The sequence below is a fragment of the Nicotiana tabacum genome, chromosome 21, assembly GCF_000715075.1.
Source record: "Nicotiana tabacum cultivar K326 chromosome 21, ASM71507v2, whole genome shotgun sequence".
NCBI lineage: Eukaryota > Viridiplantae > Streptophyta > Magnoliopsida > Solanales > Solanaceae > Nicotiana > Nicotiana tabacum.
In genome coordinates this window covers 21,260,316-21,332,404 of record NC_134100.1, presented here as the reverse complement: position 1 = coordinate 21,332,404, position 72,089 = coordinate 21,260,316, and the positions used below count along the sequence as shown (strand labels likewise).

The window sequence follows — 72,089 nt, the reverse complement described above, 5'->3', positions numbered from 1 at the left end:
GATATGAAATAAAGTGCATTATCTATTTGAAATATACATGAATAGATCTTTCATAAGTCAAAAGCTACCACGAACAAGAGGCAGCGATAACCGAAATGCAAGTACATCTTCAAATCTAGCTCCCGTCGAACACATCAACAACAACATCCAACATCTACACACAAGGTGCAAAAGTATAGTATGAGTAAAATCGACCTCATGTACTCAATAAGTAACAAACCGAACCTTAGGTTGAAAGTAGTGACGATCTTGAACAAAGGTCGGGTCCAACACCAATAGCCAATAATAGCTCATAATAATATAATACAAGTAATATAAGAAGTATCTCAAAAATAGAATGCTCAACTCGTTCACAGTTCTAAAAAATAGGCATGTTTTTCAAGTGTCTCAGTGAAAACCCAAATCTTTTACCGAAATTACCAAAAATATGAGTAAGCTTGAAAACTTTATTTTTCCCAAAAATCCTTTCAAAAATAATTAAGATGTTTCATTTTCAGATAGCGTGAGGAAAGTACATCTCTATGCCTACATGTCAAGATACAGGTAAAATCATGAATGTCACCAAAAATTGGGTAGCAGAAGGAAATGCATCTCTAAGCATGTATCTCAAGTACGCATGTCAAATCCAATGATCTCAGTGATGAACTCATGTACTCATACTCTCAGAGTACTCAATCTTACTGTCTCACATTCTCTCTCACTATGCTCAATACTTAGCACACTCAATCACTCTGCACTGTGGCGTGTAGCTCGATCCACATATAGCCATAAGGCCCGTTACGGCGTGCAACCCGATCCATATATATATATATAAATGTATCAACTGTGCTTATTGGGTGTGTGTGCAGACTGTAGGGGGACTTCTTCAGCCCAAGCACTATAATCCACACGGACAACTCATGTGTTGCACGGACAACTTATGTGCTGCACAGACAACTCACGTGGTATAATGTCAATATCCTCACAATCAGGCCCTTGACCTCACTCAGTCATCAATCTCTCTAGTTTCTCGGGCTCACAATTCCATGAAACTAGCCCAAAATAATGATATGATGTGGTGATAAATATCAACAGAGATTGAGATATGATATAAAATGAACGAACATGACTGAGTATGAAATTGCAATTTAAACAAATAATTCAACAACAGAATTGACCTTAGCGGGTCACAATAGAATACGCATGAAGCTTAGACATGGTCTCTAACATGGATCACAACTCAATATCTCGAGTAAATAGAGGTTTCATGGTTACAGATAAGATCAGGTAACTACAAAGTACCACAGGAATAACAGAGTCACAATTCACAAGGTGCATTCCTACATGCCCGTCACCTAGCATGTGCATCACCTCAACACCAAACAAATAACACGAAATTTGGGGTTTCATACCCTCAGCATCAAGTTTAGAAGTGTTACTTACCTCGAACTAGCCAAATCTAATACCGAGCAATCTAAACGATGCTCCAAAAATGCCATCCCGTGTGTACCGACCTCAGAATGGCTCGAAACTAGCCAAAAGCAAATCAAATACATCAAATAATGCCAAAGTAAACAAACCCAATCGATAAAGGTCGAATTTTAATCAAATCCAAAAAATCATCCCAAAAGTCCAACCCGAGCCCATGTAACGATCCGACCAGTTGTTTTGAGCTTTTGCACTTTGATCGCCAGTTCTCGGACATGACTTGCCCCGTATGATATATTATGACTAATGTAAATTGTTGGTTTTGGTTTTCACGGAAATCCGAATGAAATTGAAAGAACATTTCTCAGTTATAGCTTAAAAATTTGAAGGTTTGACCAAGATTTGACCTATTTGTATATGAGCTCGGATCGAAATTTTTATGATTTGGTTAGCTCCTTTGGGTGATTTATGACTTAGGTGTGTGATCAGAATTGGTTTTGGAGGTCCAGAGTAGAATTAGGCTTGAATTGGCAAAGTTAAAATTTTGGAGATTTTCGGTTGGTAGGTGAGATTTTGATCCAGGGGTTGTAATGGAATTCCGAGAGTTGCAGTAGCTTCGTTGGGTCACTTGGGATGTGCATGCAAAATTTCAGGTCATTTAGACGTGGTTTGGTTGGGTTTTTGATCAAAAACGTGTTTCAGAAGTTTTTGGAAAAAACTTAGGCTTGAATTCGATGAGTTTTGGGTAATTTGATGTTGTTTGAGGTGTTTTTATGATTGGAACAAGTTCGAATAAGGTATTGGGGTCATGTTGGTGTTTTTGGTTGAGGCCCCGTGGGCCTCAGGGTGAATTCGGATGATTAACGGAAATATTTTAGACTTAAGAGATTTTAGGAGATTGCTGCTTCTAGTATTTCCGCACCTGCGGATTGGGGACCGCAGGTGTAGTGCCGCACATGCGGAAGGGGAGCCGCATAAGCGGTTTGGGAAGAATAGCTAGGGACTGCAGATGCGGCATATGGACCGCACTTGCAGAGTCGCAGATGCGGCTCGTGGACCGCAGATGCGGAACCTGGTCCCCTAAGTGATTTCTGCAAATACGGAGAAATGACCGTAGAAGCAGTACTGCAGAAGCGGGCTTTTGCTCGCAGATGCGAAAACCCCTGGGCAGAATGTTTTAATTCATTTCATCCGCGATTTTGAAGCTCATTTACTCCATAGTTGGCCTTTTTGAGAGCCTTTTGAAGGAAATCGAAGAGGGGTTAAAAAAAAACGTTTGGAGGTAAGATTTTTGAACCTCAAACTCGAATATGTTGTGAAATCCACCTAGAAATTCATGGAAACTAAGCTAAAAATGGAAGAACTAGGGCTTGGAATTTTGAACTTCTGAATTGGGAGTTGAAGGACCATTTGAGTTCGGAATTAAGAACTTTTGGTATGTACGAATTCGTGGGGTGATAAAGAATCTAATGATGTGAAAATTTCTGAGTTTTGAGAAGTGGGCCCGGGGCTCGGGTTTTGCTAATTTCGGGCTTTTTGATATTTTTCGATTGTTTTCGCTTGGGTTTTGTTGCCTTAGCATATTGTGATGTATTCGTTCTGATTTTGGATAGATTTGACGCGCGTGGAGGCTGATCCGAGGGGCAAAGGTATCGCGAGCTAGAGTTGTATCCGGTTCGAGGTGAGTAATGATTGTAAATGATGACCTGAGGGTTTGAAACCCCGGATTGCATATCGTAGTGCTATATTGAGGTGAGACATGCGCTTGATGATGAGCGTGGGGTCGTTTACTATTGGGAATTGTGATTTGATCCGTCCCGACTGATGTTTCTATCGCGTATTTGATGGAAACTTTTTTGTTATCATCATGATTTGGGCTGATTGTCATATTTGGGCTTCGTGCCAATTATTTGAACCCTTCGGGGATTTTTATCACTATTTCCTCACTGTTTTTGAATTATTACTTGAACTCAGTCCTGTTGATATCTACTATTTTACAAACTCAGCTACTTTTACTCAGATTTGAAACTTAAATGATATTTCTAAATGATGTTTTGGGCTGAGAACTACTGTTTTACTAATGCCCGAGGGGCTTATGATAATTTTCGGATTGAGTGAGGCCGAGGGCCATATGTGAGGATATATTGAGTGATATGAGGCCGAGGGACTAGATTTGATGCCATGAGATGGCTTGATATTGCGCTTGGGCCGTAAGGGGCCCCTCCCGGAGTCTGCATACCCCCAATGAGCGCGGGTACCCATTGTGATCACAGAGTGAGCCCGAGGGGCTGAGAGTGAGCCCAAGGGGCTGGTACTGTTCTATGTGTTTACTTTATTTCCATTTGTCTGCCATTACCTATTGATTGTGTTACTTTATGTGTTATCTTCCTGATTGCCTGGCATTACCTGTTAAATTGAGTGTTGAGCCAGAGGGAGCGGATTTATGTGCTTATCTGCACTAATTGTTTTGCATTCATTTGCATAACTGTTGAAAAAGCCATTTTCAAAAGAGGTTTAAACTGAGCGAAGGTATTTCTAAAGATTTCACAGCTTCACTATTTTTTTCTCAAGGGTTTTACACGGCTTCTATACAGCATGTTGGTTTGCTTTGTGTGATTTCTTACAGCTCAGTTGTTATTTACCTTTGTTACTCACTGAGTTGGAGTACTCACTTTACTCTCTGTACCTCGTGCGCAGATGTAGGTATTTATTCACCCGGTAGCGGGTGTTGAGCTGATCGGAGGCTGAGTCATCGGAGTTTAGCAAGATGGCTGCTAGTATTCACATCACCGCTCTTCTCCCTTCTCTTTCATCAGTCCTGTTTTGTACATTCAGACCTTGTAGTCGTATTTATACTCTAATAGATGCTCGTGACTTGTGACATATCGGTTTGGGCTGTGTCGGGATAGTTTCTACTATTGTTATTGTTATTTTCGCAAATTATGGTTATTATATCATGTTTTAGAACTACTTATGGTATTTAACTGTTTAAAAGAGGTGATCTGTTTTGGTCTGGCTGGCCTTGTCTTCACGAGAGGCACCATCACGATCGGGTTTGGGGTTAGGGTCGTGACAAGTTAGTATCAGAGCCTAGGTTACATAGGTCTCACGAGTCATGAGCAGGTTTAGTAGAGTCTCGCGGATCGGTACAGAGACGTTTGTATTTATCCTCGAGAGGCTGTAGAACCTTTAGGAAAACTTCACATTCTTGAATTCTTATCGTGCGTCCTTGATTCAGCTTGAAAAGTAACTTTTGAAATTCCTTCCACGCGTTCGTATGCGCACATGAGCGCTCAGTATCAAATATGCATCGATGGCTTGTAATTCCCCGATCAAGGGGCGAGATACGATCTCTGTGTGTTGATGTTGGGCCAGTCTGGAGGACTTGAGGCTGGATTTTTTGCCTATAGCTTGAGCACCGAGGTACTGATTGTGTGAGCAAGTGTTTTGAGCTTATATGTTCGGTATCGTCCCTATTAGTGGGAGTGGCGGTTGGATAACTATGTGATGAGTATGTTAGTACTACAAGATGTATCTATATGACTTGGAAGTGATGAGAAAGGTCTACTGGAGGATAGAAGAACTATTAGATGCTTGATTTTCATCTTGATTCGAGGTGTAGCCCCGAGTTATAGGCGTATGAAGGATCTTTCAATGTTTCTCAGTTGAGAGTGAAGTAGATTTCATGTTACGGTATGAGTTCAGACTCAAGAAGACTAAGTAACTACGTACGGTTTGTGACGGTAGAAGGTATACAGAAATGTTAATTGAAGGCAAAGCAGGTGGGTTATCTCCTGCGAAGAATTCTGGGGTTGTGTGACCCTTATGTGACTGTTAGAAGATCTCATGTGCAAGTGCAATGTAAGTGTTGAAATTTGAATTTTGGGTTGCTTGAGAGAGGGGGCTTAATTGTTGCGAGAATGAGTGCAAGATTTGCCAAAGATTTAAAGTACTAGATGATCTGTGTTTTCACAAGCTTGCAAAGGATCTGAGTTTAATCTCACTATGGTATTGTGACATCAATAGAGTATAAGTATTATGAGTTATTAAGTGTATTTTGATCCATGGCTTCGAGCCAAGTGGGGGAGTTTGCTGTAAGTGGTTGATTGCATGGTTAGGTGCTATATTGGTTCCAGTTTGAGGCGTGCAGGTGAATCAGTTATGGCTTGCGGAAATTGAGACCGATGATGGCTCGAGTGAAGGAATATTTTTTGACAAAGGTTATATTATGCTTCATAGGGTAAGAAAACCACGGGATGTCTTAAGTTGTGGTTGGTAAAAAATGCTCGGTGCATAGAGCAAGAAGTTGCTTGGTTGCATTGGGATGAGGACTTCATTCTGCAGTGTCGGAGTGCTAATGAGGCACAGGTTGATCGATTTGTTTGATTAGACTAATTGCAGTTTGAGTAGAGTGAATAACTCGTGGGAGTGGTTCTAATGTGTTCAAGATTCTACATGTAACAATAGGGTAAGTTAAAGTTGTAGATGTGGTTAGAGACTGAGTTTCCATTGAAAGATGTCAAGACTTGTGGTGTTTTCTATACTAATTGTGGGATTCTATGTATCAGTATCAGGAAATAACGGATTTAGATTCGTAGGAAGTTCTTCAGAGCAAAGTATTTCGAATGTGGTGATTTTGAAAATGTTTAAGAGAGTATTCAGTGACTTATGAGTCTTAGACAGTGTGGTTTTATTCTTGGGTCTCATGTGGTAAGCCTGGGTTGAGGCATTGTGGTGCTACATCAAGAGGGAATATCCAGTTGGAGATGAATCAGAAGGAAATTTTGATAGATGGAGTAGCTTGATAGTAGACCGAACCGGTAGGGTAAGGATATGATTAATTCCGGGTGTGTGTTCGAGGTAATGGGTTCTTGCAGGTATTTTGTAGCAATGCTCTTAAGTTTTGATGGCTTGCTTAGCTTGATCGAGTTAGAAGGATTCAGTCCTGGCAGGTCTAATTTGTGCAAAGGGGACTCGGAGAGTTCTTGATGGTTTTTACCGCGGTTTGGAGATATATATTTTCTATGGGCATGCGGAGCAGGGGATGTATAGTGATTTTTCTTCTAGATGGGACCAATGGAAAGTTCCGGACTAGTTGAGTACGTGGATGTTTGTGGCTCGGAAGGGAGATGAAGTTCTTATGTCATCCTAGGATGGTATAGGTTATGTGGTATGTTGTGAATGATTGAGACTTGCGTGTGTAAGGTTGTGGTTGAGTTCTGAAAGGAAGGTTATAAAATTCTTAGGCAGCGAGCAGTTTCAGATGATTAGAGGAATTATCTTCAGATGATTAAGGGAATGGTATTGCTAATTGGAGTGATTTGACGAGGGTATATGTTTCAGAGAAGGGCAATGAGATTAAATTGATGGTACTTCGGCAATATTGCGGCACTTTCTTGTTAGATCGACTGCGGATATTCGAGTTTGCTTAATGGAACAAGGGAATTTTAAAGTATCTTTCATGGAATGATTGGGTATTTGAGGTATGGTACGCATTCGGACGGAGGAATTGGGATCAGGTGTGTTGATTCATGTGCCATATGGATTTAGAGACTGGGAGTTCTCATGTTCAGGCTATGTTGTGGTTGTGGGTCGCATGTATCGGCACTGTATAGTGACTATCGGGGCTTGGAGACCCGAGCGGATCTATTGTTGCTTGGTATGTTAGATGTTGGATAAGATATTGGATTCAGACCAGTTGTCTTCGTGTGGTGTCAGTCTGGACTATCACGCTAAGGCGGCGCTGTTGGCTATGTTGGAAATGCCACGGGTTGAGTGGCGAGGTTCGATGGATTATGTCCTAGTAGAGTGGTATTATATTTCGAAGACCCAACAGACAGCTAGGAAGGAGTGTCTTTCTTATTTGGGCTCCCGTGATGGATGTCAATGTAGAGGCTCCTCATATTGATTCAATTCTGGTGGTGAGGAACTTTTCGGATGTGTTTCATGGGGTCGAGCATGTCGCCAGGCAAGGTTGTTGATTTCGGTATTGATTCGATGCCGGGAACCAAATAGTATTGTTGAGGGATATGTTGATTCAATTGTTATTGAGCTTATTAGTAATCTGGGAAGGTCTATGAGTTACCCTCCTGTATTACGAGGTGTTATGATTTGTTGGTTATAGGCACGTATGGTGCGGTTCTATTGGGGTTTCATAGTGGAAGTCGAGCGGAAGAGTAATTGGGTGTTGCTCGGTGATTGGCGTATCGGTTATGTCCTTTCAGGTTTGTGTGTTGTATGTTATTTGCTTCACCGTAGGTATGATGATTTGCTTTGGTTCCAGACATCAAATTGTGCGTGGTTGTCGATTTCGAGCATAGTGACTTAAGGTGTTTCCTGTGGAGCAGTGTTGGATAGGAACGCGCATTGCAGAAAAGCTATGTGGAGATATGACCTTGCGGGTCAGACTCATGTGTTCTATTTCTATGATGTGAGACGGGTTCTCTGCCTTGTGTGGTGATGGTACTGGTGAGCTTGAGGTACAGCTCTTTCATTTGAGTCAGTTTCATGATGTGAGTATGTTCGGATTGTTGCTTATTGGTGCGCGGACTGTGCAAGTTGTGTCTTTAGTCTTTGTTGATGGGTCATGTCACCAGAGTAACTGTGTTGGATTAAATGCGATCGTTAGGGTTTTTAATGAATACAAACGGATTCGATTTCAGCATGTTTGAAGGATAATATCAAGGTTCGGCTCAGAAATTTGCTATGGCCCTTGCCAGTGGGGAAGTGGCCTTATGAATGGTTGATATGAGAAATGGTTATGGTTTATTGCGTGTTTCATTTATCATTGGTAGTATATGGAAGTGTAGAATGAGACTTTAGTTGACAAGAGGTTTTCTATCGGTATTCGGTTGTTATGTACAACTGCCATGATTAGAAGTTATCGCTGCTAGTGTTTGAGTTATGTGGTATATCATGTGATTGCACCTGAGATAGCAGATATGGTTTGTTATGGCTTGTTTGGACTTATTCACAGTATAAATGTGAGATTTTGATAGTATTGATGGTTTCAGAAGTGGAAATGTGGTTCTATGGTTTATGGGCTAGGATGGATTGTGAAATTTCAGTTATTTTGTGTTATCGAACCTATGTGAGATAGGGTGACGTGGGATCACCCCCGGGTATATGCATGGTAAGGTTATTCAGCAATTGGCTAGCTTTTGGAACAACTCTGGGCACGTTCGAGGACGAACATATGTTTAAGTGGGGGAGAATGTAACGATCCGGCCGGTCGTTTTGAGCTTTTGCACTTTTGATTGCCAATTCTCGGGCATGATTTGCCCCGTGTGATGTATTATGACTGATGTAAATCGTTGGTTTTGGTTTTCACGGAAATCGGAATGAAATTGAAAGAACAATTCTCAGTTGTAGCTTGAAAATTTGAAGGTTTGACCAAGATTTGACTTATTTGTATCTGATCTCAGATTGGAATTTTTATGATTTGGTTACCTCCATTGGGTGATTTATGACTTAGGTGTGTGATCGGAATTGGTTTTGGAGGTCCAGAGTAGAATTAGGCTTGAATTGGCGAAATTGAGATTTTGGCGATTTCCGGTTGGTAGGTGAGATTTTGATCCGGGGGTCGGAATGGAATTCCGAGAGTTGCAATAGCTTTGTTGGGTCATTTGGGATGTGTATGCAAAATTTCAGGTCATTTGGACGTGGTTTGGTTGGGTTTTTGATCAAAAAACGTGTTTCGAAAGTTTTTGGAAAACTTAGGCTTGAATTCGATGAGTTTTGGGTAATTTGATATTGTTTGAGGTGTTTTGATGATTGGAACAAGTTCGAATAAGGTATTGGGTCATGTTGGTATTTTTGGTTGAGGCCCTAGAGGCCTCGGGGTGAATTCGGATGATTAACGGAAAGATTTTGGACTTAAGAGATTTCAGAAGAATGCTGCTTCTGGTATTTCCGCACCTGCGGATTAGGGACCGCAGGTGCGGTGCCGCACATGCGGAAGGGGAGCCACAAAAGCGGTTTGGAAAGAATAGCTAGGGACCGCAGATGCGGCATATGGACCGCACCTGCAAAGTCGCAGATGCGACTCGTGGACCGCAAATGCGGAACCTGGTCCTCTAAGTGATTTCCGCAGATGCGGAGAAATGACCGCAGAAGCGGGCTTTTGCTCGCAGATACGAAAACCCCTGGGCAGAATGTTTTAATTCGTTTCATCCGCGATTTTGAAGCTCATTTACTCCATAATTGGCCTTTTTGAGAGCTTTTTGAAGGAAATCGAAGAGGGGATCAAGGAGAAACGTTTGGAGGTAAGATTTTCGAACCTAAAACTCGAATCTATTGTGAAATCCACCTAGAAATTCATGGAAACTAAGCTAAAAATGGAAGAACTAGGGCTTGGAATTTTGAACTTCTGAATTGGGAGTTGAAGGACCATTTGAGGTCGGAATTGAGAACTTTTGGTATGTATGAACTCGTGGGGTGATAAGGAATCTAATGATGTGAAAATTTCTGAGTTTCGAGAAGTGGGCCCGGGGCTCGAGTTTTGCTAATTTCGGGATTTTCAATATTTTTCGATTGTTTTCGCTTGGGTTTTGTTCCCTTAGCATATTGTGATGTATTCGTTCTGATTTTGGATAGATTTGACGCACGTGGAGGCCGATTCGAGGGGCAAAGGCATCGCAAGCTAGAGTTATAGCTGGTTCGAGGTGAGTAATGATTGTAAATGATGTCCTGAGGGTTTGAAACCCTGGATTGCACATCGTAGTGCTATATTGAGGTGAGACACGCGCTTGATGATGAGCGTGGGGTCGTTTACTATTGGGGATTGTGATTTGGTTCGTCCCGACTGATGTTTCTACCGCGTATTTGATTGAAACTTGTTTGTTATCGTCATGATTTGGGTTGATTGCCATATTTGGGTTTCGTGCCAATTATTTGAACCCTTCGGGGATTTTTATCACTATTTCCTCATTGTTTTTGAATTATTACTTGAACTCAGTCCTGTTGATATCTACTGTTTTAGAAACTCAGCCACTTTTACTCAGATTTGAAACTTAAATGATATTTCTAAATGATGTTTTGGGCTGAGAACTACTGTTTTACTAATGCCCGAGGGGCTTGTGATGATTTCGAACTGAGTGAGGCCGAGGGCCATATGTGAAGCTATATTGAGTGATATGAGGCCGAGGGCCTGAGATACTTTTATATGCCAAGAGGTAGCTTGAGTGATATGAGGCCGAGGGCCTAGATTTGATGCCACGAGATGGCTTGATATTGCGCTTGGGCCGTAAGGGGCCCCACCCGGAGTTTGCACACCCCTAGTGAGCGCGAGTACCCGTTATGATCACAAAGTGAGCTCGAGGGGCTGAGAGTGTTCTGAGAGTGAGCGCGAGGGGCTGGTATTCTTCTATGTATTTACTTTATTTCCATTTGTCTGCCATTACCTGTTGATTGTGTTACTTTATGTGTTATCTTTCTGATTGCCTGTCATTACCTGTTAAATTGAGTGTTGAGCCCGAGGGGCGAATTTCTGTGCTTATCTGCACTTATTGTTTTGCATTCATTTGCATAACTATTGAAAAAGCCATTTTCAAAAGAGGTTTAAACTGAGCGAAGATATTTCTAAAGATTTCACAGCTTCACTGTTTTTTCTCAAGGGTTTTACATCGCTTCTATACAACATGTTGGTTTGCTTTACGTGATTTCTTACTGCTCAGTTGTTATTTACCTTTGTTACTCACTGAGTTGGAGTACTCACTTTACTCCCTGCACCTCGTGCGCAGATGCAGGTATTTATTTACCCGGTAGTGGGTGTTGAACTGATCGGAGGCTGAGTCATCGGAGTTTAGCAAGGTGGCTGCCAGCGTTCGCAGCACCACTCTTCTCCCTTCTCTTTCATCAGTCCTGTTTTGTACATTCAGACCTTGTATTCGTATTTATACTCTAATAGATGCTTGTGACTTGTGACACCCCGGTTTGGGCTGTGTCGAGATGGTTTATACTGTTGTTATTTCCGTAAATTATGGTTATTATATCATGTTTTAGAACTACTTATGGTATTTAACTGTTTAAAAAAGGTGGTCTGTTTTGGTCTGGCTGGCCTTGTCTTCACGAGAGGCGCCATCACGACCGGGTTCGGGGTTAGGGTCATGACAACTCACACCTCAGAACCCGTCAATACTCACAAAATCTGAGAACCCATTCAATTACGAGTCCAACCATACTAGCTTCACTCAAATCCGACTCCGAATCGATTTTCAAAACTCAAAAATTCACTTTATGAAACTTTAGGTTAAAACTCCCAATTTTCTCTTTTGGAACCCTCAATCAAATGCCAACAACAAAAATAGATTCATGATATAAGATAAAAAATGAGTAGAGAACAATTACCCCAGCCCACATGGTGAAAATTGCTTCAAGAGTCGCCTCAATCCGAGCTTCATTGCTCCAAAAATGCAAAAATAGCCAAATCCCCCAAAATAGAGTACTTTATACTCCTACCCTGGCATCCTCTTACGCGAACACGGAAAATCCATCGTGTTCGCGATGAACAAATATGATCTACCACCAAAAAGCACTACGCATTCGCGATACACGCCACATGAACGTGATGACCATTGATTCCAAAGCTTCGCGAACGTGACTCACATTACGCGATCGCGATGAAGAATTCCCCAGCTCCCAGCTTCCAAACCTCAACACTTCGCGACCGTAGTTCCTTATACGCGAACTCGGATAGTAACCCCCATGACCCTACGCGAATGCAGCTACCCTATCACAACCACAATGAAGTAAATGCCCCAACTCCAAGTTTCTTTTATGCGTTCGAGTACCCATCTTCGCGATCGCGAAAGACAATCGAGGCACTAGAAACCAGCAATAACCAACAATGAAAACAGGAAGAAAATGGTCCGAAACACGCCCGAGCCCCTCGGGACCCTGTCCAAACTTACCAACAAGTCCCAAAACACAACATGGACCTACTCGATTCCTCAAATCACACATAAAAAGAACAAAACAAAGAATCACACCCCAAATCAAACTTGATGAACTTTGAACTTTTCAACTTCCATAACTCGTGCCGAAACATAACAAAACCGACCTGGAATGAACCTAAATTTTGCACACAAGTCCCAAATGATATAACAAAGCTATTCCAATTCCCGAAACCACAATCCGAATCCGATATCAAAAAGTCCACTCCCAGTCAAACTTTCCAAAAATCCAACTTTCGCCATTTCAAGCCAATTTCAAATATGAACCTCCAAATCAAAATTTGGACGCACTACTAAGACCAAAATCACCCAACAGAGCTAATGGAACCATCAAAACTCCAATCCGAGGTCAAATATTAAAAAGTCAAACTTGATCAACTCTTCCAATTCAAAACTTCCTAGTTGAGAATTATTCTTCCAAATCAATTCCAAATAACCTGAAAACCAAACGGACGATTCACACAAGTCATATTACATCATACAGAGCTACTCATATCCTCAAACCACCGAGCAAAGTGCAAATAATCAAAACGACCGGTCATGTCGTTACATAATGGTTGACCTTTCGGAATATGAATTGAACTTTTAGGATATGAATTGAACTTTTAGGGTAATGGTTGAACTTTTAGGATATGAATTGAACTTATAGTTTATGTTTAAATTGAATGAATTATAATTAATTATATTTACTATTATTTAATTTTGTTGTAATTAGTAAAAATCAATTATCTTCATTAACTTAAAATGATTTAATTAATTTATTATAGTAGAATAAATTAAGTAGTTCTAATACTTATGGAAATATCTTAATTTATTTTTGTTTTATTTGTATAGATGGAACATCGTACTTGGATGTACAATAGGAATTATCCTAATCGGCGGGGATTGAGGGAGGACTTTGTAAAAAGGGTTGATGGCTTTGTTAGACATGTAATGTCACTTTCATCATACCAAATTGAAGGAGTAATTAGGTGCCCTTGTGTTAAGTGCGATTGTGTGAAGTTTAAAAAACCGGAGAAAGTTAAACTTCATTTTTGTAGGAAGGGGTTTATAGAGAATTACTTTGTGTGGACTAATCATGGAGAGATCGATAGTAGCCGTGGAATATTTCATAACATGGTTGTTGGTGAAAGTAGTAGGTCAGTGGAGAATAGAAATCAATCCTCTAGATTTCATGATATGGTTGCAGATGCTTTTGGGATGAACTCTGGGGGTGAGCCCAATGAAAATGTTGAACAAACTTCTAATGATGATGCAAAATATTTTTATAAATAGTTAGAGGAATCTAGTCGTCCACTATGTGAGGGAAGTCCGCACTCTGAGCTGTCTGTTGCGGTTAGATTACTAAGTATCAAATCTGATTGGAATATTTCTCAAGCGGCCATGGACTTTTTCATTGACCTTATGAGTGAACTAGTTGACTCAAATATTAACTTACTTGGTGATTTCTATAAGGCAAAGAGATTGGTTTCTAAGTTACGACTTTCATCGATGAGAATTGATTATTGTGAAGATGGTTGCATGTTATATTATAAAGATGATGCAAATTTGGAAAGTTGTAAATTCTGTGAAAAGCCTCGTTTCAAGAGGCTTTCCACTGGGAATATGATTGTTGTAAAGACAATGCATTATTTTCCTCTTATACCTAGGTTAAAGAGGTTATATGCGTCAATGAGTTTTGTTTCTCACATGAGATAGCACTTTGAAAATAGAAGATCACATGGTGTTATGTGTCATCCTTCAGATGGAGAGGCTTGGAAGCACTTTTATATGAGATATCCAGATTATGCTAGTGAACCAAGGAACATTTGGTTAGGTTTATGTGCGGATGGCTTCACGTCTTTATCTATATCTGCGACACCATATTCATGCTGGCCTGTCTTTCTTACACCTTATAATCTACCAGCTGAGTTGTGTATGACTAGTCCATATATATTTTTAAATTGTATTATCCCCGGTCCACGTAATCCAAAAAGTTTGATTGATGTATATTTGCAAACTTTGATTGATGAGCTAAAACAGTTATGGTATGATGGTATTGAAACATATGACATATCAACCAAGCAGAATTTCAACTTGCGTGCTAATTTAATGTGGACTATTAATGATTTTTCTACATATGGAATGTTGTCTAGGTGGATGACTGCTGGGAAGCTAGCTTGTCCTTAATGCATAGAAAATGGTAAAGCGTTCACTTTGAAACATGACCGAAAGCAATCATGGTTTGATTGTCACCGTCAATTTTTGCCTAATAATCATGAGTTTAGAAGGATGGAAAATGCATTCAAAAAGAATAAAGTGGAATATAATTTGCCACCTCCTATACTTTCAGATGGGGAAATTTGAAATAGGTTCCAGAACCTCAGTAAAGTTACTGAGGCTCCATCTTCTAGATTTCCTGGATATAGTGTTACTCATAACTGGATGAAACAGAGTATATTTTGGGAGTTGCTTTATTGGAAGGATAATCTTCTCTGACACAACCTTGATGTCATGCATATTGAGAAGAATTATTTTGACAATTTGTTTAATACAATGATGGATGTTAAAGATAAGACAAAAGATAACCCGAAGGCTAGAATGGACTTACAAGAATATTGCAGGCGACCTGAATTATACTTGCAAACAACAAACAATGGTAAGGTGTTCAAGCCCAAAGCAAGTTACACATTCACTTTGGAGGAAAGACGACAAATTTGTAATTGGGTTACGAAATTGAAGATTAGTTTGTCACGCCCCAACCTCAGGGAGCGCGACCGGCGCTCAACCAAGTGGACTCGGTCGAGCAAGCCTGTTATACTCTTTCTACCCAACTCACTTATGACCAAAAGAAGGCGCGTTTCCCATTAGTTTAAACAGTAGAAGGATCATACATATACAACATTACTGATTCATTTCATTTTACTACATCATTGTTAACTTCCCAAAATACATACACTTTACGATTTAGTGGAACAAGAGTCCAAAACACAACAAAATCTGTCTAGCCTTTCTAGCACCCATACACAACCTACATAATATCTACGAAGCCTCTAAAGATACAAAAGACAATTATGATAATGCCAGCGACAAGGCCCCGACTATACCTCAAAACATGGTAACAATATCAATAAAAGATACAATACATAACCCCGGGATGAAATGGGGCTCACCAGGTCTCCTGAGAAGAGGATGCACCACTAGCTGCGATCAACACTGTCTGCTATGGAACCACCTACATCTATTTTAAGATGTAGCGCCCCCGACAAAAGGGACGTTAGTACTGTCGAATAATACTAGTATGTAAAGCTAAAACACCATCTCAATAGAATGAACAATAATACAAGGGGGAAAACAGTCGACATGAGTTCAATAAGAGTTTCAAACAATACTAAAGCATCAAGTAAGGGTCACATAAGTTCTCAATCAATTTCCATATTATTTGGTTGGGTAATATTTAGTGCCATGTGCCACAATCCACAATACTACCGTATTTTTACATGGAGTACGATCTCAACCCGATCGGCTAGGTCATCACATTTGAGACATCAACCATATCCAGAATTTCAATTTATCATTTCCAGCACAGTTACCACCATGTGTGCGGCATGGCGTCCGATCGGCTAGGCTATCTCACTTGAGACATCCACCTTTCGATCAATCATCTCACTTCATATCTTTCCTATTTTTCAATACAATGGCACGAGTGGCCTCACTTATTAAGCCGTTTTTGGCACTTGGCCGTATTTTACTATTCAAGTTCCCCTTTTTACACATTCGATAACATCATCAGCAACAACAATAAGGCCTATCATGTAAGGAATTTGTACACATAAGGGAAAGACTTGGAAAATCCTAAGCACATAGAGGCCTTCCATACAAATTGGCATAACAACCTTTATTCGATTTTTGACATAAAATCTTAATCTTCTTAACATATATTCCACATTTTTAAACATATACTCAAAAGGGCAAGATGACATGATAAGTATTTTGTACAAATATTGAACATATATCATTCAACACAATACATTTGGGATAGTCAAATCTAGTATGATCAATTGGGGACTTACCCCAATTACACGAACACCAGGGATTTTGATTCTAAGAAGAATGGGGTTTAGACATACATACCTCAATTGAGTCTCTTAAAACTTTCAGATGTTCCAGAATTAGCAACTTCAATCTATTTTAGCAATATAGCAAAATTGAACCCAAAATTAGGAAAAATGATCGTAATTCTAGCTCACTTGAGTATTCTATCAAACACTTGGTGTGCATTAAGGTTTTATGGCCCCTTTTATGAAATACTACACCAACCAACACCCAATTCTTTTACATCTTTTACTCACAACCTTCTCACATACCCTAAGAATACATGCATGCAAGGTAAGCACTCCCATTCCCATGAATTACCTTTATTAATGGCCCATTCTAGTTACATATTGAAATTAAGAGTTTGAGTAATGGAATCTTACCTCTTAGGAAGAAGACCTTGGTGCTTCTCTTGATAATCTTCAAGGTTTAAACAAGAATTGAGGAGTAATTATGATAAAGAACACTTTCTCCCTCTAAGACTCTCTTTCTCACTTTAAAAGTCCCAGAAAATCGGCTCAAAATGAAGTATGGCATGAGATATATCAACATAGGATCGAGTTTGAAAATTAGAAATTTGGAGCCCTGACACGGATCTGCGGTCACATATGCAACCGCATAATGGTTATGCGGTCTGCTAAATGACCGCGAAAAAGGGCCCTCAGGGACTTGAATTTTCTGCCTCGGTCTGTGACCAATATGCAGTCGCATAATGCACTGCAGAACCTCCCTTCGCAAAAGTACAAGGACGATTATACGACCAAAGTGTGCCCGCAAAGTGGTTAGGCAGTCGCATAATTGGCCGCGAAACTGACCTCAAAATTGGCCAAAAAGACTGCCTCACTCTGTGGCCATTTTGCGGCCCGCAGAATGATTATGCGGTTGCATAATAGACTGTAGAAACACACACTTCTGCAAAACATTTTCCTTTAACTCTATAGCGTATTGTTCACTCCAAAAAATCCGAACCGCAACGAGCTTGTGAGCCGCGAAGAATTTCAACAATCTCTAACAAATAACTTCGCACCACGAAATTCCGATTTTTAGGAATGAGGGTTATACATTGAATCTGGGAAAAAGTAGATATGGAGGTAGGGAATTTGAGACATTTGAAAAGTCATGACTGTCATGTTTTCATGGAGACCTTAGTGCCCATTGCATTTTGCGATTTGCTTGAAAGAATTTGGAAACCCATCACAGAGATTAGTTTATTTTAAAAGGACTTGTGTTCTACCACCTTAAGGGAAGAAAATCTACTTCGGATGGATCAGAACATTCGTGTAACTTCTAGTAAGATGGAAAAAATATTTTCATGTAGTTTCTTTGATGTGATGGAACACCTTCCAATCCACCTTGTACACGAGGCACAACTTGGAGGGCCTATTCAATGCAGATAGATGTATCCCTTTAAAAGGTAATATTATAAGTTTGATGTATATTTTATTTTAATGCTCTTGGCTAACATGACATTATGTAGGATAATTGGAAAATGCAAACAATTTGTTAAGCAGAGGAATAGGATTGAAGGATCAATATGCGAAACCTATCCTGCAAAGGAAACTACACATTTTTGTTCTTATTATTTTGAGAGTAACGTGCCATGTTCTAGGAATAGGCCCAATAGGCACATTGTCGAATGCATGAATGATCCATTATATCCATCAATGTCTATCATCAATCAACCAGACCGATGTTCTATAGATGTTAGAAAGAGAAGTTTGAGTGATATGGAGTACAAGTCAGCTACAACGTATGTGTTGCTAAATTATCCCGAAATTTAACCATTTCTTAAGTAAGTATTGATTTATTAGTTATCAAAATGTAAAATTTACATTGATTGCATATTGATGCAACTACTAAAAATATTTGATGTGTCACAGTCACTTCGTGGGTCAATTTAGCCATGATGATGGATATACGAGTTTTGATACGTGGTTCAAACATTTTGTAAGTTTATCATGATATATTCTTCTAAATTTCTTGCTATATATATCAGTTATGCTAACTTATGAGTTTTTTAACACTATGTAGGTAAATAATCCAAATAATGGTGTAAATCATTTTTGAAAGATATATCTTGGAGACCTGGGCTTCAGGTCACAACAATGTCTAAGTACGTAGTGAATGATTATAAGTTTCATACAGAGGATTGCTCTAAGAATAAAAATAGCAACAACAACAACGGGGTGTGGGTTCAAGGTGGTGAGGGCAACCAAGTTGGAGATATTGATTATTATAGTGTGGTCAAAGAAATATTACAACTAGAATATACAGGTTGGCCATATAAGAAATTGATACTCTTTAGATGCAAGTGGTTTGACCCAAATCTAATAAGAGGTAAAAAAAAGTACACCACCAATACAACATAGTTGAGGTTAATCATACGAGGGAGAATGATCACCATGATCCTTTATAATTGCACATAACGTTAGACAAGTGTATTATGCTCCTTATCCATTGCGGCGGAATAAGTCCGATTAGTGGGTTGTAATCAAAACCAAGCATGTAGGTAAGGTGGAAGTTGAGAATGTACTAGATGTTGCATATCAAAACAATATCTCCAGTGTTCACCAAATAGTGGATGATCAGTTAGAAAATGATTTGGAACATCCTGAACGCATATTGGAAGAAGTTGATATAAATGAAGTAACAGTTAGAAAATGAGGACAAACAATCAACTGATGAAATTCAAACAAGTGACGACGAGGAACAATACATCGACGAGGATTAAAAAGTTGGGTTTTTAAAGCACTCTCGTGTTATAACTAGTTTCTTATATGTTTCAATCTAAATATGTATTATATTATGCAGATGACAGGCAAGGGTCAAGGTAACAATGACCGTACTAGTTCTCGGGGTCTAGAAAAAGCTAGGAAGGGAAAGAGGAGGGTATAATCTAGGGATAATACTACTATCTCATTTTCACCCTCTTCAGAGATGCCTATGTCTTATCCTCCACCACATGACTATACTAAGCTGCCACAGCACCACGAGGCCTTTACCTTCATCCAGACATCGAGTCTTCCATCACATGGCCATAGAACTATACATCCAACATACAATCCAGCTGCCTCACAGGAACGTAGATCGTAGCCATCTACATCACAACCACGTGGATCATAGCCATTTGCATCACAACCACGTGGATCACAACCATATGCATCACAACCACGTGGATCTCATCCCTACATATCACAGCCACATGGATCACAACCATCCATATCACAGCCATATGTGTCACAGCTATCTGTATCACAACCACATGGATTGCATCCAGCTATGTCGCAGTCACAAGGATCGCATCCATCTTCATCAACGAATCCATCCATTTTAGTACTTCGCCTGAGAGACCGTAGCTCTGAGCCCCCATCTAGACCATCTACACATGCCTCTGATACACATGCTGAGGATGATGATCCAGAGGTAGTGTATTATGATCGCTATGGCAGGATCATCATAGTCCTTGAGGGTAATGTGTAAGAGTTATTTGTTATTTTTGCGTTTATTGTTTTATAATATTTTTACTATTATTTTCATGTATTTTTATTGTTAAATTGCAGGTTCAAGCCGGGTAAGCAGACTACAAAGATAATCACCAATGCGATCAAAAAGCTTTATGATGACCCCTATGCGACTTGGAGTGATTTTCCATACTCGCTGAAGCAGCAAATTTTCAACCAGTTTAAAGTATAAATATTCTTTTAAGAAGTTAAATAATTTATGTTTATGATGTTTTCATATAATATTTAACTTTTGAAATGTACAGTAAGTGTGTGTGGGAAGACCGCTATAGCGAGAGAGTGGCTGCAAATTTTTATCTTAAAGCCCGCAAGAGATTGGCGGATCATTTCTCGGATAGTAGAAAGAAGAACAAGAGTCCTGCTGGTGTCTGCAACATTTATGGGATGATTTATTAAGGCAATGATAGAATGATCAATTTTTACGGAAGAGGGAACTAAGGAAGAAATCTCGCTTATCCGAGAAGGGAGGCTCCTTGAACATTGGGGTGCTATCAACATCAGGACAATAAGAAGAAGAATGGTAATTGCTTAAATTAATACATCTTTACTTTTATAAGTATATCAATTTTTTATTGACCAAATTAATTTATTTTTAGGAAAAGAAGTATGTGCGTCCAATGCATCATGATGAACTATTCAAGGAGACACATATTTTAAAGAAGAAGAAAGAGAGGGATGGAGATAGGTGGGTCGAGGACTGGGCATAGACTACATATGTAAGATTTCAATGTTTATTAAGTATTATAATTACTTCTATAAGATTTTTTATATACTAATTTAATTTAAAATAACGTAGGGTCGCTACTAAAGTAACGTGGAAGACTTTATTCGTAGTCAGCCAGCTAGTGAATCGGGCGAGCCAACCCAACCTTCAGACAAGGATGCTAAAAGAATATGGTTGGAGGATGTTGGCGGTCCAAAAAAGTGGAAGGTATACGGGCTTCATGAGAAAACATTTCATCACTATAGGTGTGGAATGCAAGAAATACGGACTTCCTCACAGGCCGAGGCACTTAATAGGGAGAGCCTCTCGGCTATGCATGAGACAGTGAAAAAGCTTACATCCGAGATAGAAGTGGCCAAGGAAAGAGAAACGCTTAGAGATGCTCAATTCCTTGGCATGCAAGCTCAGATCAGAACTCTCCTTTCTACTGGAGCCTTTTTGTTGCCTCGGTCTCGTGAGTCCTCGCTAGAGGCTCGACCTCCACATGATCGTTCCTCACATCCTCCCTATCAGCGTTCCTTCCGTCCTCCCGGTGACCGTTCTTCCCGTTCTCCACAAGACCGTTCTTTATACCGTCTTGTAGATGAAATTTCATCAGATGGTGATGATGTTGTAGAAAACAACCCTTGACCAATACTTTGATATACTTTGAACTAGACTAATAGAACTAGTTTTGAATTAGATTGAATAATTTTGAACTTGTTGTAATTACTTAATTTTTGCTTGGTTTTGAATAATTGTGATGTTTAATTGAACTTTGTTAGTTTTAAAGTATTATTTGTATGTTTGGTTGGATTTGTGGTGAATTAGGAGTTATTTATGGTGAATTGGGGGTTATTTGACGTGAATTGGGGGTTATTTGATGTGAATTGGGGGTATTGGTATGCTATTTTTATTTAGCAGGTGGTGTAGCTACCAAAACAGGCATTTTCTGCCAAAATTTATCCCAGAAAACCTACCGACCTTGGTCTATAGATAATAAATTTTTTTTAATGCACATTGAATTCCTAGAAATTCAAGATTGCCGACCAACTTTGATCGGTAAGTTGGCTGCCATGTCCAGTTTACCGACCAACGTCGGCCGGTATTATTAAATTTAATTATTTATAAAAAATATAAATTTTCTGGTATCGACCAACGTTGGTTGGTAGGAAAAATATTATAAATTAATTTATTTTTCATTGCCGACCAACATTGGTCCGTAAACAAAATTATTAAATTTAGAACACCGATCAATCTTGGTCGGTAAAATTAAATTATTAAAATAATATTCTGACCAATATTTTTCGATAATTCAATTAAATTGTCAGATGGTCGTGTAGAGTATACCCACCAAAGTTGGTCGGTATGCTCTACCGACCTTCAAAATACCAACCACATGCAAATGGTCGCGGTTTGGATGGTTATTGGCCATTACCGACTATTTTGGTCTGTTTTTAGGACGGTTTTATGCAAATTTTTAGTAGTGAAATCTACTCAAAATGAGCTCAAATGTGAAATATAACTTTCAAATAAAGAACAAATTTCGATTGTTAAATTGTCAAAATAACAACAAATCTAGCAACCCATTTTGCAACTAAGAAGAAGAAGAAATCATAAGTGTAACCTACAATGGTTACAACTAAGAAGAAAAAAAGTTAATCAGCTTCTAGATACGTGGGACATGAATATAGAAAAGAAGAAAGTAGATGATATGATTCTGGATAGTCCGGGAAAAACGAAGAATATTCAGAATGACCCTAAATTATCTAGTGTACTGTTGACCCACTCCAAGTCCAAGAACGTCCAAGAGATGTATGCTAAGGAGCTGCATGACCTTCAACAAGTGACTAGAAGATGTTTGGAGAATCACTTAGAGGATTCATGCAGAGAATACCATGTTTGGAGTCTTGAAAATTGAAGAATCAAGACACTAAGATAAAATGTGCGACACGGTTTCACCAACCGTTGGCTACGGTTCTAGAGGGGCCCGAAGAGCTGAAGAAAATAAACTTATGGAATTCGGCATAGTTCAACTATGTGTTACAATTGGGGTTACTGTTGAGGCTACGGTTAGGCTTGGTGAGTTTTTTTTTGGAAAATTAACTTTGAAAGTTTTCCTATTTTACCCATTGGGTATTTATAATAGCCTAGGGTTATTTTATTAGCCACTTAACATATTTTAACATAAGAAAACTCTTGAGAGAGATTTGTAACCCCTTGGTTCGAGTTCGACTTTGGATTACCTATTTTCAAGACTTGGGTTCTCGAGGATAATCTTCTTCTCCTTTATTTATATCTAAGGTTTCTAATTTTTCGTTCTTGGGAGGCGATCGAATTTCAATTGTTGCTTGAGACGTTCACTTAGGGATCTAGATTTTTTTCTATACTTCATAATTTAGACTACTTTGATAATCTTAATAAAATCTATCATTAGTTTTGCTTCAATTATTATTATTTTTATATTTTTCTTTTTTAATCTTGGATAGTATCATTTGGTATCGGAGAGAAGGCTTGGGTATTGGTTAAAAATCCACATTCCCAGTCTTAAAATCAAGATCCAAATAGTAAAAAAAAAAGGCAAAAATGTATAGTTGTTATTTTCGACTAAACCTAGTCGAGTTGCTTGCAAATGTTCTTGAGTTTCAAATAAAAATCGGAAAAGAAATTATTGAAGTGTTCTTGTTGATTGTTGAGGAAATATTACTTTGGATAACAAAGATTCATTGTGGATTCTTGTTAAGGACGAACTAGTGCTAGTTCGCATTATATTGTTCTTAATATTTGAAACTGTCACACCTCTTTTTTATACCCGAGGGTTATATAAGGGAGTTTTTTCAATTAAAGTGACATAAATCGAAATGGAATTATTTTATTTATTTTTCAGAGTCGCCACTTGGAATAGTTTATTTGGTGTCCCAAGTCACCGGTTTATTTAAATCCCAAATCGAGGAGAATTTTGACTTTATTTAAAAATCTTCGAAATCAGAAAATCTAGGTAAGGAATTCTGTTAACCTGGGAGAAGGTGTTAGGCATTTTCGGGTTCCGTGGCTCGAGCACGGTCGCTTAACTATTAATAATTGGCCTAATTATCTGATTTAATACATGTTTTAAACCTAGTGTGCATTTTTAACTTTATAACCGCTTTTAATTATTTAAACCGATTTTAGGATTTATGGAATTATTTCTGGAAAAAGTTACGATTGTCGTACACTTGCCGTTTTGAAACACATTACAAACCACGCTACATGAAATGCACCTGCGATTTGTGACGCATTTATTTTATCATTATTATTCGAAATTATTATGATCGGGTCACATGAAATACACACCCGAATTTGAAAATTATGTATCATAACTATGTCATGGGAACCGTACCCACAATCATGATGATTTATTATTAACAGCGCGCCTAAAGCAACTAGCGCATTTGAATTTTTCTAATCTTTGAGATTATTGTCAAACTAGCCAGGTTTCACACTGAAAATATAGCTTTAAAATATGAACAGAAGACATGCACATCATGTGCCATACATTAATCTTCTAATACCTTATATGGCAATCAGACATAACTTAGTCATGACCAGCAACCCATTAATTTTGGTTAGGCATTTAACAAGAACTAGAATGAAGTGACTTAATCATATTTCCTCAAACTTAGAGCAGGTGACTAAATCACTACACATTGAGAGTCCATTAGTTTCATTTTACCTATTCAAATAATAACTGAATTCTAGCCTTTAAAGAAACAAAAATAGCTGAAATATTCTACTTCACCTTTAATAGACCGAAAGATCAAAATAGTGGTACATTAATGTTGAAGCAAATATGATCAATTCATTATACTAAAAAAAACTCACAAAAGTTTGATTGAAAACTTTATTCACATAATCCTATTCCAATAAGCATATCATTTTAAGATAACTCTAAACTCAGACACAAACTCGGCACGGAAGGCAGTCCGGTAAATGGCCATCGATCCATCTAAATCAATTCGGCAGTAGCTAAATTGTGAAAGTATTTGAGGCAGTAGTTTGAAAGACTACTAAACCAATTCACTCATTCAAATAAGTTGTACTCCATAAAAAAGAAATGAGAGAACTACTTGAAAAGAACATAACCAACTTTTATCTACAATTCTTTAAGATACATCAAACATCAAATTTCTAAAGCAGAGTCAAAAAACTATTAGCAAAAAAAATAAATTCATAAAGCCTAACATTAACATAGTAATTGCAATTAAAATAATGAAAAAAGCACAAAGATGATATTCAGCTGCTCCTAAGGTTAAATTTTTAAGTGACGTTCACTTTCAAGTTCAAAGACACAATCAGTTGAAAATTTGATAAGAACTGCTAAAACAATCAGTTGATGGCACAATACCAAACAATGATAAGAACTGCTAACTCCCATAAAGAAACACATAATTATCATTGCCATAGCATTGTAAGCATGTTCTCATTGAATCAAAAGGAGAATTAAATGATCGAGGAAGGGAAAAGTACCTTAACGACAGTAATAGGTCCTTAAAATTGCCAAATAATAGCTGATAAACCGCTACAAACTGGAGCTCAGTGGAACAAAACTTGAACAACAACTCAACTCAATCAACCTCCACATTTGAAACCCAAATCAACTAAGAAGTAGAAACTTAAAATATTTTAGCATTTTTTGTTAAAATTTCGGACATCAACCATCTTAAAGAAAGAAGTAATATTTTATATGTTCATGCTTTTTTCTGAAATCTCCGAAGAAATGAAAGAATCGAAAGGAAATTCCAAAAATCCTCAAAGTTTTCCTTTTGTCCTCTCGTTCTCTGTCCGTGGGTAAGGGTTGAGGAAGAAGAAGAAACAACTGGTTTGGTGGTGTGCTGAAGAAGAAGAGCTGTTAGGTTTTCTCCATTGAAGTCCGATTCTTCGGTCTTTAGAGGTTAAGATGAGAGTCTAGAAGAAAAAGGGAGGGGGTGCGCCGTTGCCCTCTATGAAAGAGAAAGGGGTCTGATTTTTCTTAATCTTCTGATGTTAGGTCTAAGTTCTTTTTTAGGTTTGGAAGGTGAGAGTCTTTTAATGAGAGGAGGTTCTGGTTGAGTTATGGGCTGGGGGATTCTAGCTACTTTGGGCCTCACAAAGAAATGGCCCAAAAGCAAATTAATGACCCAAATATTCCATCTTTTTTTCTTATTTTGCTTTTTCTTTGATTTAAAATTGTCACAACCCTAGTTCACCAACAGTGAACATGTCATGACGACACTTAGTCTCCGTGACCAGGTAAGTCTAACACTTGCGGAAACATAATAATTTCGGAAAAATAGAATACCATATTTAATTATCTAAAAAGAAAATTGTACTAAATGCCGCTCGGCATATACGACTCAATATATCAAGACTAACACAATCCCAAAACCCGGAAACTCACGGGAAAACACAGGCTACCGAAATGTATAGTGAGGCTCCAAACTCCAGAATATCTAACAAACGGAAGGAAAGAGAACTAAGTACTAAAGATAGAATAAGGAGGGAGACTCATCGGTCTGCGGACGCAGTAGATCTACCTCGAAGTCTCCGTAGTCCTCCTGCCTCACTGATAGTGCGCCTGAGTAGAGGTACCTAGATCTGCACATGAAAAACATGCACAAAAGAGGCGTGAGTACACCACAGCGGTACTTAGTAAGTGCCAAGCCTAACCTCGGTTGGGTAGTGACGAGGAAGGTTAGGGCCCTACTGAGGTTATATAAAATATAAAGATGGCAGGATAAGATAATCAGTGCAATTGAGAACCTACAGTAAGAATCTATACAGGATAATAAGAGTACAATAACGGAAATAATGATGAAAGCAAACCATAAGGAAAGTAACTGGGGATCTCTAAGTATCCCGAGGATCTCTTAGTATCCTCGACATGTACTAGGGATCTCTTGGTATCCCGAGGATCTCTCGGTATCCTCAATATAAGCCAAATATCTCTTGGTATCCCGAGGATCTCTTGGTATCCTCAATATGTACTAGGGATCTCTTGGTATCCCGAGGATCTCTTGGTATCCTCAATATATGTGCAGGGGATCTCTCGGGAATCTAACCCGTAGTCCCAAAGTAAATGTGCAGGGGGAATCTCTCGGGAATCTAACCCGTAGTCCCAAAGTAAATGTGCAGGGGGAATCTCCCGGCAATCTAACCCGTAGTCCTAAAGTAAATGTGCAGGGGGAATCTCCCGGAAATCTAACCCGTAGTCCCAATTTAAAACACAGAGCAACAACACAAGAATATTAAATTAAACGCTAATTTCGTACCAAGTAAACATTTACTTCTAGCCTAACATGCTTCACGTAATGCAATTCAGGCAATTTAAGAAAATAGGCAATTAAGTCAACTAAACATGCCTTTCTAGACTAGCAACATGCTAAATTCACAAGTAGAATAAAACAAGAAAAGAACTCTATCGAAATACTTAAGGAAAAATAGGATTTTCAACAATTAGCTCAAGTACGCACTCGTCACCTCACGTACAGGGCATTTCAATTATCAAATATAGCACATCCTAAGGGGAAAGGTCCCCCCCACAAGGTTAGACAAGCCACCTACCTCGAACCAGCTCAAAATCAACTAGAAACCACGCTTTTGCCATGAGTATCCAACTCCAAATGGCCCAAATCTAATCAATTCAATTGCATATCGTAAATATCATCTCAAACAAATGATCCTATGTTTTAATTCAAAGCTAATACACGAAATTATGGAAAATGACCAAAACGCCCCTCGGGTCCACGTCTCGAAATCGGTAAAAATTTATATTCCCAGAAACCTCGCACTCTCACGAGTCTAACCATACAAAAATTAACAATTCCGACACTATTTGGTCCTTTAAATCATCATTTTACATTTTTGAAAGGTTTCACAATTTTCTTCCCAAATTCCCTCTAAAATCACGAATTAAATGATGAATTTAGTGTTAGGTTCATGTATTCTAGCCAAAACTGAGTTAAAATCACTTACCCCGATGAATTTCTTGAAAAACCTTCGAAAAATCGTCAAAATCCGAGCTCTCTAGGTTAAAATATTAAATAAAACCCAAAACCTCGTATTTATAGGTACCCCTCAGGTTTCCAGCTACTGCGGGCCGCACCAAAACTCACGCATTCCGCGCAAGCCAGTGCGGTCCACGCAAAGGCAACGTGCGGCCGCACAGGCCTCCCTCTACAGTGATAGGCTTTAGTATTTTGGCCATAACCTTTGCTACAGATGTCCAAATTGCGATATCTTTACCTTTCTAGAAACTAGACACGAAGTGCTACGATTGTTTTTGAATCACCTCAAAATTCCTTGTAGATCAAAAGATATGAGCTTCCGAAGTAGGACCAGCGGAAGGGCCCTTCACCGCGGCCGCGCCCCACTTTGTGCGGTCCGCGCGACGCCTACCGCGCCCGCACTCGCTTTTGTGCGGTCCGCACAGCACTCAACGCAGGCGCACTAATTTTTGTGCGGACCGCGTGAGTGTGTTCTGGGACCTGCAACCCCTGTAGACATGCTACAACTATGATTTTTGCACTAAAACATCCCGGAACCTACCCGGAACTCCCAGAACTTCAAATCAATTATACCAACACATCCCATGACATCGTTCAAACTTGATCAACACTTCGGAACGCTTATAACAACATCAAATCACCAATTTCACATAGGATTCAAGCCTAAGAACTCCAAGAACTCTTAAATTATGTTTTTGATAAAAAACTGTATCAAATCTCGTCCGAATGACCTGAAATTTTGCACACACATCCCAAATAACATGACGGAGCTACTGAAACTTCCGGAATTCCATTCCGACCCTCGGATCAAAATCTCACTATTGGACCGGAAACTTCAAAAATTCAAACATCGGCATTTCAAGCGTAAATTAGCTACGGACCTCCAAAACACATTCCGAACACGCTCCCAGCCCCAAATTCACCTAACGGAGCTAACAGAACCGTCGAAATTCCATTCCGAGGCTGTCTCCCCACCGTTCCGACTTCGGTTAACTTTCTAACACTTAAGCTCTCATTTAGGGACTAAGTGTCCCAAAACTCCTCAAAACTCAAAACCGAGCATCCCGGCAAATCACATTAGCAGAAATAAACTTGGGGAAAGCAGTTAATAGGGGATCAGGGCATTAATTCTTAAGACGACTGGCCAGGTCGTCACATCCTCCTACACTTAAACATTCATTCGTCCTCGAACGAGCATAGAGACATACCTGAAGTAGTGAAAAGATGAGGGTAATGGCTGCGCATATCCTACTCGGTCTCCCAGGTCGCCTCCTCGACCGGCTGGCCCCGTCACTGAACCTTTACCGAAGAAATGTTCTTTGACCTCAACTTTCTAACTTGCCTGTCCAATATTGCCACTGGCTCCTCAACATAGGATAGATCCTTGTCCAGCCGGACTGAAGTGAAATCCAGCACGTGCGACGGGTCACCGTGATACCTCCGAAGCATCGAAACATGAAATACTGGATGCACTCCTGCCAAGCTGGGAGGTAAGGCAAGCTCATAAGCAACCTCCCCAACTCGCCTCAATATCTTAAAAGGGCCAATAAACCTTGGACTCAACTTCCCTTTCTTCCCAAATCTCATGACACCCTTCATAGGCGAAAACTGAAGCAGAACCCGCTCACCAACCATATAGGAAACATCACGAACTTTTCGGTCCGCGTAACTCTTCTGTCTGGACTGGGCTGTACAGAGTCTGTCTTAAATCACCTTAACCTTTTCCAAGGCACCCTGAACTAAGTTCGTGCCCAATAATCTAGCCTTGCCCGGCTCAAACCAACCCACCGGAGATCTACACCGTCTCCCATATAAAGCCTCATACGGTGCCATCTGAATACTGGACTGATAGCTGTTGTTGTAAGCAAACTCCGCCAATGGCAAGAACTGATCCCAAGACCCTCCAAACTCAATCACACATGCGCGAAGCATATCCTCAAGAATCTGAATAGTGCACTCGGACTGTCCTTCCGTCTGAGGGTGAAATGCTATACTCAACTCTACCCGAGTACCTAACTCATGCTGAACGACCCTCCAGAACCGTGATGTGAACTGAGTACCTCTATCTGAAATGATGGAAACCAGGATACCATGCAGGCGAACAATCTCCCGGATATAGATCTCCGCCAACCGCTCTGAGGAATAAGTAGTACACACAGGAATAAAGTGAGCGGACTTGGTTAGCCGATCCACAATCACCCAAATAGCATCGAACTTTCTCAAAGTCCGGGAGCCCAACTACAAAGTCCATGGTGATCCGCTCCCACTTCCACTCCGGAATCTCTATCTGTTGAAGTAACCCACCTGGTCTCTGGTGCTCACACTTCACCTGCTGACAATTGAGGCACCGAGCTACAAATCCAACTATATCCTTCTTCATCTGCCTCCACCAATAGTGCTGCCTCAAATCCTGATACATCTTCGGGCACCTGGATGAATAGAATACCGCGAACTATGAGCTTCCTCCAATATCAACTCCCGAATACCATCAACATTGGGTACACAGACCCGACCCTGCATCCTCAATACCCCATCATCACCAATAGTCACATCTCTGGCATCACTGTGCTGAACCTTGTCCTTGAGGACAAGAAAATGAGGGTCATCATACTGCCGCTCCATGATACGGTCAAACAAGGAAGACCGAGAAACCACACAAGCTAGGACTCGACTGGGCTTCAAAAGGTCCAATCTCACAAACTGGCTGGCTAAGTCCTGACCATCCATTGCCATAGGCCTCTCTGATGCTGGTAGATATGCCAAACTCCCCAAGCTCTCCGCCCGATGACTCAAAGCATCAGCCACCACATTAGCTTTGCTCGGGAGATACAAGATAGTGATGTCATAGTCCTTCAGCAACTCTAACCACCTCCTCTGGCGCAAATTTAGATCCTTTTTCTTGAACAAGTGCTGCAAGCTCCGATGGTCAGTATAAATCTCACAAGGCACACCGTATAAGTAATGGCGCCAAATCTTCAGGGCGTGAACAATGGCAGCGAACTCAAGGTCGTGAACAGGTTAGTTCTTCTCATGTATCTTCAACTGTCTGGACGCGTAGGCAATCACCCTACCATCCTACATCAACACCGCTCCGAGGCCAACCCTCGAGGCATTACAATAGACTGTATAAGACCCCGAACCTGTAGGCAGTATCAAAATTGGGTCTGTGGTCAAGGCTGTCTTGAGCTTCTAAAAGCTCGCCTCACACTCCTCCGTCCACTGAAATAGAGCACCCTTTTGGGTCAACCTGGTCATAGAGGTTGCAATCGATGAAAACCCCTCCACAAAACAACGGTAGTAGCCAACCAAACCAAGGAAACTGCGGATCTCGGTAGCTGAGGATGGACTGGGCCAACTCTACACGACCTCTATCTTCTTCCAATCCACCTGAATACCTTCACTCGATATCACGTAGCCTAAGAATGCCACTGAATCCAACCAAAACTCACATTTTGAGAACTTAGCATATAACTTCTTCTCTCTCAGAGTCAGAAGCACAGTTCCCAGGTGCTGCTCATGATCTTCCCGACTCCGGGAATACACCAGAATATCATCAATAAAGACAACGACGAACGAGTCAAGATATGGCCGGAACACACTGTGCATCAAATGCATAAAGGCTGCTGGGGCGTTGGTCAGCCCAAATGACATAACAAGGAACTCGTAATGGCCATACCGAGTCTTGAAAGCAGTCTTCGGGATATCTGGTTCTCGAATCTTCAACTGATGGTAACCTGAACGCAAATCAATCTTAGAAAACACCCGTGCTCCCTGAAGCTGGTCAAACAGATCATCAATACGAGGCAAAGGATAACGGTTCTTAACTGTAACTTTGTTCAATTGGCGATAATCAATATACATACGCATAGAACCATCCTTTTTCTTCACAAACAAGACAGGAGCACCCCAAGGCGATACACTAGGCCAAATAAAACCCTTATCAAGCAATTCTTGTAACTGATCCTTCAACTCAGGAGGAGCCATACTATATGGGGGAATAGAAATGGGCTGAGTGCCCGACAATAGATCAATGCCAAAATCAATATCTCTCTCAGGCGGCATGCCTGGAAGATCAGCTGGAAACACATCGGGAAAATCCCGTACTACTAGAACTGAATCAACTGAAAGAGTATCAATACCGACGTCTCTCACATAAGCTAAATACGCGGCACACCCCTTTCCAACCATATGCTGAGCTTTAAGAAAAGAGATAACTCTACTGGGAGTGTGATCTAAAGTACCACTCCACTCAACACGCGGAATACCTAGCATAGCCAACGTCACGGTCTTGGCGTGACAATCAAGAATAACATAATGGGGCGACAACCAGTCCATGTCCGGAATAATATCAAAATCAACCATGTTGAGTAACAATAGTTCTGCTCTGGTCTCAAAACCACGAATAGTAACCAAACACGACCGATAAACGCGGTCCACAACAAGAGAATCTTCCACCGGAGTAGAAACATAAACAGGAGAACTCAACGAATCTCGGGCAACACCCAAATACGAAGCAAAATAAGAAGACACATAAGAATAAGTGGAGCCTGGATCGAATAGAACCGATGCATCTTTGTGACAAACCAGTATAATACCTGTGATGACGGAATCACAGGCAACAACCTCGGTACGAGCAGGAATGGCATAATATCTGGCCTGGCCTCCCCCTCTAGGGCGACCTCTACCTCCCCAACCTCCACCTCTAGCTAGCTGAGTAGGTGGGGTAGCAACTGGAGCTGTAACCATAGCATGAGAACTCTGCGGGGCACGCTATGGCTGAGAAGTCTGTGGAGGTGCACCCCTCCCAAGTCTAGGGCACTCCCTCACCAAGTGGCGTGTGTTACCACACTCAAAACAAGCTATGGGAGGATGTGGTAGCTGTTACTGGCTAGGGCCAGGTCTACTAGACTGACCTCTGAAAGCACCCTACGCAGGAGGCGCACTAGAAACCGAAGGTGCATAATATGACTCTTGAGATCTGGGAGGAGTTGGAGCATTGCTAGCTGCTGGAAGAGCTGAATGAATGGGACGACTCATATAGCCCCTACCATGACGACCTACAGTTGGGGTACGGGCACTAAAATAATGGCCCGACTCACGAGACCTCTTGGCCTCCCTCTCCTCTCTCTCCTAACATGCATACCCTCAATCCTCCTAGCAATGCTCACCACCTGCTGATAAGAAATGTCCATCTCCAACTCACGAGCCATGCTAGATCTGATGGGAGGAATAAGCCCCTTAATAAACCGGCGAACCCTCTCGCGGACAGTAGCAACCAAGGCTGGTGCATGCCTAGCCAATTTGGTGTAATGGATAGCATACTCTGAAACAGTCACAGCTCCCTGGTGCAAATTCTCAAACTCTGCGCGCCATGCGTCCCTGAGGCTCTGAGGAACGAACTCTCTCAAGAACATATCTGAGAACTGGGTCCAAGTCAGTGAAGCAGCCTCGTCTGGACTGTCTAACTCATAGGTGCGCCACCACTCATAGGCGGCTCCCCGAAGTAGGAAAGTAGTGAAGGAAACCTTGCTCGATCCGGTAATACCCATAGTGCAAAGAATACGGTGGCAATCCTCCAGAAATCCCAAGGCATCAACTGTCGCTAGTCCACTGAAAACCAGAGGATCATACTTCTTGAACCTCTTGAGTCTCCGCTGCTCATCCTCAGAAGCAGCTGCCCCATCCTCGGGCTAAACTGGTACTGTAGTTTGTACATGAATGATCTCTAGGACCTACTCAACCTGCACTCGCTGCTCAAGAGTGCGGGCGGCGGGAGTCTATGCCCCTCCCCCGGCCTGGGATGTGGCTGCAGCAAGGGGAAACAACCCTGCCTGAGCCAGCGTGGTGTACATACTCATAAACTGTGCCAATATCTCTTGAAGGGATAGAGTAGTAATGGTTGTAGGCGTGTCGGGTTCCTGAACTCCGGCTAGATCTGCTGGCGGTACCTCAGCGACAGCTCGTGCAAGTGCTCTGGCTGCACCCTGTGCACGTCTACGGCCTCTACCCCGACCCCTACCTCTGACGGCTACAGGAGGGGGTGCGGGTGCCTGATCATCCCGAGTAGCACGTGTCCTCACCATCTGTGAGAGAATAGAAGACAGAAGTTTAGAATTGATGTCAAAAATATCGCACGACAAGGAGATCAATAAAGTGAAGAATTTTCCTAAATAGTTACATAGCCTCTCGTAGATAAGTACAGACGTCTCCATACTGATCAGCGAGACTCTAATAAACCGGCATGTGTTCCGTGACTCCTATGAACCTAGAGCTCTGATACCAACTTGTTACGACCCTAGTTCACCAACCATAAACATGTCATGACGGCACCTAGTCTCCGTGACTAGGTAAGCCTAACACTTGCAGAAACATAATAATTGTGGAAAAATAGAATACCATATTTAATTATCTAAAAAGGAAATTGTACTGAATGCCGCTTGGCATATATGACTCAATATCTCAAGACTAAAACAATCCCAAAACCCGGAAACTCACGGGAAAACACAGGCTACCGAAATGTATAGTGAGGCTCCAAACTCCAGAATATCTAACAAATGGAAGGAAAGAGAACTAAGTACTAAAGATAGAATAAAGAGGGAGACTCGTCGGTCTGCGGACGCAGCAGATCTACATCGAAGTTTCTGTAGTCCTCCTGCCTCACTGATAGTGCACCTGAGTAGAGGTACCTAGATCTGCACATGAAAAACATGCGCAGAAGAGGCATGAGTACACCCCAACGGTACTCAGTAAGTGCCAAGCGTAACCTCAGTTGGGTAGTGACGAGGAAGGTCAGGGCCCTACCGAGGTTATATAAAATATAAAGATGGCAGGATAAGATAAACAGTGCAATTGAGAACCTACAGTAAGAATCTATACAGGATAATAAGAGTACAATAACGGAAACAATGATGAAAGCAAACCATAAGGAAAGTAACCGAGGATCTCTAAGTATCCCGAGGATCTCTTAGTATCCTCGACATGTACTAGGGATCTCTTGGTATCCCGAGGATCTCCCGGTATCCTCAATATAAGCCAGAGATCTCTTGGTATCCCGAGGATCTCTTGGTATCCTCAATATGTACTAGGGATCTCTTGGTATCCTGAGGATCTCTCGGTATCCTCAATATATGTGCGTGGGATCTCCCGGGAATCTAACTCGTAGTCCCAAAGTAAATGTGCAGGGGGAATCTCTCGGGAATCAAACTCGTAGTCCCAAAGTAAATGTGCAGGGGGAATCTCCCGGGAATCTAACCTGTAGTCCCAAAGTAAATGTGCAGGGGGAATCTCCCGGGAATCTAACCCGTAGTCCCAAAGTTAATGTGTAGGGGTAATCTCTCGGGAATCTAACCCGTAGTCCCAATTTAAAACACAGAGCAGCAGCACAAGAATATTAAATTAAACGCTAATTTCGTACCAAGTAAATATTTACTTCTAGCCTAGCATGCTTCACGTAATGCAATTCAGGCAATTTAAGCAAATAGGCAATTAAGTTAACTAAATATGCCTTTCTAGACTAGCAACATGCTAAATTCACAAGTAGAATAAAACAAGAAAAGAACTCAATTGAAATACTTAAGGAAAAATCGGATTTTCAACAATTAGCTCAAGTACGCGCTCGTCACCTCACGTACAAGGAATTTCAATTATCAAATATAGCACATCCTAAGGGGAAAGGTCCCCCATACAAGGTTAGACAAGCCACTTATCTCGAACCGGCTCAAAATCAACTAGAAACCACGCTTTTGCCACGAGTATCCGACTCCAAATGACCCAAATCTAATCAATTCAATTGCATATCGTAAATATCATCTCAAACAAATGATCCTATGTTTTAATTCAAAGCTAATACGCGAAATTATGGAAAATGACCAAAACGCCCCTCGGGCCCACGTCTCGGAATCAGTAAAAATTTATATTCCCAGAAACCTCGCACTCTCATGAGTCTAACCATACGAAAATTATACAATTCCGAAACTATTTGATCCTTTAAATCATCATTTTACATTTTTGAAAGGTTTCACAATTTTCTTCCCAAATTCCCTCTCAAATCACGAATTAAATGATGAATTCAGTGTTAGGTTCATGTATTCTAGCCAAATCTGAGTTAAAATCACTTACCCCGATGATTTCTTGAAAAACCTTCGAAAAATCGCCAAAATCCGAACTCTCTAGGTAAAAATATTAAATAAAACCCAAACCTCATATTTATAGGTACCCCTCAGGTTTCCAGCTACTGCGGGCCGCACCAAAACTCATGCGGTCCGGGCAAGCCAGTGCGGTCCACGCAAAGGCAACGTGCGGCCGCACAGGTCTCCCTCTGCAGTGACAGGCTTTAGTATTTTGGACATAACATTTGCTACAGATGTCCAAATTGCAATATCTTTACCTTTTAGGAAACTAGGCACGAAGGACTACAACTTTAGTTTTTGAATCACCTCAAAATTCCTTGTAGATCAAAAGATATGAGCTTCCGAAGTAGGACTAGCGGGAGGGCCCTTCACCGCGGCCGCACCCCACTTTGTGCGGTCCGTGCGACGCCTACCGCGGCCGCGCCCGCTTTTGTGCGGTCCGCACAGCACTCAATGCGGGCGCACTAATTTTTGTGCGGACCGCGTGATTGAGTTCTGGGGCCTGCAACCCCTGTAGACCTGCTACAACTATGATTTTTGCACTAAAACATCCCGGAACCTACCCGGAACTCCCGAAACTTCAAACCAATTATACCTACACATCCCATGACATCGGTCAAACTTGATCAAAACTTCGGAACGCTTATAACAATATCAAATCACCAATTTCACATAGGATTCAAGCCTAAGAACTCCAAGAACTCTTAAATTATGTTTTCGATCAAAAACTGTATCAAAACTCGTCCGAATGACCTGAAATTTTGCACACACATCCCAAATGACATGACGGAGCTACTGAAACCCGGAATTCCATTCCTACCCTCGGATCGAAATCTCACTATCGGACCGGAAACTTCAAAAATTCAAACTTCGGCATTTCAAGCGTAAATTAGCTACGGACCTCCAAAACACATTCCGAACACGCTCCCAGCCCCAAATTCACCTAACGGAGCTAATAGAACCGTCAGATTTCCATTCCGAGGCTGTCTCCCCATCGTTCCGACTTCGTTTCAACTTTCTAACACTTAAACTCTCATTTAGGAACTAAGTGTCCCAAACCTCCTCAAAACTCAACACCGAGCATCCCGGCAAATCACATTAGCAGAAATAAATTTGGGGAAAGCAGTTAATAGCTGATCGAGGCATTAACTCTTAAGACGACCAGCCGGGTCGTCACAAAACTCTAGCCAAATTAATTGAAACACCAATTTCAAATTGATTTTTGCAGAAATGACCTATTAAACTAATTGATTAAAGCTAATGTATATTTTTGTGATTTTCATGTATTAATCTAACAATTGAAGAGTAATTAATTTCTAAAAATGCAAATTAGACTTAAGATGGCATGAGATGAAAAATGTGACACTTTTTGTGATTTTTTCTATGATTTTAAAATATTAAAGTGCATGAAATGCAACTAAATAAAGAAAAACTCCTGAAATTCATTAAAAATTATTTTTGGTCTATTTTTTGGAGTTATTTCCTTGCGGAGCAAAAATTAGGTGCTCACATCTGCCCCTCTTTGCTAAAAAATATGAAGAGTTTTCTAGCAAAGATAAAGTGAGCAACTACGAGCAATTTTTGCCCGTTTGAAACTCCATTTGGAAGCATTTTGAAAAAGTTTGGCCGAACCTTGCTTTGGAGGTTGCCTACATATTCTTGGCTATAAAGGAATTAGGCCGGTGTTGTTCTGGAAGTTTTGATAGCTGGGACTACCAAGAAACTATGATTTCACTGCCATTGATGTTGTTTCTGCTTGCTGAGCTCCTTATTACACCAAAATAAAAAAATAAAAAGCTAAACTAGCTAAGACTATCAACTACGAGTTACAAGATTCCTATCTATAAACCTTCTAACACTTGATCTTGAGTCTTGGCTGGTTTTTTGTGTGGATTCTGATTTGAATCTTGATGCTTGTTAGTTGCAGGTGCTGGTTCTTTCCTTTTTCAACTTCTCGGATCAAGGCGGGACATGCAAAGCTTGTGACTTCAATCATATCTTGAGCAGTCCACATCTTTTCTCTGCTTCTACACTTAGAGTTCACTTCTTTTCTTTTATTTGGATTATGAATTCTTCTTTTGGTCATCTCAAACCTCGTGCCTTATGGTAAAAGCCTACTCAGACACCAAAACAAACAAACGAACAAAATTTTTCTGCCCCAATTTTCACTAGGAAAATTTTGTGAGGTATTACAATAAAAATATAAACTATTTCTTTATTGAAAGCCATAAAATTAGGATTGCGTATCCTTGAGAAAAAGAGATTAGGGAGTGGAGACCCTATATCTAAAATGAAATCAAATAAGAATCGGAGGCCCTTAGTTGGAAAGATTACCAGGTTATATTGGCATCAACTTGGGAGTGGGACCCTATACTAATAAAGATTACCAGGTTATGCCGGGAGTGTCATTGGGTTATGTCGGAAAGGTCCTCGGGTTATGCCGGGAAAGTCATCGGGTTATTCCAGGAAAGTCATCGGGTTATGCCGGGAAAGTCATCGGGTTATACCGGAAAGGTCCTCAGGTTATGCCGAGGAAGTCATCGGGTTATGCTGGAAAGGTCCTTGGGTTATGCCACGGAAATCATCGGGTTATGCCGGAAATGACCTCGGGTTATGCCAGGGAAGCCATCGGGTTATGCTGTAAAGGTCCTCGAGTTATGTCGGAAACTCATCGGGTTATGCCGGAAAGGTCCTAGGGTTATGCCAGGGAAGTCATCGGGTTATGCCGGAGAGATCCTCGGGTTATGCCGGAAAGGTCCTCGGGTTATGCTGGGAAAGTCATCGGATTATGCCGGAAAGGTCCTCGGGTTATGCCGGGGAAGTCATCAGATTATGCCGGAAAGGTCCTCGGGTTATGCCGGGGAATTCATCGGGTTATACCGAAAAGGTCCTCGGGTTATACCGGGGAAGTCATTGGGTTATGCCGGAAAAGTCCTCGGGTTATGCCGGGATCAACTAGGGGGTGGGACCCTATATTGGAAAGATTACCAGGTTATGCTGGCATCGACTAGGGAATGAGACCCTATGTTGGAAAAGTCATAACTAGAGATTGGAGACCCTATGCTACCATGATTTTGAATTTTTCTTCTTCTTTCTTTTCATTTCATTCTTTTATTTAAGAAAATGAGTAAAAATGCAGGAAAAAATTTGGAGGAGACTTCTCTTTTGGATTAATTATTGCTGAAAAGTTGTTTCTAGCCCTTGCGCAGTTTCTTTTGATTGCACCTACTTCTTGCAAGGTTGCTTTGGATTGCGCTTGTTTCCTGTTTTCAAACAAAGAACAATTATTAGTTTGAAACGGTGGTTGGTTTTGTGGCCTTGATTGTTTCAATCACTTAATCTCGGCCCAACTTCTTTGATGAAGATCTCAACTGAAACTGCTTGTTCCCTGAGGTCCGATTTCATTTCAGGCCCTAGAGAACCTCTGGTTTTCCAGACTTTGCCATAACGGTTGGTCGGTGGAACTCAACCTTATCGACTTTATTTTGCCTTCGTAGGCCTTTGACTCTTTTTTCTTTTTCTTTTTTTAACTTTGGAGCATTGGGGAACGTTTTGCTCCTCAAACTTTGTCGCAACGGCTAGTCATGTGGGACTTAACCTTTTCCAACTTTATTTCACCTTTATAGGCCTTTCATTTCTGGCTTCTTTCTTCCAACTTCAATTTCAGAGCATTTGGGGTACCTTGGATTTCCAAACCTTTGCCAAGATGGTAGCCACATGGGACTCAACCTTTTTAACTTCATTTTGCCTTTGTGGGCATTTGAATTTAATTTCCTTTCTTTTCAGGAGTTTATCAATTTCAAAACATCAGCCACCATGGCCATTCGAGGTTGACTTGATGCCCCCGACGAGGCTGGGTGCCTTTTGCATATTAGCTTGTATCAAATGAGAACCTTGTAAATCAGTCTTACTATCCTTTCTTTGTCTTAGTTTCAGAACAGAGTTAGACCGAAAGGGATTCAAAGAAAACAAACAATGGAATGGAGAATGAGTTTAAAACAAGAAGTGTCCCTTTCAGAAAAAGGAAAGAAGGACTTATTTGGAGTACATGCGGACTTCAATGAACATGACATGCCTTTTGGACTGGATGCCTAATCTGTGTAAACCGTCCGACTCTCATAAATTCATCACAACTTTTGCCTCAAAATCGAGAACCTTGCCAGGACTCTGTTGATGCCGATGGTTGTGAGGATCCTCTTTTCGATCAAGGGGCACCCTTTGCAATTTTCACGAGATGACCTCTCTTATTTCTCTTCTCACCGTTGTCTTATAGTGCTCTTTGTGAGTTTTCACTAACAAGACTCTCTCATTTTCAATTTTTCTGCTTACCATTGCCTTACAGTGCCCGTGTGGGTTTTCACCAATAAGACTCTCTCATTTTATCTCTCTCATTTTGATTACATCGGATCCAAGTAGCTGCATTCTTCGATCCTTGAACATTCTCATCGATTGATCGGAAGGACTTGAACAGGATTTTGGGGTAAAAAGAATTTGGATTAAATTACAACTTTGGAACCTTTCAGGCGAAATCATCGTCGAACCATTGTAACTTCTGCCCTAGTTTCAACTTTAGGAAAATGTGGATTTTTGTTTTGGTGTGACTAAACCCCAGAGAGAGGATGCTTACGTATCCTTTCAGAATCAAGTCGAGTATAGTTCAGGAAAACTTTTATTTTTGATTTTCTTTTGTTTTGCCTTTTCTTTTCTCTTTCTTTTTCCTTTTTCCTCTTTTTTTTTACATTTTTTCATTTCATTTTCTTTGTATTTTCTTCCTTTTTATTTTTCTTTTTCTTCTCTTTTTCATTTTTCATTTCATTTTTTCAGTTTTTTGTTTTCAATAACACTTTCAGGTTCCAAAGAGGGTAATTAAAGAAGAGTAACCGGCTCAAATGGTTTACAAAAGGGTTAATAGTGTTTGGGTAGCGAGAATGAAAGCCTTCGTCATCCCAACTGGAGAATATTAATACTATATGGAGGATCAAACATAGTACCTTTTGGCTGCATCAACATTGACAATTGTTTCAAGGACATTTCCTTCGATGTGTCCCAAGTACAACATACTCTTTTGGCAGTAATCTTGTTGCAAAGTATAGACCTTTCCAATCTGGAACCAATTTTACTTCAGATGTTCTGAATCTTTGTTTTATTTCCTTAAAATTATCTTCTTTGCAATCTAATTCTTGATTCATTATTTCGGGGTCTAATAGCTTTCAGGATCTAGGCATGAAGTCCGCAAGCATGTCATGTTATTGGAATATGCATTTAACGGAACTGAAAAGAGAATAAGAAAAATGACAAGATTAAGAAAAGAGACATTCTTGGACAGTGAAATATTAATTTCACTTGTTTTTTTTGATTTTGATGATTTATTTTAATTTTAAAAGGTAGAAGGGTTAACAACGAAAAGTAAGACAATAAAGTAAAACATCCGGATCACACCCTGAGGTAATTCAGACGTAGAAAAGATAGCAAGACTGGCTACCGAGACTCCCATCTAATGGGGAACTTTCAAGTTTGGCGACCGTCTTTTGGCTTTTCTTCTGTTTCGGCAATGGCTGCAATGACTTTCAGTGCCAGATCAAATTCCTCTTCTTCATAAATTATTCCGACTATTGGCCCAGTGTTGTGTGCAGGCAACAAACTATTCATCACATGAGGAGCTTTTTCATCCCAGAAAACAATTCTTTCAGCTTTAATCAAATCTTCAACTGCCCTTTTGAGGGTCCAACAGTCCTCTGTACTGTGTCCTACTGCTCCAGAGTGGTATTCACATCTAGCATCAGCTCGATGCAAGGGGGACTCGGGGTTCGGCCGGTTCAGGGCCACTGGCTGCAATAGATTTAGCCTGATTAGCTTTCAGAACAAGCTTGAATACGATTCACCAATAGAGATGAACTGATTCTTTCTGAAAGACTCTCTTGGGCGAGGATTGTATTGTGGATTATTTGGTTGAGGATTATATGGAGCTTGGTAAGGATGGACATTTCTGGGAGGTGGAGCTCAGTTTTGTGGATAATATTGTGGCCACGTGTAAGGTTGCACGTTCATCACCATATAGGGAGGCGGTGCCACGACATAAGCATCATCTTGAAGAGGATAATAGTGTGGTGGGAACATAGGAGGCACATATGATTGGCTGAATGACCTGCGGGCCTCCCTTGAGCTTGAAGACATCATGGCTCCCTCTTCACTTCCATTGTAGTTCATCAAACCCTCCGAACCATTCTGAGCAGCCTGTGATGTGGCCTTAAAAGCAGCATGACTCAAGTTTTGACTTGTTTTTAAACCGTTTTCAACCATTTCCCCAATTTTGATAGCCTCAGCGAATGACTTACCTATAATGGGCATCATGTTCTGGAAGTAGTCCGCCTCTTGGGCCTGTAGAAAGACCGTGACCATTTCAATTTTGTCCATTGGAGGCTTTACCCTGGCATCTTGCGCACGCCATTTGACAGCATATTCGTGGAAGCTTTCAACAGTTTTTTTTTTCAAATTGGACAAAGTGTTTCTGTCGGGAGAGATGTCCACATTATACTGGAACTGGCGGAAAAAATCTCGGGCCATATCATCCCACACGTGCCAATGAGTAATTTCTTGATCCGTATACCACTCAAAAGCGGTTCCAATGAGGCTTTCCACAAAATAGGCCATTAGCAACTCCTCTTTTCTACCAGCGCCTCTCAACTGGTTATAATATCATTTCAGGTGAGCGACCAGGTCTCCATGCCCGTCGTACTTTTCAAATTTTGGCCTCTTGAAGCCAGCTGGCAAGTGGACATGAGGAAACATACAGAGGTTAGAGTATGAGACACTCTTTTGGCCACTCAGACCTTGCATGTTTTTCAGGCTTTGTTCGAGGCTCTTCATCTTCCGAGCCATTTCCTCTTGCTAAGGATTCTTAACAACCTTTTCTTTCTCCACCGAGAGATCATATTGCAGAGGTTGAGTAAAAGAGTACGGGGTCACATATGTTATTTCTAATTGAAGTTATGGACCCTGAAAGGTGAACATTGGAGGCTCAATATACGGCCGTGGTTAAGTTGGTTGTGCTCTAGTGCAGACTGGTGCTGTAGAGAACAATATTGGAGGTGCCCAAGAAACTGGCGTCTGCGGGCGAACCATAAAAGGCATGCCAGGATCATTGAACGACATTGGAGGGTGTCCGCATGGGATGAGCGAGTTGGGCACATGGGTATTGGTAACCTCACCTGACCCGGGGATCAACTTAGGGAACCCAGGGATTGCACTTAGCGGTTCTCTACCATTAGACCAGGCGTCCCACATTTCCAATATGTGGAGACGCAACATCTTATTCTCTTCAACAGCTGCTGATTCTAGTTATGGAATAGCCGGTGCTGGGCTATCTTCAGGATCGATGATTTGTAGATGGCTTTCAGAGACCATATGAACCTTTCCTTTGGATCTTGTGAAGTAAGGATGGGAAGTCAGATTACCAACAAAACCAACCACCTGAACGGAACCTGGTTAATTTGCACACCCAACAACCTTTTTAGTTTTGAGACGTTTAACAGATAGGAAATCACATATTGGGATGCAATGCACCTAGACAGTTAAACATTTCTACTATGTGTTTAAACGAGTTGCATGTTTCATCCCAACCTTAATTAACCCATTTTTTCAATTTGCACCTCTTTTCTTCATTTCTGCCTCTCTTTAATCACTCTTGATTTTTCATCTCATTTTTGCCGCTCTTTTATTTTTGGTACTCTCTTTTTCTCTTTTTGTTTGTCACTTTTTATTTCTTGTCGCTCCTTTTTTTTTCACTTTTTCTTTCTTTTTCACTCAATTTTTTTTTCTTGTTTTTTTTTCGAATTAGTTTTCACTCAATTTATTTATGGCTATGATCGAATCCGATGGAGATTGCCTACATATCATGACGCCACATGATTCAGATTTTGCGTAGTTCGAGAAAATTACGAACAAGATAAATGAGCTAACTCTTTTTTTTTAAAGTTTATTCAACATTTTTAAACATGCAAATCATACCTCTAAAGCTTCTAACAAGGAAAATGTCACGACCTCAGTTCACCCTCCTTGAATTGTCATGACGGTACCTCGTCTCTACGACTAGGTAAGCCTAGCAAATGTGGAACATAAATGAAACTTGCAGAAGAAATAATGAAAACCAAAATAACTGAATTGAAACAATAGTTATAATGACACTCGGCATATACAACGCAACATTCTCAAAACCAAGTACACTATCCCAAAACCCGGAAACTCACGGAAACACAAGCCTTTAGAATATCTAACAATCTAACTCCAGAATATCTAACAAGAAAGAAAATACAGAAGGGCAATGTTTAACAACTAGAATAGAAAGGGACTTCTCGGTCTATGGATGATACAAATATACCTTGAAGTCTCTAGAGCAGTCGCCTCCCTCAAGGATGGTAGGCCTAAGTAGCGGTACCTGGATCTGCACATGAAAAACATGCGCAGGAGAGGCATGAGTACACCACAGCGGTACTCAGTAAGTGCCAAGCCTAACCTCAGTTAGGTAGTGACAAGAAGGTCAGGGACCTACTGAGGTTAAATAAAATAATAAGGTTAACAGTGTAGAACATGACAATATAAATAAGTACAGCAGTAAAATAACATAAGATGTACAGGACAACAACGACCATACAGAAACAAGGTAAACAGGGAAAGGAAATACAACTCAACACCAATGATAACGATCGGGGAAAGAAACAAGGTAAACACGGAAAGGAAATACAACTCAGCACCAATGATAACGATCGGGGATCTCCCAAGATACCGTCTTGTAGTCCCATATGTACATATCCAATGGATCTCCCAGGATCCCGTCCCGTAGTCTAACTCATAGTGCGTGGGGATCTACCGGAATCCTATTCCGTAGTCCCAAATGTAAATACCCAGTACTGGGGGAATCTACCGGGTACATTCCCGTAGTTCCATATAACTATGCAGGGGGATCTACCGGAATCCCACTTCCGTATTCCCAAAATAAACAGGCAAGGGGGAGCTACCAGAATCCCACATCCGTAGTCCCAAAATAAATACACAGCAGCAACAGGAAAATATACAGAAATGGCAATATTTCATATTAAGGCAACAAGTGATTCTAGCCTAGTATGCTGCACAGAATTCAAGTAAGTCAGGTTGAACAAATAAAGCAATTAAGTCACTTAGACATGCTTTCCTAAGCTAACAACATGCTTAATAGTGCAAGTAATAGAAACAAGAAAGGAAACATACTAGTAATTATTTAAAGAAAATCGGATTTCCAACAATTAGCACAAGTACGCACTCGTCACCTCACGTACAAGGCATTTCAATTACCAAATATACCAATCCTAAGGGGAAGGTCCCCCACACAAGGTTAGACAAGCCACTTACCTCGAACCAGCTCAAAATCAATCCGAAACCACGCTCTTGCCACGAGTACTCGACTCTAAATGACCCAAATCTATTCAATTCAATTTCATAATGTAAATAACACTTCAATTAACTAATTCTACAATAAAATTCTAAGCTAATACGTGAAATTAGGTAAAATGACCAAAATGCCCCTCGGGCCCATGTCTCGGAATCGGGTAAAACTTATTGTTTCAGAATCCTCACACTCTCACGAGTCTAACCATATCAAAATTATCTCAATCCGATATCAAATCCCCAATCAAAACTCAATTTCTTGGTCTAAGAACTTTTCCCCAATTTCCACCAAAATTTCAAAATTAAAGGATGAATTTTTTTTGTTTGTTTTTTTGGAAATCCACTAGGCAAGAGCCTAGGGCTAGTTTTTATTAATAAAAGAGAAGAAAAATACAACAATTAGGAAAAGAACAAATAAGGGGGACAATAGCACCGGTAGTGTTATCCATATGCTGTGGCTATATAATCACTCCTCTGCGTCTCACATTGCCTTATGATGGCAACCTCATATAGAGGATTTATGGTGTAGCTACCGGCAAAGTCTCACGAGGGAATATAATCTCATAGCCGTGTGGATATTTCTCCAAAGGCATATGACCAAGGCAACACAAACCGGGCTAAACCTTTCCTTACTAATCCTACTGAGGCATAAAAAACCTCACCTACGCATGCATGTAAAAAATATGAAGTTGAAAGTACTAAATATTCTATGATCATCACAGAGTTTATAACATACTCTATAATGATATTACACATGATTATACTAACATATTGATAAATTAAACAGTAGTATGAATTAAATTCTTGTCCCTTGTTGTCCGAGCTTGCAAATTCTTCAAGTTATACCTCTTTGTCTTGTTCATCAACCCTATTCAATATGTGTTCGAAATTCATCATTTCTTTTTTGAACAGTTGGACCTCGTGGATGTAGTTGGGGCTGCCTGCTTTTGTTTGGCAACTCTTATTGGAAGTCGCCTAACAATTGCTTCCTCGCTCAGCTTTTCGTCCCAGCTCTTCTTTCTTGTATGATTCCTCTTGCTTTGTTTGCTGTGCATGGGTGATAGATCACCTTGTTTTGCTACTTGTGCGCGGCATTCTTGCAAAATTGCATCTTCCTCTCCGTTTTCATAAATATCCCTTCCCACGTTCACAGGATGTGGGAAATTTTGAGGAAGGTCCTGTGTCATCAAGACATTTCTGTCTTGTGTAGTTGCCAAAATTACCTTGTTTTGTTGTTGTTCTACTCCTTGTATCATTTTTCTATCCTTAGCCAAACAAGTGCTAAAAGAAGAATGGTTGAGGGAGTTAACATGTTGGGAAATCAAAATCGCATCCAGTAGTTTTCTGTCCTCGAAAGATAGATTTAAGTGTAGATTCATGGAAATTAGTCTAAGCCAAGTAGGAATCACTTACCCAAATCGCCCAGGTGAAAATCTCTTCAAAAATCATAATCTCCCGAGTTCCCAAGTCCAAAATATGAATTATGACTTAAACCCTCAATTTTAGGTTTTAAAAATCTGCCCAAGTGTTTCCTTCTTCGCGAATGCGGTCAACGCCTCGCGTTCGCGAAGCACAAAAATGACTTTGACCAAAGTCCTTTTACGCGAATGCGACAAAGACACTCTCGAACGCGATGATTCCTCAGACTTACCCTTCGCGAATGCACTCCTTCTCTCGCGAACACGATGAACAAACTCGACCTCAGATCCAGCTGACCAATTACTCTATGCGAACGCGCTACCTTTCTCACGAACGCGATGCACGAACATTCAGCCCTTCGCGAACGTGGAGCTTTCCTCGTGAACGTGAAGGCTAAAATTTCACCATCTTCCACTGACTCTTCGCGAACGCAAGGGTCCACTCGCGAACGCGAAGAGTAAATATCTGCAACAGCTGAACTTGCAATTCTGCAACTCCAAACTTCATGAAATGGTCCGATTGACCACCCAAAACTCACCCGAGGCCCCCGGAACCTCAACCAAACATACCAACATATCCTATAACCTCATTCGAACTTGTTCCAACCTTTGGAACACACAAAACAACATCAAAACACCTATTTCTCATAGGATTCAAGCCTAAGAATTCCAAAAGCTCTAAAAATATGCTTTCGATCAAAAAGTCTATCAAACCTCGTCCAAATGACCTGAAATTTTGCACGCACGTCACATTCAACACTATGGAGCTACTCCAACTTCCGGAATTCCATTCCAACCCTCGGATCAAAATCTCGCTATCGAACATGAAACTTCAAAAAGTTAACTTTCGGCATTTCAAGCCTAAATTAGCTACGGACTTCCAAAACACAATCCGAACATGCCCCTAAGCCCGAAATCACTCAAGGAACTAACGGAACCATCAGATTTCCATTCCGAGGCCGTCTTCACACTGTTCCTACTACGATCAACTTTCAAACACTTAAGCTCTCATTTAGGGACTAAATGTCCCAAAACTCTCTGAAACTTAAAACCAAACATCCCGGTAAATCAAAATAGCAGAAATAAACACGAGAAAAGCAATTAATAGAGGATCAAGGCATTAATTCTTAAAACAACCGGCCGGGTTGTCACATCCTTCTACACATAAACATTAGTTCGTCCTCGAACAAGCATAAAGACATACCTGAAGTTGTGAAAAGATGAGGGTAATGGCTGAGCATATCCTGCTCGATCTCCTAGGTCGCCTCCTCGACCAGATGGCCCCGCCACTGAACCTTTATTGATGCAATGTTCTTTGAACTCAGCTTTCTAAACTGCTTGTCCAATATCGCCACTGGCTCCTCAACATAAAATAGATCCTTGTCGAACTAGACTACTGAAATCCAACACGTGTGACAGATCACTGTGATACCTCCGGAGCATCAAAACATGGAATACCGGATGAACTCCGGCCAAGCTGGGAGGTAAGACAAGCTCATAAGCAACCTCCCCAATACGCCTCAATATCTCAAAAGGGCCAATAAACCTCAGACTCAACTTCCCTTTCTTTCCAAATCTCATAACGCCCTTCATAGGCGATACCCGAAGCAAAACCCGCTCTCCAACCATATAGGAAACATCACGAACCTTTCGGTCTGCGTAACTCTTTTGTCTGGACTGGGCTATACGGAGTCTATCTTGAATCACCTTAACCTTCTCCAAAGCATCTTGAACCAGGTGTGTGCCCAACAATCTAGCCTCACCCGGCTCAAACCAACCCATCAGGGATCTACACCGTCTCCCATATAAAGCCTCATACGGTGCCATCTGAATGCTGGACTGATAGCTGTTGTTATAAGCAAACTCTACCAATGGCAAGAACTGATCCCAAGACCCTCCAAACTCAATCACGCACGTACGGAGCATATCCTCAAGAATCTAAATAGTGCGCTCGGACTGTTTGTCCGTTTGAGGGTGAAATGCTCTACTCAACCGCCCAAGTACCCAACTTATGCTGAACAGCTCTCCAGAATCGTGATGTGAACTGAGTACCTCTATCGGAAATGATGGAAACTGGAATACCATGAAGATGAACAATCTACCAGATATAGATCTCCGCCAACCGCTCTAAGGAATAAGTAGTACACACAGGAATAAAGTGAGCAGACTTGGTTAGCCGATCCACAATCACCCAACTAGCATCGAACTTTCTCAAAGTCCGTGAGAGCCCAACTACAAAGTCCATAGTGATTTGCTCCCACTTCCACTCCAGAATCTCTATCTGCTGAAGCAATTTACCCAGTCTCTGGTGCTTATACTTCACCTGCTGACAGTTGAGGTACCGAGCTATGAATCCAACTATATCTTTATTCATTCTCCTCCACCAATAGTGTTGTCTCAAATCCTGATACATCTTCACGGCACCCGGATGAATGGAATATCGCGAGCTATGGGCCTCCTCCAGAATCAACTCCCGAAGCCCATCAACATTGGGTACACAAATCCGACCCTGCATCCTTAATACCCTATCATCACCAATAGTTACATCTTTGGCATCACCATGCTGAACCTTGTCCTTGAGGACAAGCAAATGCGAATCATCATACTACTGCTCCCTGATACGATCGAATAAGGAAGACCGAGAAACCATACAAGCTAGAACCCGACTGGGCCCCAAAAGATCCAATCTCACAAACTAGCTGGCTAAGGCCGGAACATCCATCGCCATAGGCCTCTCCAATGCTGGTAAATAAGCCAAACTCTCCACCCGATGACTTAAAGCATCAACCACCATATTGGCCTTGCCCCGGTGATACAAAATAGTGATGTCATAGTCCTTCAGCAACTCTAAACACCTCTTCTGGCACAAATTTAGATCCTTTTGCTTGAACAGGTACTGCAAGCTCCGATGGTCAGTATAAATCTCACAGGGAACCCCGTATAAATAATAGAGCCAAATCTTTAGGGCGTGAACAATGACAGCTAACTCAAGGTCATGAACAGAGTAGTTCTTCTCATGTACCTTCAGTTGTCTGGACGCGTAGGCAATCACCCTACCGTCCTGCATCAACACCGCTCCCAGGCCAATCCTCGAGGCATTACAATAAATTGTATAAGACCTCGAACCTGTAGGCAGTATCAAAATTAGGGCTGTAGTCAAAGCTGTCTTGAGCTTCTGAAAGCTCGCCTCACACTCCTCCATCCACTAGAACGGAGCACCCTTCTGGGTCAACCTGGTAATAGGGGCTGCAATCGATGAAAACCCCTCCACAAAATGACGGTAGTAGCCCGCCAAGCCAAGGAAACTGCGGATCTCTATAGCTGAGGATGGTCTGGGCCAACTCTGCACGGCCTCTATCTTCTTCGGATCCACCTGAATACCCTCACTCGATACCACATGGCCTAAGAATGCCACTGAATCCAACCAAAACTCACATTTTGAGAACTTAGCATATAACTTCTTCTCTTTCAGAGTCTGAAGCACAGTCCTTAGGTGCTGCTCATGATCTTCCCGACTCTGGGAATACACCTGAATATCATCAATAAAGACAATAATGAACGAGTCGAGATATGGCCGGAATACACTATGCATCAAATGCATAAAAGTTGTTGGGGCATTGGTCAGCCCAAATGACATAACAAGGAACTCGTAATGACCATACCGAGTCCTGAAAGCACTCTTCGGGATATCTGGCTCCTGAATCTTCAACTGATGGTAACCTGAGCACAAATCAATCTTAGAAAACACCCATGCACCCTGAAGCTGGTCAAACAGATCATCAATATGAGGCAAAGGATAACGGTTCTTCACTGTAACCTTGTTCAATTGGCGATAATCAATATATATACGCATCGAACCATCCTTTTTCTTCACAAACAAGATAGGAGCACCCCAAGGTGATACACTAGGCCGAATAAAACCCTTATCAAGCAATTCCTGTAACTGATCCTTCAACTCCTTCAACTCAGGAGGAGCCATACGATACGGAGGAAATAGAAATGGGCTGAGTGCCCAGCAATAGATCAATGCCAAAATCAATATCTCTATTAGGCGGCATTCCTAGAAGATCAGCTGGAAACACATAGGGAAAATCCCGTACTACTGGGACTGAATCAACTGAAGGGGTATCAATAATGACATCTTTCCCATAAGCTAAATATGCGTCACACCCCTTCTCAACCATACGCTGAGCTTTAAAAAAGAAATAACTCTATTGGGAGTGTGATCTAAAGTACCCATCCACTTAACATGCGGTACACCTAGCATATCAAGCGTCACGGTTTTGGCGTGACAATCAAGAATAGCATAATGGTGAGACAACCAGTCCATGCCTAAGATAATGTCAAAATCTACCATGCTGAGCAATAATAAATCGGCTCTGGTCTCAAAACCACTAAGAGCAACCAAACATGACCGATAAATGTGGTCCAGAACAAGAGAATCTCCCACAAGAGTAGAAACATAAACAGGGGAACTCAAAGAATCTTGAGATACACCCATATGCGGAGCAAAATAAGAAGACGCATAAGAATAAGTGGAGCCTGGATTGAACAGAACCGATGCATCTCTGTGACAAACCAGTATAACACCTATGATGATAGAATTGGAGGCAACAACCTCGGTACGGGCAGGAAGGGCATAGTTTCTAGCCTGGCCTCCCCCTCTAGGGCGACCTCTACCTCCCCGACCTCCACCTCTAGCTGGCGGAGTAGGTGGGGTAGCAACTGGAGCTGTAACCATAGCCTGAGAAATCTGCGGGGCACGTTATGGCTGCGAAGTCTGTGGAAGTGCACCCCTCCCAAGTCTGGGGCAATCCCTCACCATATTACGTATGTCACCACACTTAAAACAAGCTTTGGGAGGACGTGGTGGCTGTGACTGGCTCGGGCCAAGTCTGCTGGACTGACATCTGAAAGCACCCCGCGTAGGAGGCGCGCTAGAAACCAGAGGTGCATAATAAGGCTTCCTGAGGCCTAGGAGGAGCTTGAGCACTACTGGCTGCTGGAAGTGCTGAATGAATAAAGCGACTCATATAACCCCTACCATGATGACCTGCAGCTGGGGTACGGGCACCAGAATAATGGCCCTACTCTTGAGACCTCTTGGCCTCCCTCTCCCTAGCATGCATACCCTCAATCCTTCTAGCAATTCTCACCACCTGCTGATAAGAAATATCCATCTCCAACTAACGAGCCATGCTAGACCTGATGCTAGGAATAAGGCCCTCAATAAACTGGCAACCCTCTAGCAAACAGTAGAAACCAAGGCTGGTACATGCCTAGCCAAGCTGGTGTAACAAACAGCATACTCTGAGACAGTCATAGTACCCTGGCGCAAATGCTCAAACTATACGCACTATGCGTCCTTGAGGCTCTGAGGAACGTACTTTCTCAGGAACAGATCTGAAAACTAAGTCCAAGTCAGTGAAACAGACTCATCCGGACTGTCTAACTCATAGGTGCGCCACAACTCATAGCCGGCTCCTCGAAGCTGGAGTCGTAATAGCAGTAGGCATGTCAGGTGCCTGGACTCCGGCTGGAACTGCTGGTGGTACCTCGGCGGCAACTCGCGCAGATGCTCTGGCTGCACCACGTATGCGTCCTCGGCCTCTACCCTGGCCCTGACCTCTAACAGCTGCAGTAGGGGATACGGGTGCCTTACCATCTCGGGTAGCAGGTGTCCTCACCATCTGTGAGAGAATAGAAGAAAGAAGTTTAGAATTGTGATTTCAAAATATCGCATGACAAGAAAATCAAATAAAGTGGAATTTTCCTAACAGTTACATAGCCTATCGTAGATAAGTACAGATATCTCCGTACCGATCAACGAGACTCTAATAAACCGGCTTGTAATCCATGACTCCTATGAACCTAGAGCTCAGATACCAACTTGTCACGACCCCAGTTCGCCCTCCGTGAACTTTCGTGATGGCACCTAGTCTCTACGACTAGGTAAGCCTAACAAATGCAGAACATAAATGAAACTTGCGAAGAAATAATCAAAACCAAAATAACTGAATGGAAACAATAGTTATAATGCCGCTCGGCATATACAACACAACATTCTCAAAACCAAGTAAACTATCCCAAAACCCGAAAACTCACGGAAACACAAGCCTTTGGAATATCTAACAGTCTAACTCCAGAATATCTAGCAAGAAAGAAAATACAGAAGGGCAATGTTTAAAAGCTAGAATAGAAAAGGACTTCTCGGTCTGCGGATGCGGCAGATGCACCTTGAAGTCTCTAGAGTAGTCGCCTCCCTCAAGGATGGTAGGCCTGAGTAGCGATACGTGGATCTGCACATGAAAAACATGCGCATGAGAGGCATGAGTACACCACAACGGTACTCAGTAAGTGCCAAGCCTAACCTCGGTTGGGTAGTGACGAGGAAGGTCAGGGCCCTACTGAGGTTAAATAAAATAATAATGTCAACAGTATAGAACAGGACAATATAAATAAGTACAACAGTAAAATAACGTAGGATGTATAGGACAATAACGACCATACAGAAACAAGGTAAACACGGAAAGGAAATACAGCTCAGCACCAATGATAATGATCGGGGATCTCCCAAGATACCGTCCTGTAGTCCCATATGTACATATCCAATAGATCTCCCGGGATCCTGTCCTGTAGTCCAACTCATAGTGCACGAGGATCTACCAAAATCCCGTTCCGTAGTTCCTAATGTAAATACCCAGTAATGGGGGAATCTACATGGTGCATTCCTGTAGTTCCATGTAATTGTGCAGGGGGATCTAGCGGAATCCCTCATCCGTAGTCCCAAAATAAATAGGCAAGGGGGAGCTACCGGAATCCCACATCCATAGTCCCAAAATAACAGACTAGGGGGGAGCTACCGGAATCCCATATTTGTAATCCCAAAATAAATACACAGCATCAATAGGAAAGTATACAGAAATGGCAATATTTCATATTAAGGCAACAAGTGATTCTAGCCTAGCATGCTGCACAGAATTCAAGTAAGGCAGGTTGAACAAATATAGCAATTAAGTCACTTAGACATGCTTTCCTAAGCTAACAACAGGCTTAATAGTGCAAGTAATAGAAACAGGAAAGGAAACATACTAGTAATTACTTAAAGAAAACCGGATTTCCAACAATTAGCACAAGTACGCACTCGTCACCTCACGTACAAAGGCATTTCAATTACCAAATATACCAATCCTAAGGGGAAGGTCCCCCACACAAGGTTAGACAAGCCACTTACCTCGAACCAGCTCAAAAATCAATCTGAAACCACGCTCTTGCCACGAGTACTCGACTCCAAATGACCCAAATCTATTCAATTCAATTTCATAATGTAAATAACACTTCAAGTAACTAATTCTACAATTAAATTCTAAGCTAATACGCAAACTTAAGTAAAATGACCAAAACGCCCCTCGGGCCCACGTCTCGGAATCGGGTAAAATTTATAGTTTCAGAATCCTCACACTCTCACGAGTCTAACCATATCAAAATTATGCCAATCTGATGTAAAATCCCTAATCAAAACTCAATTTCTTGGTCTAAGAACTTTTCCCCAATTTCCACAAAAAATTCAAAATTAAAGGATGGATTTAAGTGTAGATTCATGGAAATTAGTCTAAGCCAAGTAGGAATCACTTACCCAAATCGCCCAGGTGAAAATCTCTTCAAAAATCGCATTCTCCCGAGTTCCCAAGTCCAAAATATGAATTATGACTTAAACCCTCAATTTTAGGTTCTAAAAATCTGCCCAAGTGTTTCCTTCTTCGCGAATGCGGTCAACGCCTCGCGTTCGCGAAGCACAAAAATGACTTTGACCAAAATCCTCTTACGCGAACGCGGCAAAGACACTCGCGAACGCGATGATTCCTCAGACTTACCCTTCGCGAACGCACTCCCTCTCTCACGAATGCGATGAACAAACTCGACCTCAGACCCCGCCGACCAATTACTCTACGCGAAGGCGCTGCTCTTCTCGTGAACACGATGCACGAAAATCCAGCCCTTCGCGAATGTGAAGGCTAAAATTTCACCATCTTCGATTGACTCTTTGCGAACGTGAGGGTCCACTCGCGAACGTGAAGAGTAAATATCTGCAACAGCTGAACCTGCAATTCTGCAACTCCAAACTTCATGAAATAGTCCGATTGACCACCTGAAACTCACCCGAGGCCCCCAGGACCTCAACCAAACATACCAAAATATCCTATAACCTCATTCAAACTTGCTCTAACCTTTGGAATGCATAAAACAACATCAAAACACCTATTTCTCATCGGATTGAAGCATAAGAATTGCAAAAGCTCTAAAAATATGCCTTCGATCAAAACGTCTACCAAACCTCGTCCGAATAACCTAAAATTTTGCATGCACGTCACATTCAACACTACGGAGCTACTCCAACTTCTGGAATTCCATTCCGACCCTCGGATCAAAATCTCGCAATCGGACCGGAAACTTCAAAAAGTCAACTTTCGACATTTCAAGCCTAAATTAGCTACGAACCTCCAAAACACAATCCGAACACGTCCCTAAGCCCAAAATCACCCAATAGAGCTAATGGAAGCATCAGATTTTCATTATGAGGCCGTCTTTACACTATTCCGACTATGGTCAACTTTCAAACACTTATGCTCTCATTTAGGGACTAAGTGTCCCAAACTCTCCAAAAAGTAAAACCGAATATCCCGTCAAATCAAAATAGCAGAAATAAACATGGGGAAAGAAATTAAAAGAGGATTAGGGCATTAATTCTTATGACGACCGGCCGGGTCGTCACATCCTCCTACATTTAAACATTCGTTTGTCCTCGAACGAGCATAAAGACATACCTGAAGTAGTGAAAAGATGAGAGTAACGACTGCACATATCCTGCTCGGTCTCCTAGGGAGCCTCCTCGACCGGCTGGCCCAGCCACTGAACCTTTACTGATGCAATGTTCTTTGACCTCAACTTTCTAACCTGCCTGTCCAATATTGCCACTGGCTCCTCAACATAAAATCGATCCTTGTCCAACTAGACTGAACTGAAATCCAACATGTGCGATGGATCATCGTGATATCTCCGGAGCTTCGAAACATGGAATACCGGATGAACTCCGGCCAAGCTGGGAGGTAAGGCAAGCTCATAAGCAACCTCCCCAACACGCCTCAATATCTCAAAAGGGCCAATAAACCTCGGACTTAACTTCCCTTTCTTCCCAAATCTCATAACGCCCTTCATAAGTGATACCCAAAGCAGAAACCGCTCTCCAACCATATAGGAAACATCACGAACCTTCCGGTCCGCGTAACTCTTTTGTCTGGACTGGACAGTACGAAGTCTATCCTGAATCACCTTAACCTTCTCCAAATCATCCCGAACCAGGTCTGTACCCAACAATCTAGCCTCACCCAACTTAAACCAACCCATCGGGGATCTACACCGTCTCCCATATAAAGCCTCATAAGGTGCCATCTGAATGTTGGACTGATAGCTGTTGTTGTAAGCAAACTCTGCCAATGACAAGAATTGATCCCAAGACCCTCCAAACTCAATAACACACGCATGGAGCATATCCTCAAGAATCTAAATAGTGCGCTCGGACTATCCGTCAGTCTGAGGGTGAAATGCTATACTCAACTCCACCTGAGTACCCAACTCATGCTGAACGATTCTCCAGAACCGTGATGTGAACTGAGTACCTCTATCTGAAATGATAGAAATCGAAATACCATGCAGACGAACAATCTCCCGGATATAGATCTCCGCCAGCCGCTCCGAGAAATAAGTAGTACACATAGGAATAAAGTGAGCTGACTTGGTCAGCCGATCCATAATCACCCAAATAGCATCGAACTTTCTCAAAGTCCGTGGGAGCCCAACTATAAAGTCCACAGTGATCCGCTCCCACTTCCACTCTGGAATCTCTATCTGCTAAAGCAACTCACCCAGTCTCTGGTGCTCATACTTCACCTGCTGACAGTTGAGGCACCGAGCTATGAATCCAACTATATCTTTCTTCATCCGCCTCCACCAATAGTGCTGTCTCAAATCCTGATACATCTTCGCGACACCCGGATGAATGGAATACCGCGAGCTATGGGCCTCATCCAGAATCAACTCCAGAAGCCCATCAACATTGGGTACACAAATCCAACTCTGCATCCTCAATACCCCATCATCACTAATAGTTACATCTCTGGCATCACCGTGCTAAACCTTGTCCTTAAGGACAAGAAAATATGGGTTATCATACTGCCGCTCCCTGATATGATCGAATAAGGAAAAATGAGAAACCATGCAAGCTAGAACCTGACTGGGCTCCGAAAGATCCAATCTTACAAACTGGCTGGATAAAGCCTAAACATCCATCGCCATAGGCCTCTCCGATGCTGGTAAATAAGCCAAACTCCCAAACACTTCGCCCGTCGACTCAAAGCATCGGCCACCACATTGGCCTTGCCCGGGTGATATAAAATAGTGATGTCATAGTCCTTCAGCAACTCTAACCACCTCCTCTGGCGCAAATTTAGATCTTTTTGCTTGAACAGGTGCTGCAAGCTCCAATGGTCAGTATAAATCTCACAGGGAACCCTATATAAATAATGCGCCAAATCTTCAGGGCGTGAATAATGGCAGCTAACTCAAGGTCGTGAACATGGTAGTTCTCCTCATGTATCTTTAACTGTCTGGATGCGTAGGCAATCACCTTACAGTCCTGCATCAACACCGCTCCGAGGCCAACCCTCGAGGCATCACAATAGATTGTATAGGACCCCGAACTTGTAGGCAATATCAAAATTGGGGCTGTGGTCAAAGTTGTTTTGAGCTTCTGAAAGCTCGCCTCACACTCCTCTGTCCACTAGAACGGAGCACCCTTCTAGGTCAATCTGGTCATAGGGGCTGCAATCGATTAAAACCCCTCCACAAAATGATGGTAGTAACTCGCTAAGCGAAGGAAACTGTGGATCTCGGTAGCTGAGGATGGTCTGGGCCAACTCTGCACGACCTCTATCTTTTTCGGATCCACCTGAATACCCTCACTCGATACCACGTGGCCTAAGAATACCACTGAATCCAACCAAAACTCACATTTTGACAACTTAGCATATAACTTCTTCTCTCTCAGAGTTTGAAGCACAGTCCTCAGGTGCTGCACATGATCTTCCCGACTCCGGGAATACGCTAGAATATCATCAATAAAGACAATGACGAACGAGTCGAGAGACAGCCGGAATACACTATGCATCAAATGTATAAAGGCTGCTGGGGCATTGGTCAGCCCAAATGACATAACAAGGAACTCGTAATGACCATATCGAGTCTTGAAAGCAGTCTTCGGGATATCTGGCTCCCCAATCTTCAACTGATGGTAACCTGAGCACAAATCAATCTTAGAAAACACCCGTGCACCCTGAAGCTGGTCAAACAGATCATCAATACGAGGCAAAGGATAATGGTTCTTCACTGTAACCTTGTTCAACTGTCTATAATCAATACACATACGCATCGAACCATTCTTTTTCTTCACAAACAAGGCAGGAGCACCCCAAGGTGATACACTGGCCGAATAAAACCCTTATCGAGCAATTCCTGTAACTGATCTTTCAACTCCTTCAACTCAGGAGGAGCCATACGATACGGGGGAATAGAAATGGTCTGAGTGCCCAGCAATAGATCAATGTCAAAATCAATATCTCTATCAGGCGGCATGCTTGGAAGATCAGCTAGAAACACATCGGGAAAATCCCGTACTACTAGGACTGAATCAACTGAAGGTGTAGCAATACTGACATCTCTCACATAAGCTAAATACACGTCACACCCCTTCTCAACCATACGCTGAGCTTTAAGAAAAAAATAACTCTACTGGGAGTGTGATCTAAAGTACCCCTCCACTCAACACGCGGTACACCTGGCATAACAAGCGTCACAGTTTTGGCATGACAATCAAGAATAGCATAATGGGGCAAAATCTAGTCCATGCCCAAGATAATGTCAAAATCTACCATGCTGAGTATCAATAAATCAGCTATGGTCTCAAAACCACTAAGAGCAACTAAACACGACCGATAAACATGGTCCACAATAAGAGAATCTCTCACAGGAGTAGAAACATAAATAGTTGAACTCAAAGAATCCCGAGATACACCCAAATGCTGAGCAAAATAAGAAGACACATAAGAATAAGTGGATCCTGGATCAAACAGAATCGATGCATCTTTGTGACAAACCAGTATAATACCTGTGATGACAAAATCGGAGGCAACAACCTCGGTACAGGCAGGAAGGGCATAGTTTCTAGCATGGCCTCCCCCTCTAGGGCGACCTCTACCTCTCGGACCTCCACCTCTAGCTGGCGGAGTAGGTGGGGTAGCAACTGGAGCTGTAACCATAGCTTGAGAAATCTGCGGGGCACGTTGTGGCTGAGAAGTCTGTGGAAGTGCACCCCTCCCAAGTCTGGGGCAATCACTCACCATATTACGTATGTCACCACACTTAAAACAAGCTCTGGGAGGACGTGGTGGCTATGACTGGCTCGGGCCAAGTCTGCTGGACTGACATCTGAAAGCACCCCGCGCAAGAGGCGCGCTAGAAACCGGAGGTGCATAATAAGGCTCCTGAGGCCTAGGAGGAGCTTGAGCACTACTGGCTGCTGGAAGTGCTGAATGAATAGGGCGACTCATATAACCCCTACTATGACGACCTGCAGCTGGGGTACGGGCACCAGAATAATGGCCCTACTCTCGAGACCTCTTGGCCTCCCTATACTCTCTCTCCCTAGCATGCATACCCTCAATCCTCCTAGTAATGCTCACCACCTGCTAATAAGAAATATCCATCTCCAACTCACGAGCCATGCTAGTCCTGATGCTGGGAATAAGGCCCTCAATAAATCGGTGAACCCTCTCGCGAATAGTGGAAACCAAGGCTGGTGCATGCCTAGCCAAACTGGTGTAACAGACAGCATACTCTGAGACAGTCATAGCACCCTAGCGCAAATGCTCAAACTCTGCGCGCCATGCGTCCCTGAGGCTCTGTGGAACATACTCTCTCAGGAACAGATCTGAAAACTGAGTCCAAGTCAGTGAAGCAGCCTTATCTGGACTGTCTAACTCATAGGTGCACCACCACTCATAGGCGGCTCCTCGAAGTTGGAAGGTAGTGAAGGAAACCCTGCTCGATCCTGATATACCCATGGTACGGAGAATGCGGTAACTCTCATAGAGAAATCCCAAAGCATCCTCCGATGCTGGACCGCTGAATACAGGAGGCTTGTACTTCTTGAACCTCTAAAGCCTCAACTGCTCATCCTCGAAAGCCGCTGCCCTGTCCTCGGGCAGAACTGTCACTGCAGGCGGCACAAGAATAATCTCAGGGACCTGCTCAACATGCACTCGCTGCTCAGGAGTGCGGGCGGTGGGAGTTTCTGCTCCTCCCCCGGCCTGAGATGTAGCTGCAGCAAGGGGAAGTAACCCTGCCTGAGCCAGAGTGGTGTATATGCTCATGAACTGTGCCAAAGTCTCCTAAAGAGCTGGAGTAGTAGTAGTAGTAGTAGCAGTAGGCGTGTCAGGTGCCTGGTCTCCGGTTGGAACTACTGGTGGTACCTCGGTGGTAGCTCGCACAGGTTCTCTAGCTGCACCACGTGCGCGTCCTCGGCCTCTACCCCGATCCCGACCTCTGACAGCTGCAGTAGGGGGTGCGGGTGCCTGATCATCTCGGGTAGCACGTGTCCTCACCATCTGTGAGAGAATAGAAGACAGAAGTTTAGAATTGTGATGTCAAAATATCGCACGACAAGGAAATCAAATGATATGGAATTTTTTTAACAATTACATAGCCTCTCATAGATAAGTACAGACATCTCCGTACTAATCAGCGAGACTCTAATAAACCGGCTTGTGAACCATGACTCCTATGAACCTAGAGCTCTGATACCAACTTGTCATGACCCTAGTTTGCCCTCCGTGAACTGTCGTGATGGCACCTAGTCTCTACGACTAGGTAAGACTAACAAATGCGGAACATAAATGAAACTTGCGGAAGAAATAATCAAAACCAAAATAACTAAATGGAAACAATAGTTATAATGCCGCTCGGCATATACAACACAACATTCTCAAAACCAAGTAAACTATCCCAAAACCCGAAAACTCACAGAAACACAAGCCTTTGGAATATCTAACAGTCTAACTCAAGAATATCTAACAAGAAAAAAAATACAGAAGGGCAATGTTTAACAGCTAGAATAGAAAAGGACTTCTCGGTCTGCGGACGCGGCAGATGTACCTTGAAGTCTCTAAAGTAGTCACCTACCTCAAGGATAGTAGGCCTGAATAGCGGTACCTGGATCTAATCATGAAAAACATGCGCAGGAGAGGCATGAGTACACCACACCGGTACTCAGTAAGTGCCAAGCCTAACCTTAGTTGGGTAGTGACGAGGAAGGTCAAGGCCCTACTGAGGTTAAATAAAATAATAAGGTCAACAGTATAGAACATGACAGTATAAATAAGTACAGCAGTAAAATAACATAGGATGTACAGGACAACAACGACCATACAGAAACAAGGTAAACATGGAAATGAAATACATCTCAGCACCAATGATAATGATCGGGGATCTCCCAGGATACCGTCCTATAGTCCTATATGTACATATCCAATGGATCTCCCGGGATCCCATCCCGTAGTCCAACTCATAGTGCATGGGGATCTACCGGAATCCCGTTCCATAGTCCCTAATGTAAATACCCAGTACTAGGGGAATCTACATGGTGCATTCCCGTAGTTCCATGTAACTATGCAGGGGGATCTACCGGAATCCCACATCCGTAGTCCCAAAATAAACAAGCAAGGGGGAGCTACCGGAATCCTAAATCCGTAGTCCAAAATAAACAGACAAGGGGGAGCTACTGGAATCCCACATCTGTAATCCTAAAATAAATACACAGCAACAACAGGAAAATATACAGAAATGGCAATATTTCATATTAAGGCAACAAGTGATTATAGCCTAGCATGCTGCACAGAATTCAAGTAAGGCAGGTTGAACAAATAAAGCAATTAACTCACTTAGACATGCTTTCCTAAGCTAACAACAGGCTTAATAGTGCAAGTAATAGAAACATGAAAGGAAACATACTAGTAATTACTTAAAGAAAACCAGATTTTCAACAATTAGCACAAGTACGCACTCGTCACCTTATGTACAAGGCATTTCAATTACCAAATATACCAATCCTAAGGAGAAGGTCCCCACACAAGGTTAGACAAGCCACTTACCTCGAACCAGCTCAAAATCAATTCGAAACCACGCTTTTGCCACGAGTACTCAACTCCAAATGGACCAAATCTATTCAATTCAATTTTATAATGTAAATAACACTTCAAGTAACTAATTCTACAATTAAATTCTACGCTAATACGCAAACTTAGGTAAAATGACCAAAATGCCCCTCAGGCTCACATCTCGGAATCGGGTAAAATTTATAGTTTCAGAATCTTCACACTCTCACGAGTCTAACCATATCAAAATTATGCCAATCCGATGTCAAATCCCCAATCAAAACTCAATTTCTTGGTCTAAGAACTTTTCTCCAATTTCCACCAAAATTTCAAAATTAAAGGATGGATTTAACTGTAGATTCATGAAAATTAATCTAAACCGAGTAGGAATCACTTACCCAAATTGCCCAGGTGAAAATCTCTTTAAAAATCGCAATCTCCTGATTTCCCAAGTCCAAAATATTAATTATGGCTCAAACCCTCGATTTTGGGTTTTAAAAATCTGCCCAGGTGTTTCCTTCTTCGCGAACGCGGTCAACGCCTCGCGTTCGCGAAGCACAAAAATGACTTTGACCAAATTCCTCTTACGTGAACGCGACAAAGACACTCGCAAACGTGATGATTCCTCAGACTTACCCTTCGCGGACGCACTCCCTCTCTCGCGAACGCAATGAACAAACTCGACCTCATACCCACCCGACCAATTACTCTACGCGAACGCGCTGCCCTTCTCGTGAACGCGATGCACGAACATCCAGCCCTTCACGAATGCGGAGCCTTACTTGGGAATGCGAAGGTTAAATTTCACCATCTTCCACTGACTCTTCGTGAATGTGAGGGTCCACTCGCGAATGCGAAGAGTAAATATCTACAACAGCTGAACCTGCAATTTTGCAACTCCAAACTTCATGAAATGGTTCGATTGACCACCCGAAACTCAGCCGAGGCCTCCGAGACCTCAACCAAACATACCAACATATCCTATAACCTCATTCGAACTTGTTCCAACCTTCAGAATGAACAAAACAACATCAAAACACCTATTTCTCATTTGATTCAAGCCTAAGAATTTCAAAAACTCTAAAAATATGCTTTCGATCAAAAAGTCTATCAAACCTCGTCTGAATGACCTGAAATTTTGCATGTACGTCACATTCAACACTACGGAGCTACTCCAACTTCTGGAATTCCATTCCGACCTTCAGATCAAAATCTCGCTATCGAACCGGAAACTTCAAAAAGTCAAACGGAGCTAACGGAACCATCAGATTTCCATTCCGAGGCCGTCTTCATACTATTCTGACTACGGTCAACTTTCCAACACTTAAGCTCTCATTTAGGGACTATGTGTCTCAAAACTCTCCGAAACTTAAAACCGAACATCCCGCCAAATCAAAATTGCAGAAATAAACACGAGAAACATATTTTGGATTTTGATTGATTTTTTATTTTGCCTTTTGTTTTTGAAATTTTTGAAAGAAAGGCTTCTAAAGAAGAAAGAATTTTTTTTTGGATTTTTGATTTTTTTGATTTTTTTTTTGGGAAAAGACTTCTAAAAAAAGGTAGAAAATATTTTTTGGATTTTGTTTGATTTGTTTTCTTTTTCGAATGAAAGACTTCTAAAGATAGAAAATATTTTTGGATTTTTGATGTTGCCTCCTAATTTTCGAAAGAGAAACTTTTAAGAAAATATTTTGTATTTCTGAGTTATTTATTTATTTTTTATTTTTTTTAAATTTACAAAGAAAGACTTCAATTTTTCAATATTTTTGGACGAAAGAAAGACTTCAATTTACAAAGAAAGACTTCTAAAGAAAAACGAAAATATTTTTGGACTTCAATTTTTCAATATTTTTTTATGACATATACAAAAGAAAGACTTTTAATGAAGGAAAAGAATATTTTTATTGGATTCTGTTTTATGATTTTTAAATTTTTGGGAAAAATACTTCAAAATAATGAAAATCCGTATTTTGGATTTTGATTGATTTCTTTTTCGTTCTTTGATTCCTTTATTTTTCGTATGAAAGTTTATGGAAAGAAGGAAACTATTTTTTCGAGTTAAAAATCTTTTTTTTTTGTTTTTTTTTTTGAATTTTCTAAGGAAATGCTTCTAAAGAAGGCATTAAAGAAAAATATTTTTGGCTTTTTTAAAAATTGGGGTCGAAACCGATGAGGTGCCTACGTATCTCACATCCGGTGAGAATCAGACCCCAATAGTTTGGTCAGTTTTGACGCAATAGAAAATATGACTTTTGAATATTTTGGCTCAATCTAGAATGACCTTTCTTTTCTCTCTTTTTCGCAATTTCAGCAGAGTTTCAGGATTTTTTTTCAAATACTTGGATTTTTCAGAACCTGGTAAATTTTCTCTTTCCTAGCTCACTCTGGTTTTCCTTTTATCTTTTTTTGTTGATTTTCTTTCTCTATTTTAGAAGCCAGTCAACATGCAAACCGAAGCAAATAATTGTATAAGTAGCATGTAAAAATGCATCAGGATGGTCTTTTTACATTTGGGTACACCTGTCCTAGACGGACCCAACCCCTGTGTTGAGTCCCTAAAGTCAAATGCACATGATGCAAACAAGCGTTCCTACTAGGGATCCGACATGAGGCTATGTTATTCTAGGTTTAAAACATGGGTGTATTGTTCTAGACCTGGCTTACCCAAGCAGACAACTCGAGCCGGGGGGAGGGGGAAGCGTACCGGGAATACAGAAGCTTCGCCGACTTTGCAACTTGTTCGAACCTCGTTCCAAAATTGGGATATGAATCTAAAAGAAAAGAAGTCACACAAAGTGCACACTTCCCAGAAGATTAGAAGAGAAGGGTTTTGCATCAGTTTATAAACTGTTCAAATAATATCAAAACGATAAAAAGCAACATTTAACACATTAGGCCCAAACATGTAATAAACAATCAGATAATAAATAAAAGTCATTTATAACAGTTATTCTAAGCTCAAATTCTTGAACCCTGAAACGAAAGTTCTGGGTTCTAATCCCCAGCGGAGTCGTTAGAGCTTTCACACCTCCTTTTTACACCTGAGGGGGTTTATAAGGGAGTTTTTCTAATTAAAGTGACATACATCAAAATGGGATTATTTTATTTATTTTTCAGAGTCGCCAATTGGAATAGTTTATTTGGTGTCCCAAGTCACCGGTTTATTTTAAATCCCAAATCGAGGAGAATTTTGACTTTATTTAAAAGTCTGTGAAACCAGAAAATCTAGTTAAGGAATTCTGTTAACCCAGGAGAAGGTGTTAGGCATTCCCTAGTTCTATGATTCGAGCACGGTCGCTTAACTATTAATAATTGACTTAATTATCTGATTTAATACATGTTTTAAACCTAGTGTGAATTTTTAACTTTATAATCGCTTTTAATTATTTAAATCGCTTTTAAGATTTATGGGATTATTTCTTGAACAAGTTACGATTGTCGTACACTTGCCGTTTTGGAACACATTGCAAACCACGCTACATGAAATGTACCCGCGATTTGTGACATATTTATTTTATCATTATTATTCAAAGTTGTTATAATCGGGTCACATGAAATGCACACCCGAATTTGGGAATTGTGTATCATAACTATGTCATAGGAACCGTACCCACAATCACGATGATTTATTATTAACAGCGTGCCTAAAGCAACTAGCATATTTGAATTTTTCTAATCTTTGAGATTACTGTCAAACTAGCCGGGTTTCACACTGAAAATATAGCTTTAAACTATGAACAGAAGACATGCACATCATGTGCCGTACTTTAATCTTCTAACACTTAACATGGCACTCAGACACAACTTAGTCATGACCAACAACCCATTAATTTTTGTTTAGCATTTAACAAGAACTAAAATAAAGTGACTTAATCATATTTCCTCAAACTTAGAGCAGGTAACTAAATCACTACACATTGAGAGTCCATTAATCTCATTTTACCTATTCAAACAATAACTGAATTCTATTCTTTAAAGAAATAAAAATAGCTGAAATATTCTACTTCACCTTTAATAGACCGAAAGATCAAAATAGTGGTACATTAATTTTGAAGCAAATATGATCAATTCATTATACTAAAAAAAACTCACAAAAGTTTGATTGAAAACTTTATTCACATAATCCTATTCCAATAAGCATGTCATTTTAAGATAACTCTAAACTCAGACACAAACTCGGCATGGAAGGCAGTCCGGTAAATGGCCATCGACCCATCTAAATCAATTCGATAGTAGCTAAATTGTGAAAGTATTTGAGGCAGTAATTTGAAAGACTACTGTCATGACCCCGAACCGGACCGGGTGGTGATGGTGCCTCTCTGAAGACAAGGCCAGCCGACACAATTCTCAAATTCAGTTTTAACAGTTTAATAAGTCAATTTAAGTCATTTATAAGGATAAATCCCCAACAAGTACAGATTCAGCGAAACAAAACAAGTGCGGAAATGAAAACAGCCCGACATCGGGGTATCACAAGCATCTACTAAGATCTAAAATACAAATTTCGGTAAATGTATTAATACATTCTAATAACATCAAAGGGAGAAAGAACTTCTGCGGACGTCGGGCAGTTACCTTGCTAAAATCCAAAGACTCTGCCTCTGATCAACCAATACCCGATACCGGGTGCAGAAATACCTGGATTTGCAAACAAGGTGTAGGGAGTAAAGTGAGTACTCCAACTCAGTGAGTAATAATCATAACTAAAGTCTGAGTGATAGGAAATTACGAAAAATACATCAACATGCTGTATAGAAGTAGTACAAAACCAGTAAGAAAGCAATAAAGCCGTGAAATCTCTTAAAGCATCTTAGCTCAGTTTAAACTTCTTTAAAAATGACTTTTTCAACAGTTAAGCAATTGAATGCAAGGCAATTAGAGTAGATAAGCACAGAAAATCCGCCCCTCGGGCATAATACACAATTAACCAGGTAAATGACAGGCAATAAGAAATATAACCACATAAAGGTTTGCCCCTCAGGCACAATGTCAACAAATCCGCCCCTCGGGCAATATCTCAAAACAATACCAGCCCCTCGGGCTATATCTCACATCACAATGGGTACCCGTGCTCACTGGGGGGGTGTGCAGACTCCTGGACGGGTCCCTTACAGCCCAAGCACAATATCAAGCCATCTCGTGACATCATCTCTAGGCTCGGCCTCATATCAACAAGCCACCTCGTGGCGTACATATCTCAGGCCCTCGGCCTCATAATCAAAATCAGTGTAGCACTGCTGTGGCATGCAGCCCGACCCAAAAGATATCCTCACAACATAGTCCCTCGTCCTTACTCAGTTAAAAATCACATAAGCCACTCGGGCAATAGTAAAACATGATGCTCAGCCCAAAATATTATTTGAAATATCATTTCAAGTGTTAAAGCAGAGTAAACATGGCTGAGTTTTGAAAACAGTAGAATATAGCATGACTGAGTACAAGTTTGAAGTCAAAACAGTGAGGAAATATCAATAAAAATCCCTGAAGGTTTCACATAGTTAGCACGAGTCCCAAATATGGCATTCAACCCAAAACATGATGATAGCAAATAGTTTTCAATCAAATACATAGTAAAACAATCATTCGGGATGGACTACGTCACAATCCCCAACAGTGCACGACCCCACGCTCGTCATCTAGCGTGTGCGTCACCTCAATATAGCACAACGATGTGCAATCCAGTGTTGCATACCCTTAGAACATCATTTACAATCATTACTCACCTTGATCCGGTCCAAACTCTAGCCCACGATGCCTTTGCTCACACAAATCGACCTCCAAATGCTCCAAATCTAGCCATAATCAGTACATAATCATTAAAATATGCTAAGGGAACAAAGCCCACCCGAAAATATCAAATATACATAAAAAATCCCGAAATTGCTCAAACCTTGCCCCCAGGCCCACATCTCAGAATCCGATTAAAGTTACATCAATAGAATCCTTGTCCTCACACGAGTCTATACATACCAAGAACATCAAAATCGGGCCTCAATTTCCCCTTCAAATTCCTAATTTACACTCTCCAAAGTCAAGCCCTAATTTCCCAATTTTAGGCTTTAATTTTCACATTTTTCATGATTAAACAAGTAAGAATCAACATAGGATTGAGTATTGAGTTCACAAATCTTACCTCCAGGTGTTATATCTTGAATCCCTCTTCAAATCCTCTCAAAAAGCTCCAAAATCGCCCAAAAATGGTGAAAGATAGCCCCAAAATCGCGGACAATGGCTATTTAAACATTCTGCCTAGGCATCAAAAACCTTCTTCGCGAACGCGACTGGCCTCTCGCGTTTGCGTAGGCCAAATTCACTGCCTCACCACTTTTCCCTTTTCAAACGCAGACAATTTCCACACGAACGTGATGCTTCGCCTTACCAGGCTTTCACGAACGCGATCCAACTCTCGCGAACGCATAGCACATGGGCCTGGGGTGCCCAACGACCTTACTCCTCTTCGCGAACGCGACCCCAGTCTCGCGTCCGCGTTGCACATGAAGCCTCCACCTTCACGTTCGCGTCCCCTTTCTCGCTAATGCGTAGAACAAATATATGATGACACAAAAACACCCTTCGCGAATGCGAGTCCCTGACTGCGAACGTGAAGAACAATTTGTCTGCAATACAAAACCAGCAAAAACTGCCAAGTCCAAAGTCCAAAATTGATACGTTTAACCATCCGAAACTCACCTGAGGCCCTCGGGTCCTCAACCAACATGCCAACATATCCCATAACCTCATTCAAACTTGTTCCAACCTTCAGAACGCTCAAAGCAACATCAAAACACCAAAATCACATCGGATTCAAGCTTAAGAGTTTCAAGAACTTCCAAATTCCGCTTTTTGATCCAAAACCCAATGAAACCACGTCCGAATGACTTGAAATTTTTGCACACATATCACAAACTTTCGGAATTCCATTCTGACTCCTATATCAAAATCTTACCTATCAACCGGAAAACGCCAAAATCTCAATTTCGCCAATTCAAGCCTAAACCTTCCATGGACTTCCAAAATGCATTCCGATCACGCTTCTAAGTCCCAAATCACCTAATGGAGCTAACCAAATTATTAAAATTCCGATCCTAGATCATATACCCACAAGTCAAATCTTGGTCAAACATTTCAAATTTCATGCTTCAAACTGAGAACTGTTCTTCCAAATTCATTCCGATTACCCTGAAAACCAAAAACAACGATTTACATAAGTCATAATCAATCACTCGGGGCAAGTCATGCCCGAGAACTGACGAGGAAAGTGCAAAAGCTCAAAATGACCGATCGGGTCTTTACATGCTCCCCCACTTAAACATACATTTGTAGTCGAACGTGCCCAGAGTTGTTCCAAAAGCCAACCAATCGCTGAATAACCTTACCACGCATATACCCAGGGGTGATCCCACTTCACCCTATCTCACATAGGTCCGATAACACAATGTAACTGAAATTTTCACAATCCAACCTAGCCCATAAACCTTAGAACCACATTTCCACTTCTAAAATCATCCACAAGATCCAAATATCACATGTATACTCTGAATAAGCCCGAACAAGCAGTAGTAACCCATACCTGCAACCTCAGGTGCAATTACATGATACACCACATCATTCAAACAATTGTAGCACTAACTTCTAATCGTAGTAGCTGCACATAACAACCGAATACCGATAGAAAACCTCTTGTCAACTAAAGTTCCATTCCAACACTTTCATATACTACCAATGATAAATGAAACATATAGTAAGCCATAACTATTTCTCAGATCAACCATTCATGAAGCCACTTCACTTTTTGCAAAGACCATGGCAAATTTCTGAGTCGAACCTCGATATTATTCTTCCAACATGCTGAAATCGAATCCGTTCGTATTCATTAATGATCCCAACGATCTCATCTAATCCAACGCACTACACTGGTGACATGACACATCAATACAGGCTAAAGACTCAACTTGTGAAATCCGCGCACCAATAACCAACAATCCGAACATACTCAAATCATGAACATGACTCAAATGAAAGAGCTGTACCGTAAGCTCACCAGTACCACCACAACACAAGGCTGAGAACCCGTCTCACATCATAGAAACAAAATACACGAATCTAACCCGCAAGGATCACCCCGTCCACATAGCTTCGCTCCAATACGCGACCTCATCCACACACTAGTCCACATGAAACACCTCAAGTCACTATGCTCAAAAATCGACAACCATGCGCAATATGATGTCTAAAACCAAAGCAATCATAATAACTACCGCGAAGCAATTGACATAACATTACACATACCCGAAGGGATACAATCGATACGCCATTCAAGCAATACCCAGTACTCTTTCCTGCTCGACTTCCACTATGAAACCCCAATGGAACCGCACCATATGTGCCTATAACCAACAAATCATAACGTCTCGCAACACAAAAAAGTAATCCATAGATCACCTCAGAACACTAACAGCTCAATAACAACTGAATCAACAACTTTGCCCGGTGACATGCCCGACCATAAGAAACACCTCCGAAAAGTCCCTCACCACCGAAACTGAATAAATGGTAGGAGTCTCTACACTGACATCCATGACGAAACCCAAGTAAGAAAGACGATCCTTCCCAGCCATCCACTAGATCTTCAAAATATAAACCACTCCACTAGAACATACTCCGTCGAACCTCGCCACTCAGTCCGTGGCATTCCCGACATAGCCAACATTGCCACCTTAGTGCAATAGTCTAGAATAATATAACACGGAGACAATCAGTCTATACCCAATGTCACATCCAAAATCTAACATACCAAGCAACAAAAGATCCACTCGGGTCTCCAAACCCCGATAGTCACTAAACAGTGCCGATACACGTGACCCACAACCACAACATAGCCTGAACACGAGAACTCCCAGTCTTCAACTCCATATAGCCCACGAATCACCATACCTGATCCCAATTCCACCATCCGAATACATACCACACCTCTTAATACCCAGTCATTCCATGAGAGATACTCTAAAATTCTTCTGTGTCGCCAAGCAAACTCGAATATTAGCAGCCGATGTAACAAGAAAGTGCCGTAATACTACCGAAGTACCATCAACTTATTCACATTGCCTTTTTCTGAAACATATACCCTCGTCAAATCACCCCAATTAGCATTGCCATTTCCTTAATCATCTGAAGATCATTTCCCAAATCATTTGAAGCTCATTTCTCTAATTATCTGAAACTGTCCGTGCTGCCTAAGAATTGTGACCTTCCTTTCAGAACTAATCCGTGACCTTACACATGCAAATCTAAGTCTTGAACATCATACCGCATATAACTTACCGTCCTAAGGTAAACATGAGAACTTCATATCCATTCTGAGCCACACGCAACTACGCACTCAACCCGCCAAGAACTTTTCTATTAGACCTTAGCTGGGAGAAAATCACTATACATCCCATGCTCTTCATGCCTGTGGAAAATACACACCTCTAACTGTGGTAGAAATCATCAAGAACTTTCTGAATTCCATTCGCACAAAACTAAACTGTCAGGACCGAATCCTTCTAACTCAACCAAGCTATGCAGGCCACAAAAAACCCCCCAAGAGAATTGCCGCGAAACACATGCAGAAACTCATTACTCCATTCACACCCAAAATGACTAATTATATCTTTACCATGCCAATCCGGCCTACTACCAAGCTATCATATTGATCCTAGTTCCTTCTAAATTACCTTCAAATTGATACTTCTCCTTGCCGTAACACCACAATTCCTTAACCCAGACTCACCACATGAGACCCAAGCATAAAACCACACTGTCTAAGGCTCACAAACCGCCGAACTCTCTCTTATATATTCCCAACAGCACCACATTGAAAGTGCTTACCCTGAAGAGACTTCCTACGAATCCAAAGCCATTACCTTCACCTTCCTGGTAATGATATATAGAATCCCATAATTAATATAGAAAATACCAGAAGTCCTGACATCTTCCAAAGAAAACTTAGTTTCTAGCCACATATACAACTTGAAAATACCCAACTGTTACATATAAAATCTTGAACGCGTTAGAACCATTCTCTAGAGCCATCCACCCTACTCAAACTACATTTAGCCTTATCAAATGAATCGAACAACCCGTGCCTCATTAGCACTCCGACACCGAAGAGTGTAACCTCATCCTAGAATAATCA

At 41.3% G+C, this 72,089-nt stretch overlaps 1 long non-coding RNA gene across 1 annotated transcript; it reads right to left on the bottom strand.

Moving 5' to 3' along the window:
- Positions 1 to 15,229: 15,229 nt before the first annotated feature.
- On the bottom strand, positions 15,230 to 25,695 carry LOC107808420 (uncharacterized). The gene is made up of 2 exons (XR_001653134.2): positions 25,164 to 25,695; positions 15,230 to 15,579 (listed from the first exon to the last, which is right to left on the bottom strand). It is a non-coding gene; the product is annotated as an uncharacterized LOC107808420 (long non-coding RNA).
- Between the last annotated feature and the right edge of the window lie 46,394 nt (positions 25,696 to 72,089).